We start from the raw sequence: 72,089 nt of genomic DNA, 5'->3' as shown, positions 1-72,089 counted from the left end.
TTCGGCAACATGTGGGTTAGATTCTTAAATGAAAACCACTCAATACCAATGTGAGTCTGAACATATGCGGAGAAATATTAAAACACAGAAATTAGTACTACATCTGCATTCAGTAGCTTTTTAAATGCCAATCGGTATGCTAAAAAAAGGTGGTTTTATTATTTTATTTGGTAGCCACAAAAGTAAATAGCACTAAAAACATAAAAGAACTATAGACTAGTTTCATCTTTATTGAGGGTTGTCGGTGCAGTGCATCCTTGTTTTTCCTGTGCATTTGTTGCTCTTTTGTCTTATTTCAGCTGCAGTTCAAGGCAACTCTTAGGACAAAGATACCTAAAAAAAAATATAACTGAATCAAAATATAAAGGAAGGGCTAAATCTTTGCAGTAGAACACTCACTTAAATAGCACTTAGTTGGGAGCTAAAAGTAGCCACACACAAACACATGCATAGTGTGTGTACTATACATAGACCTATCCTGGTGAGAACTGAACCAAACACAAAGCCTACAGTATGCCAGAAACATAGAGCACAAAGCAAACACTGAGAGAGGACAGCTGTTCTGGATGGGTTGCTAGTCCAGTGCTGGGCATTAGTGTATGGATAAATACTTTCCAGTGTGTTTTATTGGTATGGGAGGAAATCAAAGCATTTGGTGCATTTGGAGCATTGAATGGTACATCTGGAGCACTCGCACAATATTTGCAAGCAAACATGCAAACTCCACACACAAGGTGTCAAAGCTTGGAACATAATATACAGTATATGTCTTTAATCATGCATTAAAGTTGCTTATAAGTTCAAGACAACCTGCACATTAGCAGGCTAAATATGAATGTATGATTATGCTTAATGAAAGAGAAATAGTATATATTTGGGTTGACATAGACCTCTGCCAATTTTAAATCTGTATACATTTCAGAGGTGTCAGGTGGAAATATTTGCCAGCATAGATTTTATCTCCTTGTTTCTTTCCTTTGTGGACCATATGAAGTCAATGAAATAGAATCACCTACGGTGAAATATAAAAATCCTCTAGTGTTCTTGGCATGACCAGTATAAACTGTATATATATATATTCATTAATGTCAAGCATGAAATATAGTGCAAAAGGTTAATCTTTTTTTCCAAGATGTTAACCTTTTTTAGAAGTATATCTGTTTGTGTGTAAGGCCACTGGAATATGATTTTTGTTTTCTGCAGAGACATGACTATCAAATACAGATATAGTAAAAAGAAGTCCAGCTTTTCTGAATAAGTCCAATGCAAAGTCAGCCTGAAACTGCTTGACTGTCCTCAGTCTGTGTTTAATTATGGAAGCTTTGAAAAATGTCCTAGACCTTGATGTCTGATTAGGAAAATTATAGGCAGCCCACTATTGGGAAGCATATCTTGCATTAGAAGTAGAGAATAGCTGCAATAAGTTTGATATGCCAATGAGCTAGTAATTAAAACATTGAATTCAATTGCCATACAAGGTCAATTTTCTTCTTTTTATTTTAATAGATTTTGTGTGCCAAATGTGCTATAGCAAACCATTCTTCAAATCTCTCTGTAGGTAGAATGTTAACCTTTTCTATGATCATTCTGAAATACTGTACATTTGTGTTCTTGTGCTATGTATCAGCATAAGTGAGTGTAGAGTGACGCAGAATGTTTTGCATAATTCCTAGTATTACGTAAACACAGTGAAGGAAAATGGGGTAACACAATTTAGGCTGAGAATCAAAGAGCAAATGAATTATTGTTATATCTGTTTGTCTTCAAAGAACATTGATTCACAGATACTTACCAGTTCCTGAAAGCAAATTGCATTTCCCGGTATCATTTCCTTTGATGCAATCTTTTTGAAAGGATAAGCTAAGTCTGTCAATCCACTTTAGATTGCTGCTGCCAAGACTGAAGCAGAAACCTTCACGCTTGACTCTGCTCTGCAAAATGGAGCCCAAAGTGAGTTCCAAACTGCTACATTGTGGTGTCATCAATGTGCAGGCTCTGATGCCGATCAGGTGCAACAGCCGTGCTTAAAGATGTTTACATTTATCCTTTAATAATATCTCTTGTGGGCTGTGAAATGCAAACCAAGTGGAAATTCTGTAGTCAACAGATACTGTATATTAGCACTAGATTATGTGCTTTCCCTTCAGTCTACTCTCTCTCATTAGAAAGTAACATATGGTGCAGTCCCTATGGTGTTCCTCTCATAGTTACAAAAGGAATGCAGCTAAGAGGCTATGTGACACATAGAAAATGTAGTCAATATTTATTTTAAGTTATTTTTTTCTCTAGCATCTCTTAGGTGTGAGATGTGCATTTAACCTTTGAATTTTTCATTCCAAATTTGCATTTAGTGTTCCTTTAGTGCTTCTATCTCCCAGTCTGTTCAAAATGATTTAACTCTTTCGCCAGCTCCTTATGTTTGACAATCTCTCGTTCTTAATTTACAAATGGTTTTGTTTTCATATATTGCACAATATTATGATTTAATGGATAGCATTTCTCTAACAGTAGAACAATGGTTAGAGTAATCCTTCTTTCCTACTAGCTCTAAGACGTTTTGTGTTTTACATGCATCATCTCATCCTCTCTCTTTAATATAATTATTTTTGTTTTGAAATAGTATTGTGTATTGCTACATATTTGCCTGTAGAATTAGACAAAATAATTACTTTGTAACTGAGGTTTTGATTAAGAAAGTGACCCATGTCAATTAGTTTGTAGCTTTTCCATTAATTTTATTTCATTTGCATTGTATCTCTGATCTGTGGCATCTCTAGTTATAGCACTTTTTATTTTCTTTCCAAGAATGGGCCCTACATGAATTATGGCCATACGGTCTCTCACACAGTATAACCCATAAACCTACTCACATACTCTTGCACATGAGGCCATGCTCTGGTCTCTTGAACAAAATTAAAAGATCTTTAAAGCTATATGTTTTATTAAAATGAAATAATTAAAAGTAAATCTACATAGAAAACTTTGTATTAAGACTTTGGTTGGAATAAATGAGTTCAAATCTTTATTTGGTTTGAAGAAATTGGCCCATCAGGGTTGTACCCTAGAGTGGAATAAAAACAAAATAAGGCAATTGCAGACAAAAGAACTTTCAACCCTGTTTCAGCACTGTAAGATTTGATAAATAAATATGATTATAAATAAAATGTCATGAATAATGAAACAAAAACATTTTTGAGGACACTGTTGCCCATTTTTGTCTGCTTACAAACACAACTGATGTTTTTGTGCCCTACTGATATTGAAGCTGCTCAGTTTGTACATACTGTATGAAAACCAACAATCAGGCATATGATGTCTTATATATCCTTAATGTTTGAAATTTAAAATGCATCACAATGTAGTGTAATGCACTAAACATTTTTGGTACTAATAGTACTAACAGAATTTTGGGGATGAATCAACAATGCCAGGATGAGCCCTTTCATCATAACTTGAATATTTTCAAAGCTTAGTCAGAGCAAAGGGGTACCACCTGCTATACATATGTTAATTCATTGTTATAAGAAATTATCTAGGCTGAAGGTATTATTAACAGGATGTTCCATGTGATTGCATTATATATCCATGGAGAGACATGGGTGAAATGCTTTAAGAGCTCCCAAGATTTGAAAATACATAACATGTCTGGTTTATTTGAGGACCATTTTAAATTTGGGAAGTTACTTTGCTTTGAGTTATTTTTTCAGAATGTTTTAAGTCTTGCAAACAAAGGATTTTCTTTATTTTTTTTATTTCCTTCTGTGCAATCACAGCTGGGGAGAAACACCATAATTATATATTCTGAATATATTACTGAAATGCTCAAAAACCTAATAGGAAATGCTTTAGCTTTAGGAACACATACAGTACTGTATTAGCATGCTATAAAAAGCAATAATTGGAATTCTTTTCTTTCATTTTATTAATACGTGGTGGTGTTTCATTAAAAAAACAAAAAAATTAGCAACTTCAAGCTTTTTCAAAAATGCTGAAAACATTAATTTTGTAATTGCTGTTTTTTTAAACACCCCACCGGATATGGAAGAGTTAGATAGGATTAAATAGTGTGTAGGTGTAAGTGCTCTGATGTACAGTATCTGTGAGTGTGGGTGGTAAGAGCAAAACATCGCAGATGTTTTTTTTTAAATGGCCAACTTTCTGCAAAAGATTAGATGTTATATACTGTGTTGTCTTCAAGCTCAAAGGAAACACAAATCCTTGAACCTAAGGTATTTTAAGTGCTTACAGTACATTAAAGCCAGCAGATGTGTCACTACAGGTCAGGTTTACTCTTAAGTTCTATGGTTTCGTATTTTTTCACTGTCCCATTAGGATGATCTTTTGGTCACCCTCCAAAAAAGGATGTACTGTATCTAGGTCTTGAAATGCTGATTAGAGAGAGATAGCTAGTTTCCAAATGAGTATGCTTTCTGGTAACCATTGTAGCGGCAATGCTTGTTAATAAGACAGAATTAAGTGTTGCTGTGCTTTCCCAAATGAGGCCTCTCTCTTCTCTCTTCATCTCTGTGGTGCAGCCACAGAGAAGCTGTTCGTGCAGGCTGATTTAAAGATGTTTACTTTTGATAAGGGACAGCTCCCAAATGCGGATCCACTTAGCTAAGCCTGGCTATCATGATCAATGGTCATCCATTGGTACCTATCTGTCTAGGGAGTGCCAGATGGACATCTGGACTGCATTCCTAAGTGTCAGTAGTAAGTGACTCATATCTCACCTTGATCAACAAATCAGGGACTGGTAGGGCCTAGTAACCCACATGGGTCTCTGATTCCCATGAAACTTTCAGCCAATGAACGAGCTGAAGTTCCTCCAGGTAAAAACAGGCAACACAGAGAGCCTGTAGGACTAGACAAAGGAGACTCTCTAAGGAGAATTCCAGGAAAATTCCAGGAGAATTCCAGGGCAGGACGGCCCAGGAGCAGAAAGGCTCCCAAGGGCAGGACATTCTCGCAGCGTGCCTCCTGAGCATCCTGAGACTCAGCCCGGACAACCACAGAACGGCCAGTGTGTCCGAGTGCCAGAACTTTCCTTTGTTCTAAGAGTCTAGAGCGGAGGTTGGCAGAGAGTAACCAGAGGATCCACCCAAGGTTAGCATTAGCAGCAAGCCTCGTGAACAGGTCGGAACTGTGGACAGCTGAATCAGTATTCAGAACTAGCGCTTCATCAGGAACTAACCGGTCCTCTTCCTGACCTGCTGGGACCCACAGTCATCTTTTCTCCTGTGCACAAACTCTTGCTAGTTTCAGCCAAAACTAAATAGCTGGTCTTCAGAGAGCATCAGTAGCGCACAGTCGCAAGCCGCACAGCACAGCCTGGTACCAAGCCAGAGAGCGTGAATTGGACAGCAACAAGCCTGCAACTGCTTCTTTGTGCCCACAGGAGATATGAATCCCCAGAGATTGGATGAGTATTCTACTTCATTGCATTACTGCTCGAGTATTCAATTGTTATCCCAACCAGTTGATATCAATTTAATTCCTAAGAGTTATGTACTTGTTTTGAGTATCAAATGTAGACGTTATAACCAAGTTCATTTATGAAACGGTCTAAATGAATGATATACTGAACGTATGTCCTCTTGATATATGTAACTCTTCGTGACTGATTGAATATATACCTTTTGTATTCTGATAACCCTCTCGATAAGATCTGTTAGGTTTATATGCATATTTTATGTATTAATAAATGTATTCTTGTGTATTAGTACCTGTGTGTGTGCGTTGTTTGAGTTATACCGCAAAGTTGGATTCTAAAGCCATTAAAAGAATCATTTTGTGATTTACGGCTACAATTAATAATTGTTCCCGTAAATGCCCAAACCCTACAGAACTGGTGCCTCGTGAGTACACACTACACCATATAGACATTTGTATTAATTAAAATACACTATTTAAGCTTCTTTTCAATTTCCTTAAGTCTCTATGTAATGTTGTAATAGGGACTTCCTTGGAAAGCTATGATCTTGGCTCAAAGTCCAGCTCTGGATGTGGTTGCTGGATAATTGGAGGCAGGTAGAACTAGACGTACTGCACCTGGGCTGAATGAGTGTGGAATACTTGGAGTAAGTAGCACAGAGAGTAACCTGAGAAGAGAGATGCAGTCTGTGCCTAGACTTGAGCAAAGAAGGAACCGTTTATTTAATGGTTGCATGTCAGGGGCATCAATATTTGGTATTGAGAGGTGTCCCCGGCCAAACAAGATTAGTTTAGAGAATAAGAGCTCCATTGACAGGAATTGGACAGCTCCAGTCCAGAAAAGTATTGGGCTGGTTTATTAGGAGTGCAACTGAGACTGAATCAGCTACATTGTAGCTTGAGAAGTTATAAAGAATCATGTTATATGAAAGGGAGTCCCAGATACTGAACAGATAGGTTGCATGGTAGCTCATTTGCCTGGCCAAATGGTGAAATTATACATTGCTAAGAAACAATTGGGGCTTGCTGAACCAGGGTTGATAGGAGGTGATAGCATTTAAGATGGGAGGAGCTACCAACCAAAGTAGCAGAATATACTCTCACTGTGGACGAGAGGTAGAACAAGGATTTGGGCATCAGAGAGGAAGTTCTGAATAATTATCAATAGAGTAACAACTACAAAAAGAGAGGTGACCTAATGTGCATGCGAGAGATGGTGGATATTTTGAGTATGAAAGAACACTCCTATGTCTAGTGTTGTAAACATTATTCCATAGGAATCGTAGAAGATCGAGCATTTGATGTGATGATAAGGAAGAGAGTTCTTTGTGTTGGTGAGAGAATACCTTGAGAGAAAGATAAGGTTTGTGAAAGCAACAACAAAAGATAACTAGGTGAAAGAAAGAATCTACTCTTCCCAGGAAATCGGCCAGTGTAATAGCTACAATCCCAGAGGGGATAGTGAGAAAGCTAGTGAAAAACTTCACATGGAAGCATGAAGTACTGTAGTTTCAATCTTATATCAGGCCAGAAAAAACACCCTAGAACTTAGTCACGTGAAATCAGATTAAATCAGTTACAAATTTGAATTTTTCAAGGAAATGCTTGCATGCAATGGATAAACTGGGTAAAGCTAATGGGTTGAATGATTTTTATCTGAGGTTTGAGACACTGGACTTCTCTGGCGCATGCAGCAGCTTATTGGATAATATTATAGTTGACAGCACTGTTCGGAATTAGACCACATATGATCACAAGATGTTTTAAGCGCAGTGTAAGTTAGCATATAAATACAGAGGGGGCACCGATGATACAATTAACAGCATTATGCATCTTGTTGTTAACCGTCTAGAGGACCTCAATGTATTTGTGTGACACGTAGTTTTTTACTTCTGCTCTACATTTAATACATTGCAGCCTCATCTTTAGATTAGCAAGCTAAAGCAGATGTCTTTTAATCCTATTATTATCTGATGGTATTTTAAAAAAAAATAACTGCACACAGTGTCAGAGCCAATAAGACTCACTCCAAGTTCGAGTTTACTAGCACAGTTGCCCTTCAGGGCTGTGTGAGATCACCAGTTCACATTATACACAAATTAATGTATAAGCAGTAGACAAGGCAAATATATTGTTACATTTTGTTAAATTGTTAAATGATACAGCTGTGCTTGACCTAATGTATAGAGAAAGCAGATTTTGTGCATATACCTGTATATAATTTAATAGAACTGTTTTATGCTAATTATATTTTGTTACAGAGTGTGTCAATCAAGCCCTTCATTTACTCTTAGTTAGGGTTAGTTCTTAGTTACTTTTCACAAAGTATATCAATGTACAGTAATATGGTCAGAAGAAGCACGTAAAAACGTTTCCGAAATAACCACATGTAAGACTTTGATGCTTAAAATCTTTAGGGAGAAATGAAATACTGGTGTGTATTGTTTTCTTTAAACTACCAATACCGCAATATATACAGTAGTTACATAATATGTTTATGTTACTAAATTAATATCGTTTATGACCTACAGATGCGTTATGCTCCTATTCTTTTTATGCTCGGCTACTAAAATTTCCTTTTAGTTGTAAAATTCCATATAAATATTCAATACTAAGCGGATTAAAATGTGCACAGTAAAGAGCTCAAATGATAAAATCTTTTCACTACCGACCAATGCACCACGAGTGCCCCTGTCGGTCATTTTGGCCAACCAATCACGTACCACGGTATGGGTTACGTGCGGTACGGGTTTGTACCGTGCATTTTGAATGGCTGCATCTGTACGTTCTGTTTAGTTTGGTGGGCTTGCTTAACCATTTCTGACAAATATTTTGTTTCATTGAAGAATATTTGACACTCAATTGAGTGGAAGGTTGCATTCATTCCTTGAGGAAATTCTGAGCACTAACCCTAGCCTTGCAAACCCATAGCTAGGGTTAAGGTTCGGATTCCTGCAAAACATAGATAGTTTTGATGGCATGGTTGTGTTGTAGGGCAGAAATGATATTTAGAAAAAGTGTTGTTTCATTGATATCTGCTGAATTTTTTTTCTTCCATTTTTAGCTGCACTGCATTGCTTAAAAAGGGAATTTTGCCATAAGTACACTAAGGCAAAGGTTTGAAAAAAACTTAAAATACCTCTCAAAATCTTACCTCTGGCATTGAGTTCACATGTATATTATCAAATAAATCCCAGATTCTTGGGGTTTTGCTGACTCTTACACTAGTTAAGCCTGAAACAACGCTGATTGAGATCACCTTCCAAAACAACATTTCTAATAGTAGAATACTTGTCCAAATACAGAATTCTACTCTTGTTTGTACAGTATGTTCTCTTTAGTTTGGTGTGCTTGCTTAACCATTTCTAGCAAATATTTTGTTTCATTGGAGAATATTTGACACTCAATTGAGTGGAAGCTTGCATTCATTCCTTGAGGAAATTCTGAGCCCTAACCCTAACCTTGCAAACCCCTAGCTAGGGTTAAGGTTCGGATTCCTGCAAAACATCGATAGTTTTGATGGTATGGTTGTGTTGTAGGCCAGAAATGATATTTAGGAAAAGTGTTGTTTCAATGATATCTGCTGTGTTTGTTTCTTCCATTTTTAGCTGCACTGCATTGCTTAAAAAGGGAACTTTGCCTTAAGTGCACTAAGGCAACGGTTTGAAAAAAACTTAAAATAACTTTCAAAATCTTACCTCTGGCATTGAGTGGACATGCATATTACCAAATAAAGCCCAGATTCTTGGGGTTTTGCTGACTCTTACACTAGTTTAGCCTGAAACAATGCTGATTGAGATCACCTTCCAAAACAACATTTCTAATAGTAGAATACTTGTCCAAATAAACACATTTTACTCTTATTGGTACTTACTCATTAGTTTGGTGGGCTTGCTTAACCACTTCTGCCAAATATTTTGTTTCATTGAAGAATATTTGACACTCAATTGAGTGGAAGGTTGCATTCATTCTTTGAGGAAATTCTGAGCACTAACCCTAACCCTGCAAACCCATAGCTAGGGTTAGGGTTAGGATTCCTGCAAAACATAGATACTTTTTGATGGCATGGTTGTGTTGTAGGGCAGAAATGATATTTAGGAAAAGTGTTGTTTCAATGATATCTGCAGAATTCTTTTCTTCCATTTTTAGCTGCACTGCATTGCTTAAAAAGGGAATTTTGCCTTAAGTACACCAAGGCAAAGGTTTGAAAAAAACTTAAAAGAACTTTCAAAATCTTACTTCTGTCATTGAATGCTCATGCATATTATCAAATAAAGCCCAGATTCTTGGGGTTTTGCTGACTCGTACACTAGTTAAGCCTTAAACCACGCCTATTGAGATCACCTTCCAAAATGACATTTCCAATAGTAGAATATTTGTCGAAATTCAGAATTTTTCTCTTGTTGGTACAGTATGTTATAAATTCATCTTTGTGCAATGATTTGAGAAACATAACCTGACCATTGAATGTGAAAAAAAAAACAACTAAAAAAGTGGTGTTTGATCCCAAAGCTGTTAGTGACCACTGTAGCGGCGAGGCTTAATAATAAGGCAGAATTAAGTGTTTCTGAGCTTCCCAAATGAGGCCTCATTTCTCTGTTCATCTCTGTGGTGCAGCCACAGAGAAACCATTCATGCAAGGTGATTTAAGGTCCAAGGACAGCTCCCAAAGGGGGATGCACTTAGCTAAGCCTGGCTATCATGATCAATGGTCATCCATTGGTGCCTATCTGTCTAGGGAGTGCGAGTTGGACATCTGGATTGCATTCCTAAGTGTCAGGACTAAGTGACTCATATCTCACCTTGATCAACCAATCAGGGACTGGTAGGGCCGAGTAACCCACGTGGGACTCTGATGCCCATGGAACTTTCAGCCAATCAATGAGCTGAAGTTCCTCCAGGTAAAAACAGGCAACACAGAGAGCCTGGGAGATTCAGACAAGATTCAGATTCAGATTCAGATTCAACAAGATTCTGTGAGAATTCCAGGGCAGGACGGCCCAGGAGCAGAAGGCTCCCAAGGGCAGGACATTCTCGCAGCGCGCCTCCTGACCATCCTGAGACTCAGCCCGGACAACCACGGAACGGCCAGTGTGTCCGAGTGCCAGAACTTTCCTTTGTTCTAAGAGTCTAGAGTGGAGGTTGCCAGAGAGTAACCAGCAGCAGGCCTCCTGAACAGGTCGGAACTGTGGAAAGCTGAATCACTATTCAGAACTAGCTCTTCATCAGGAACGAACCAGTCCTCTTCCTGACTTGCTGGGACCCACAGTCATCTTTTCTCCTGTGCACAAACTTTGCTAGTTAATGCCAACAGTGAGCATCAGCAGCGCACCGTCGCAAGCCGCACAGCACAGCCTGGCACGGAGCCAGAGAGCGCGGATTGGACAGCAACAGCCTGCAACTGTTTCTTTGTGCCCGCAGGAGATCTGAATCCCCAAAGATTGGATGAGTATTCAACTTCAATGCATTACAGCTCGAGAATTCAATTGTTATCCAAACCAGTTGATATCAATTTAATTCCTAAGAGTTATGTACTTGTTTGAGTATCTAATGTAGAAGTTGTAACCAAGTTCACTTTACGAAACGGTCTTAATGAATGATATACTGAACGTATGTCCTCTTGATATGTGTAACTCTTTGTAACTGACCGAATATATCTTTTGTATTCTGATAACCCTCTCGATAAGATCTGTTAGGTTTATATGCATATTCTATGTATTAATAAATGTATCCTCGTGTATTAGTACCTGTGTGTGTGCGTTGTTTGAATTATGTCGCATGGTTGGACTCTAAAGCCATCAAAAGAATCAACTTTGTGATTTACTGCTACAATTAATAATTGTCTCAGTAAATGCCCAAACCCTACAGAACTGGTGCCTTCAGAGAGCCACTAACATTACATATTTGGCGTCCCTGAAACGGCTATGAATCACTACACCACTCATATGTAGTGTTTCAAAAAGATCTTTTTCACCTAGGTTATTTCATTTGGTATTTACGAATATACATAAACAGCAACTGGAACTAGATTACTCAGCTTGAGGGTCTTTGTTCCAGAGTTTAGCCTCATTTGTACTTTTTACGAAGTTTAAGAGTGGTTGGAGTTGGGCAGAAAATAATGCTCCTTGTTTTCTGTGCTGTAATTGAGAATGTTATTTGTGGTTTGGTAATTTATCAGTTCAATTAAGATAAAAAATAACTCATTTTGTCCAAGCAGCCATGATGACTATGGTAGAGAAGTAGCACTATTCCTTGCATTTTTGGATTAGATGGGTGGAAAAATATATACTGTATCAAATCCTTTTCATGTTCTTAATTCTGAATATCAACTTCTTCCCTCTGGCAAACATTTTAGGGTTCCTAGTTGTAGATCAAATAGATACAAATATTCATTGCCTTATCTGTTAAAGGAGTTAATACAAGTAAATGACAATTGTGTCAATATAAACTGATAATGCTGTAATCAACTACATACTGTATGTGTACAGCATAGTCATGAACAACATGTTGTAACAAGTTATACACATGTAATAGATGTGATGTGTTATGCATTTGTGATGTATTTAGATTTACAGAAGCGTTGTGTGTCCATAAACCTTTTCCCCTAAGGGACAATAAAAGTTTATATTAGTTCAACTCCACATCATTTGAAGTATAAGAATAACAATTACCTTTAAATCTGTCTCAATAAAAACAACACAATGAGGACAACAAATCTAAAAAAATAATAAAAATATCAACATGCCAGAAAAGATTATAGTTGTCTTTTTTGCTAAGCCAAGAATGTGGAGTTTGTTTTTCGAGTAACTATTTAATTGAGATTGAGGAGTTGTGAAAATAAATATTCTCTTTGGGTTTTTTTTTCAGTAGTTTCCCTAAATAGGTCAGAAACAAAGCATCTGTACTCTGGGTATCTAGAATGTTTAAAAAGAATAAGATCAGAACTACTGTAGTGACTGAACTTTTAAGCTAATTTTAGCTGGAGAAGGTTATGAATGTTCTTTGCCTTCTTTTTGTTATTCATACTGATTCCAATAAATATTTACTCTAGCTGCAATTTGTTACTTGCTCATTTGGAATAATATAGAAATGAACAAGATACAAACACAAGCATAAGGTAATGCCCCTTATTTCAAAGAGAAATTAGCAAATATATATATATTATTGTGTATATAAACCATTATAATATATGTGTATTAGGACTTTTCATGAATTACGTGAAGACCTAATTTACAGTAGGTTCTAATAATGGAGTATGCATAGGGTGTGGAACTAACTAGTAGAGCCCCTGTACATGCGGTACATGTTAAGTGATACTTAAAATTAAAATTAGAATTTTATTATCTATACTTTCCATGATGATATTATTAAATGTGTTTTTACATTTTAGTTCACAGCAGTGACCCCTATACCCACGTGGGGTGAATGTAGATGTGGAGACAGACTCCTCTGACCTGCCTGCCCATTGAACCATTCATCTTTTGATACACCACAGTGATGACAGGAGGGTCATTGCTAATTGGGAGATGGTGTCACTGCAAGCCTGTCTGATCTGACATGTTCTGAAAGAAAAAAATATTTCCAAGCAAGCTATGAAGACAAATAAATAGTAACATTTTTTTTTAACCATCATGCCAGCAGTTGAAGTTTTTTTAGGAATGTTAATAGAATGTTAGCTTTGCATATTTTAATTGAAATAAAGTTTAAGAAAAGTATCTACACCAGTCATCTAAATGCAAATGGTACAGTGTTTTCTACCATCACTATGGTGATACAGCATGTGCCTTATAATGCACAGCAGCCTCACATCTAGATTTAAATACAAGCTTTCAAGGTTTGAAAAAGTTAAAATCATTTTCAGTCCATTAATACTCTCAGTAGTTACCTTCAGGTTATGTCACATTAACAGAGTGCAAATCAAATAAAAAAAAGTTTAATTGCAGTAATTAATTATTTTCAAGCTCATCGTTCAGCAGATCACTGACAATGTGCTGCTGAATTTCTGCTTGCAAAGCTAAGCAGGGTATTACACAAATGAATAAGGAAATAAGAAAAGTTGGTTCCTTTAACTAGGCAGTATTCAGAGCCATTTGTGTCCACTTCTGTGTTATTTATAGTTCAACATCCAAGAATTGAATGCTTTGTGGATGTTTGGAATATTTGGTTAGGTTTGGCTTCACCTACTTGTTAATGAGTAGCCTTCTGGCCATAAGGCGAGGAAGAGCAAACCCCTTTCTGAGAGGAGTGAATCGAGGGGAGCTTTATGGAGGAGGTGGAGTGGAGGACAGATGCTTGAGATGAATGCAAAGGGGGGTGTTCAATCTATATATATATATCTTATTTCCATAAAGATGGCGATTAGGAACAGCTGTGTGAGATTGACTTGTCACTTTAATCCGTCCTAAACTTCAGTTAATAACTTGCATATAAATTTTGGCTCAAAGCTGCATAGCCTTGACATTTTTATTTGCACAGCTTAGGGGTCTTAAGCAAGGTTGCTCATTTTCAATAGCAAACCTTGGAATGTCAGTAGAATTCACCTCAACTACCTAACAACTCTTGCAAAGACCTTCTCACATCACTTTGTTTTGTTTGTGCAAATAGTCCTGAAATACCTGAAAATGCTTAACTCTTATCACTTTTAGTGTTACCTGTGGAGATCCATGTCATTTCTCTACGTTTTGCATTTAGGGTGTGCAGTCAATTTTTACAGACATACAGTGAGTGATGACTTCTCTAAATAGTTGCAATAATTCCAGCCGTTCTGCCTCATCATTATTTACTTTATTATGCTTTAGACATCTAAAATACACTCTGAAGGTGAATCAGTTAAAAAGACTTAAGGCGCATGCTTCATTTCCATAGAGGTATTGTGAATTGTGGACATCTATTATCTTCTCATCAAGAAATAACTGTCCATCCATTTCTACTCAAAAGCCTTAAAGCTTTTAGTTTCACATTATTCCTTAATGTTCTTTTTCTTTTACATAGTATGTGTTCCTTTTTCAAAAGCAAAATTAAATTAATCTAGAATACAGTTGGGGTCATGAGAAAGGCAGGAAATAAAACACTTGGAGATTGCTATTGACAGGGAGATTTCTTTTTATTCCAGTCCACAGGCCTAAATGAAATTGTCAACAAGTTTAATGATCTGCTTTATTAGTACAAGGCCAAAGCTCTACTAATGAGATTTTTTTCCATTTAAAACCATTGAAATTGGATACAAAAGTGAGCTTTCCCTAATATTTTATCTTTTTTGTAATGCAGAGAACTGTTTATCATTAAGTGTAGTTGAAAACTCATGTTTGTGAGTAGTCTGTTAAGAAAAGGCACAAAAATATGTCAGTGAATATTTAATGTCAATATTGAGAGTTATATAAAAGTCCTTGTAATTGTGATATGATCAAACTTTTGCATTAGCAGTAATTTCAAATTCAGCTTTGGGATAATTCCACTCAAATCTGTAATTGTCAACTATTGATAGATGCCAAAAAATAAGTGGAGTACACAATTAACTTTGACTTTGATACTGTAAAATACAACACAGAAGAAGCTGTGTTTTGAAAATAGTTTTTCGTCCACTTTATTAGTCCAATATTAGCTTTGAGCATCAGACTTTGAAGGTTATGATAGATAGCACTTAAACAGTGTATACCGTACTGGAACTTAATTTTTTTTAGGGGGGAATCACATTTTCAAGTTCTATTTATCACCCTTTAATATTTTTAGTCGGCTATCCTCTGAGAGATGTGAAATGGTGTTACGTTACTTGTTACTACATACCCCACCTATGCAATAGATGTGGTTTGTATGTAGTGTCTCCATTTATTGTATCTGTACCCTATTTACAGTGCCAGTAGATGGTTAATATGATAGCTTCCACAGGAAGTCCTAAAACATTTTGAATTTTTTGTAGTAGTTTAAAGAAGGAGAAAATATATGGCCTTATTACAGTGCTGGTGTAATCATTTTAACAGTAATTCTATAGTAGTCTCATTATTCCTCTATATGATTCTGCTGTGATTTCATCAATTGTTCTAAGACTACATTGGAATATTCTCAGAAGGATTTTTGACTTTCCAATAAGTGACTAAAAGTGCAAGGGGAAATTCCCCAAACAGACCATACTGGGGCTAGGTTCCGAGCAGGTGAAGGAGCTGGGAGACTAGGGGTTGGGAATTCACTTTGTGATTTCTTTGAGGTTATCAGTATCTGCTGCTATGAGTGAAACTGTAAAAGAGAGAAATGGTAATATCATTGTTTACCTGCATTTTGCTTTGTTCAAGTTCTTTAATAAAATTTAGACATAATTTAATGTATCTTATGGATAATAAAACAATATTTTACCATACACCCACAATCACAACAAATAACTGTCCTACATATTGCTTTGCTGCAACTTGTGATCAGAGCTCTCAATAAAATATTTTAAGTTTTGCAAATATAATACAATGCAGATTGCATACATTTTAATATGATGGGATTTTAAAGTTATAAGTTTGTCCCTGATCTCTTACACTACAAGATGATTTGACCTAGCCAGAAAACAATGTATTGACTACTGACTTGTTAATAGTAAGGTTAGTTGTTTTTTGATCATAGTACATGTGTTAAGTGTTACAGTAAGTTAAAGATTAGTTTAACTTACTGCAACTTAATTAAGTTTAAAAGATTAATCAAATCTTCTTCTGCTGGGTATCGTGCGAAGAAGATTTAACCCCATTTCTGCACTTACTGTAGATATGCAAAGTTATCACCCGATACGTATCACTGTATTAGTAGCCTGCACTCCTTGTGGAAATGAGGGAATTGTTAAACACAAATGTGATGAAGTTCCTGCTAAAGCTGTGAGAGTCAGCAAATCCTATTATCCTACATGCCTTGAGGACAGCGAACAAACTTTTCTTTTTGGTTTGATAGGGAGAGCTGAGAGGTTGTGATGTAGCATAAATGGAGCCAAAGCTAGAACTGAAGTCTTAACATGTTTTGTCCTCATACTGAGTGTGACAATTTAAAGTCAAATAGTGGAAACTATAACCTTTATTTTGACAGAAAATGGAGGCGAAATATAGTAGCTCATTTTCATGTATGATGCAATGATGACAATTTTCATAGTGTTTCATAATAAAAAATGAAAAAAACACTATAATTCTGTAGGTATAGTATAATTCAGCAGGTATAGTTTAAAATTCTCAGACCAATCTAAAACATCAAGTATAATGATTTGCTCAGTATTTTTTAAGTTGGAAAACAATTACTGTGCAGCAATATATGAATTAATGAATGATGGAATGGACAATTTGTTTCCTTCAGAAGATAAATATGCACAAATTTGAAAAATATGGATTCCCTGGGAATATCCGGTTTATAACCAGAAGTATTTTACCTCTGGCCTCTGAAAGAAATTGTACTCCAGGTGAGGTCTTGCACATTGAGACTGACTTGACTGTATTGAAGGCTATTGCCTGAAGGTGATTCAAGCCCTTCATGGTAACATACTGTACAGTAGGAAGTAGGACCCAACTGTGGACAGTGGTGAGGGAAGCTGTCCTCGAACTACATGGAAACATATGTTCCTCCATCCTTGGCCTGCCGCTGCTATGACCATCCACTGGACAAGCCTATTTAAACTGACTAGATGGAGGGCTATGTGGGCTATTTTACTTTTGGTTTCAAAAGGAGATGAAATGAATAAAAAGCCCATTAAGAATGTTGTTGCCCTGAGCACTCTGTGAATTAAAGTTTAAGCTTTTAAAATTAAAAATTCTGTATTAATAACTGGAATTAGAGACAAATAGATTGTAATTGTCTCAATGCAGTTAAAACTTGAGCTTGGATTCAATAAGTTTTTTCTTTCCTTAATCATTGCCTAAGCAAATTTTAATCTGTCTTTTTAAACACAGCGAATATACCATTGTAGAGCTTTTGTGTCTATCATGGGGATTTAGATCTTCTGAAGAGAACTGGCAGGTGTTGACCCTGATAAAATCATAGATAAGGTGGTGGGAGTAATTACTGAAAGTTACTGATATAAAATCTTGTCTATGACTAACATATAAAAAATGATTTTATTTATTAGCATTTTTTAAAAATACTAGTATTACACATATCTACATGTTCTTGGTAATATTCTTGAGGGCAGCCATTATTTATTCATCTATTATTGAGTGAGTGTTTGATTTTATTAATTTTAATTTGGTGTAAGTGCTAAAGAGCATTACAAGCTGTGTTTCCATGAATGCTGCGTTTCATAGCTAAAAGGTATTTAGCAGAGCCAAATGTTGTTGTCAGGTTTCAAACTGGATGATTTACATTTAATTTGGTATTCTTGGAACGTCATTAAATGTATTCATGATAGTAAAAAAATACAATCCTCTAATTTTGGGCATTTTATCATAAAAAAATCACACTGCCCTAATGAACAAGCCAGATGCATCTCATTAAGTACTTATTAACATTATTATCTAGCTACTCTCATCAATCTGATGTGATAATTTGAGTGAAAAAAGTTAAATAACACTGGCAAAAAGCAGTTTTAATTAACTGCCTACATATTAGCAATTAGTTTGGCATCGCGCCTTGACAATTTTGCAGAACTTACCTTCTTAGACCTGCATGCTATTAGGCCTTTAGCCATCACTTCATTCTTATAGTTTATCTGAGGTTTGTTTAAAATATTTTACTCCATTAAGGAGTTGTTTATCTCCCAAAAAACACAAGAGTAAAAGTACATAACAATTAGCAACTTACAAAATACAAATGTATGGTTTCTACAGGAGTAATATTACTTGAGCACACAGTAACCGTGGACATTTCAGCAGACCTCCCCTGATGTACTGAATTACATCTTAAACAAAAATATTTCAAACATGTTTTGAGTTTCTTGAAAACAACTTTAATCGCGTTTGTGTTCCAAGAAGCTCAGGTGATAAATGGTCCTATTCACAGCAGACATTGGACCCTAAAGACAAAAGATGGCTGATTTCAGAACTGGGGTAAGCCTTTTGGTGCAGGGATTCCCCATGTGGTGACCCACAATTGGCAAAGAGCTACCAATGTTGGCTGGGTTAGTACCAAGGCAGATGGTATCCCTCTGAATTCCATACAGCACTGACATTCCCTTTATCATGCCATGCTTCCCCTTTGGTTTGATAAGCAATAGGATCTGTCAATTTACAAGCTATAGGCTTGTATGAATGTGTGAAAAAAATACCTATCTTTAGGCACCTTTACATTTATTTTCAATCTTCTTTATTTACAGGAGGGACTTTGTTTTATACAATATATGCTGAATCGTAAATTCTAGCTGAAATTTGTACTCACCGTCTCAATCAAATTCTAAAGCAGACAACAGTTGTTCTCAGTCTGATTGGTGATAGAAACCTTATACTGCTGATCATGGAAGGTGATATAATTCAGTAATAAAAGATATAAAAGAAGCTTGATTTTAAAATAATGAGAAATACAAATAAGGATTTTAATTACTTGATTTTTTAAATTGATTTTTCTGTCAAGATGCTTTGTCCTGACAAAATCAGTTTAGCAGAGGTTCACTGGTTTTTGTTTGCAGTCGTGGAGAAACTACGTCACAATACTGTTTTGTCTTATTTGTAAGCCTTTATAGTCTTCTAAGAAAGTGCATATAATATCAGCATCGTGGTTCATTATATTGATAGGACTGCCTTGAAAGAAGATTACTTCTTAGACAGGTAAATTCCTGAACTACAAAATGAACATATTATATATTCTGAAAGGAATTAAAAATGCAACAAACGCACATTTGTGTATTAGAACCAATTGCAAATGCTGTATTTTTAATGCTTCTAAAGATATATACCTTTAAACATACAGTATACACACTATGCAATTTCACATGTTTGATAATTTGAATCTAATCTGTGTTATGGTGGTAAATTAAAGAGGCTTCAGGAGTTATATACAGTATGTAAAGCTTTAGTTACAAACTACAGGTATCACATTTAGGAACCATCACTGCTAAATGTAGGAAGTGAATCATCACTAAATCTTCATTATTTCTTGTGGATAGATAGGTAACATGTCACCTTTCATGTGAAGTTTGTCACAAATCATTAAAAGTTTCTGTACATGTGTTATTGCTTAACTGATGGCATTTACCTTCAATATTTCTAGATAAGAATTAATTAACTGTTGTGCGTGAATTATTATACACAATGAAGGAAACTTGGTTAGCTTTCCAAAGACAATGCACTCAGGTATATATTGACTGATTTAATCTTTAAAGCAAATAACATATTAGCAGACTTATATGATGGCAGTTGTTGCTGATATATCTATTCAATATGTCCCACTGTTCCGTAGTTGGGATAACATACTAGTGCATGGAATCGATTCCATATTGACATAGAAAGTAGCAAGGTGTGATGTGGAACATGAGTTTTGTCATGTTCAAAGAATCAGGGATTACACTGACAATGATGTTACTGTAACAATGCAAGCGGAACACCAATCTCAAAATGTTATCTTAATGTTGTACACTACAGAAGAAATAGTTTTGACAATGTGTGGACTCCTAAAGTTAGTATCTAGGGCTACCCTCACACTGGTATACTGTTGGTGCAAACATTTTACACCCTTAAGTAGAATTCACCAACTTCACCATTGTTAAAAGAGAGCTGAAGGCTGATTCATAACAACCACCCCTTTACTGCTGCATGAGTGTTTCAAGGCTATAATAAAGATGACACGTATTTCATGATGCACTGTTGTGTTAGCAGATGCAAATGTTGCTGTACTGAAATAATCCTTCATTTGCCACCCCTGAGAATCAGAGAGTCATGTCCTTGGGGTCATTACATTACATTAACATTTAATTGATGAGATTTGGATTGATATTGATCACATGTGCTTTCTGTTTTGGGTAGCAGAACTGGAGTGTAAGTGACTGTGGATGGATGCTAAATCCCTTAGCTACATCATGTTATGCAAGCTCTCACATTTTCTATAGGGAAGTCACAACTTCTCATAATATCAGACTCAAAATAATCAGATGGCGGGGCATAATTGCTAATCAGGAGTGAAAAAGTGTTGTATTTTTGCAGTGTTTCAGTGTTGGCAGATCGATAGAGTTATGGATTGGCTGGTTCTGCTGGCTGGGAGATATGAGCAATGCAAAAAAAGCTTATAGAAATTAGAAAATGTAATACTAATGTCTTCAGTAGGATGACATGTTTTTTATCACTGAATCCTTAAAAGTATTAGACAACATAATACTATTCATCATGCTGTGCTTATACTGATCCACAGATGGTGCTATGAGTTAAACATTTTCACAGAAACATGTATTTTGTAATATTTCAGTATGATGTTTTTATTAGTGAAAAGTATGCAGGAATAAGCATTTCTTCCATTTTATAATTTATACATTTGTGAATGAAAGAGAATAAAGACTGACCTGTATACTCCAGAAATTATCAGATTTTTTAAAATTGTTTTTACTTATTTACTTGTTTCAAATTACTGGCATTTATTTATGGGATGGTAATTGGTAAATGGTAAACTTGTTTTCAATTAAAATAGTAATTTGTCCAAAATAACTTAATAATCAATTTCCATGAAAATCAATCAAAACGACTTAATCGGTCTTGTTTAGCTCATTCTTAACTAAATGCAACATGATGACTTCATGAAGCTATGCTACTTTATTAAGCTTCGGAAGATATGCTCATTAACTGCTGTCTTTGCTATAGCTACCATTCATTGGCAAGCTCACTTAGAAGACGATATATATATATAGTGGTCATTTTTTGTGCAGGGACAAACAATATATAAATATAACAAAGATCATATCCTTTATCTCTCAAGGGCCCCTCCCTGCAACCAATCATCCCTGCCCTGGTATCAACCCTTTTAAATCCTAGTGACAGTCTAAAAGAAAACATTTTTTCACAGTAATACTTTCAGAGACAGTAGAAAGTAATAGAACCCTAATAATGTATTGCCCATACATTTATTCTGTCTTCACTATTAAGTTGTGTGATCAATTGTTATTAGAACACAGCATGAACTTATTCACCATATCAGTATGATTCATAAAAATACTTTGATTTTCCTTATGCCCAAAAGTAAGGTTTTCTGTGATCTTGGCAGACATTGCCTCAGTTTTATTTTTCCTGCAGGTTTCCACTCTGACATAACATCCTGGAATTCTGAAATGCATTGTTCTGCTATGTGATTTTCAGTTACATCTTTCACTTGTAGAGGTGCTCTACACAAATTCCACAACTTAATAATGCAGTGCCTGATTACGTTAAAATAGCCAACATTAGTAAGGGACCTAAACTTGCAATATAATGCTGTCCCTGTATTAATATTTTCTCCTCATCAAACAGTTGTTTAACGGTTTTTTGTTATCATGGATCATGGATCATGTGGAGTAGTTTGTAAAAATTTTATCCTAGAAAGACTTGAAGGCTTTTTTGATGCCTTCATCTTCAACCTTATTGACAGGTTGTCTGCTAGATGGAATCACTTTTGCAAGAGAGTGTGTTAAGGAGCTCAGTTTTGAAGCACTCACTGCTTTCTCAGTGAAGCTCTCAGTTGTTGTTTGTTTCTGAGCTGTAACATGGTTAGATTCTCCTAGTGATTTTCCAAGACTTTTGCTGCTCACTGTTGCTCATGCCTTGGCAAAGACATACTTAGATCTTAAATGGTACTGCAAACTGCTCACACTAGCTTTCAATGAAAAGCTTTGCTTCAAATGAAGCAGAAAACCTTTCTTTTATCTTCAACCTTTTCTTCAGTGTTTAAATTAAACCCAAAGGATTTGTCTTTGTGTGCATTTGTAAAGTTACCGCACGTCTCTGTAGTTTCCGCTTTTGTCCTCTGGTTGAGTTGACTTTGTCAGTGCCTTTGAGGGCTTTGAATACTTGAATGAGGTCTCCCCATAGTCTTCTCTGTTCATTGAAAAGATTGAAAAAAAATTGCCTGTCAGTGTAGTCGATGTTTTGCTCCTCAATGTTCATTGATCTAAAATGTGTCTGGATACTGGATCCAGAACAGCAGTATCTTGTTTTATGTAATCCAGTATATCACACAGTATTCTAAATGAGGTCTTACTAGTTCATTGTACAATTTTAACACAGCATTCTTGCATTAAAATTCTATACTTCTCTTTGCTTATTTTATTGCTTCCACAGTGTGTGGAGGACAAAAATGTCAACATTGCTTTCACGTGCATGCAATGCTCTGCAATTGTCTTCATTAATTGATAAGCAACACATTTTCTCAAACAGCAGAGAAAACTGCAATGATTCAAAATAACAAAATGGTTAGCGATGAAGGGTGCTTTTGCAATAGGACAATAGGCAATAGGATGAAAAAAAAACTGTCCACATCTCATACTATAATATAGGATGAAGGTAATATGAATAATCAGGTTTGTAAGGGTTAATGATTTTTTCCAAAAACCTTTGCCTGATTGCTTCTTATAAAGTAGAATGAAATCAAGTAGAATTAAAGTAGGATTAGTTTTAAATTAAAGATATGACATGGTAGACATGGCATGGGTAAACTTTCATGGAAGTTAAACTTTTTGTTATGCATTGATAACAATACAATAAACCTCATTATATAAAAGTGCTACATTTTAAAAAGTTGATGTGGGATATTTCTGGAGGCCATTGGGCTACAGATCACTTTCTCCTGTAGCATGTTCCAAACCCAATAGAGGAAGAGTGTCAGAAAAAAGTTAGTCGTGTTAGAAAGATATACAATTGCATTGTTGAAGAAAAATTGTGATTGCTTAATTACCATCTGCATTTGGCATTTACAGAAGATGAATGTGGTGGTGTAGAGAAGGCACAGAAGAGCAGAGACTGAAGTGATGAGGAATTATGCACATACTGTAACATAAATGAGGAAATTGAAATGGGACAAAAATTCAAGTTTTATACAATAATGAAATTATTGGTAGGTAGGGGTGCACACAATCATTTTGTCAAGCTTGTTCCTGCAGTAGAGAAAGACATCAAAAACAATACATTCACAATGGAGAGAATAATTAGAACTAGGAATAAATGCCATTGATGCTAGGTTTTTGAAACTTTTGTCATGTCCTAAGAGAATTGTGGATTCAACTTCTAGTGGACCAACATAGTAGAGAGAAAAATTATGGAAAGGGGCTGATCGTGAACCTTTCACAAAATTCTTTGTTAGAAAAATTGGGTTTGAAAGGAATGATTGAAGATTTTCACAGATTGCGATGGAAGGAAGAGTAAAACCACAAACGTAGAAGCGTGTTTCTATGTGAGCCATAAGCCAGGGGACAAGTAGGCTGCTTGAACGTGTAGAGAGACAAGTGTTATTGTGAGTTGAGAGATCCTTAGACAGAGAAGTGATCCTCCTAGTTATGAAATCTATGGGCATTGCTTGTACTTGAAGACCAAACAGCAGAGCTGAGTTCCTGAAATGATCATATTCTGAGTCATTGGTTCAGAGAACATGTTAGGGCTGTGAAGATTAAAAACCTCTCCAAGCCCATTGTTTCTCATTTCACCTCTGACGGCCATGACCACTCTAATCTCTCCATCTGTGTTCTCAAAGACGGTTTTCCTAACTCATACTGTACATCAGAAAGACTACAGAAACCAAAATTATCCTGCTGCTAGGATCACAACTTCCCCCTTCTCTTAACGACACTACTTTTCTTCTAAATTTTCTCCATTCATTGGAAGTTTCATTTCACACCTCTCTACACCTATTCTGACTTCACACCTCTTAATTGGCCTCTCTTTCTGTCCCTTGCTCCCACCTCAAGCTCCTCCTCTCTCCCAGCTTTTGTTCTCCCGCTACATTACCTTTGCTTACTGCCTTGTCTTTCTCACACCTGAAGAAGGCTCCACGGCTGAAACGTTACATTTTCTTTCTTCTTTTTTCAGCATGGAATAACCTATTACATATTCTGAGTCAGGCAGGAATGGGGTACACTGGGGAGTTTATCTTTAAAATTCTCATGTGCACTGATTTCCACCTGCAATTTTGAAACAAACATTTATGAAGTAAATACCATCAAATTTTCTATATTTTATTTAACAAATATTCTGTAACTCATATCTGTAATGTGCATTTGAATTGTAACTGTTTTTTCGCCTTGAAACACAGGAAAATATTTTAATATTTAAAATAGTATCCTTTGCTAAATTGGGAGTTTTTTTATATTGTTTTCTGTGCAATTCACACTTTCTCTGACAAAAAATTGCAAAAAGAAGTTTAGTTTTCCCAACATACTTGCTTTGATAAATGAGAGTCTCTTTGGGAAATCTTACCTAATCCATCATGGGTCTTACTATTAATGAGTGCTGTAGGAGGTAAGCAAACCAGACCTGTTCCACATCAACAATGAAAGCTGACTTAAAAGCTTTACACACTTGGTGGAATTACTTCACGGTGGATTAAATTCAGTTTTAAGCACCTGAAACATCTATACATTCAGATACTTATAGCCCCAGCGGGAGATTTCTTTTGGAGTGATCTTTGCTGGATGCCATTATGATGACCATTGTGGCACCCCCCACCTTCTGAGATTTATCAACTGACTTTGCATTGTACTAGAAATATCTATTTTTAATGACTTTTTGTGATGATTGATAAGGTTTGAGTTTTTTTAATCTCTGGCACAATATATCATGTAAACTGAATATGGAAAATAAATTAGTATTGTACTACCGAAACACACTTGTGATTTTCATCTATTTCTCTTGCTAAAGGGGAAGATGTCATTTGAAGAAAGGTTGGAAGAATGCCACCTCATTGAAATGACTCATTTTTCATGTCCTGTAATAGTGAGTTAGTGATTTTGAGCTGGTTAAAATATTGCCAAAGTTCAAGGACTTTATTTGTCTTCAGGTTAGATCATGATTTCTAATGTACTTGCTGCTGCCATGATTAATTTTATGTTCTTTCTTGTGGTATCCAGGTTTCTTTTCTGTCAGTTTGAATGTTATCTGCAAATTTTCCATCAGAAGAGCATGAGCAATTATGCTGAAACAGCACTGAAGTTCGTACAAGTGGGAATGGTGTGTTGGGACTTTTTTTCTGTCTCTCTCCAGATTCATAATAGGCATGCATAATTCAAACCATTGGACGCTTTGGCCTTGGATGTAAAAGCCCGTAGATCAAATTGCAGGATAGGTACTGATGAGGGTATTTCAGAACTGCCTGCTGAGGCATAGGATGCCTCCTGAATAAAAATGGCTATTCTCTATTAGCTTTTGCCAAGTTCTTATTTATATTTGAAAGAACATAGTTCTTTTTTTAATTAAGGAAAGTCACACTATTTAATACTGCTCTTGAGGATGAATAGGTTCGTTTTCAAAAGGGTAGCAACCTTCCTTCAAGAAGTAATTATGATGGCAGAAGTGGAGGATGGCATTTGTGCTCTTAACTTTAGACATAATGCAAATAGTTGAAAGCTATGACAAGAGAGAAAAGCATACATATATAACTGACTGCTATGTATTTTTCACTTCCATGTTTTTAAGTTTCTCTGAAGTAGTGGGGTCTGAATAAAACAAATATAGTGCTTAGTTATGTTACAGTGTTCATTCAGATATTTATTCAAATGTTCATTTTATCATAGACAAGTCTATATACTATTGTTTTGGCACTAGATATGATTGAATTTAAACCAAAACAGTGTGGATGTGAAAAAATAAAATTGTATGACAAATTTAGCTGCAGTTGCTACGACTTTATGGACCTCAGTATTTAGTACTGTAAGTGTTAAAGAAACATAGTTGGCTATGAACAGTTGGAAAAGACTACTGTAATTTCAGTTTAAAATTTCTGTTTGAGGCTACAGCATATACTGTAGGCCTTAAAATAATTCTTCAGGGCAAAAAGTCAAGAGTAGTATTTGCCTCAATGTCAAATGTACTTTGTTGAGGAATTATTCATTGTGTAGTACAGTAGCTCATAGTGATTTTTTTTTTATTCAGTTGACCGCACATTTTTTTGATATTATAGTTTCAATTATGTTGAGTCAAACTATAAAGGAAATCACTCTTTAATGTTTCAAATTCCTAGTGTTTTTCAAAATAAGCTTGATAAGTCCTCCTCTATATTCAACTACATTCTGAAACGATACAGCATAATTCCATGAAGTTTCAAATGAAATTGAGCAAATATCTTGTTCATTAGAGGAATGAACAAATCCTCTTTTGCATGTTAGCCAGGGATGATTAACCCCCTAGGTAAAAATCACGTGACTTTGTCAGGTGACAGAACTCACCAGTGCCTTGGATCGTAAGATTGACAGATTGATTTTGTTGTTCTGTAGCTGAAGTGAATTGGCCATGGAAGATGGTTTAATCTCAGTCCCGGATTTACCAGGAATGTACTGTAGTTTTTCAGCAGTGATTTAGGAGGCAGTTGGGATTGCACTTTCCAGTAATTGAGAATGTGTTCATGTCTCTTCAACCTTATAAGCTAGATTCAAAAGAGTATATTTAATTTGATATATCACAAATGATAAATGCTCTACAAATGTTTTTTATTATATCAAAGTTCCCTGTCTGATCTTTTTCACAGAGCATACCCATTCATATGAATAACAGTCAATGACTAGGGTACAGGGTTGTGTCCTGTCTGTTTTTATGGTGAAAAAGCCTGTGTCCCTATATATGGTAGCACTGTTTAGAATGTTCAGAATGATCATGTGCATAACTACCCCTTCCCCTCCAGAATTAAAAAATAGGAAGGTAAGGGACTTCACCTTTAACATACTAGGGAATTAATATATAGACCATTATATCACCATTTTGTTGATTTTTTAAAGAATATTTTTAAAAGAATATTGTACTGTAGATTCCCTGTATATGAAGGCTGATTGTTTTTTCAGATAAAAACATTTTTTTTAATAAGTCACTTTTAACAAAGTTAAATTCATCAGTTGGGATTCATCAGGGATGTGTTTAAAAACAACTGTCCATGCTACTGCATTGTCAGGTACAGAATACCTTTGAGGTACTCACACTAAGACAAACAGCATACTAACAAGAGCACTGCATTAAATAACAGAATAATTCTCATTAACATGAAAAAAATGTTATAATTTGTCAATGTGCCACCAGTATTAAGGTTTTTTATTCTGCTGAGATTAGTAATTAATTAAAATGTTGATCTAATTTGTATGATGCCTTTCAATGTACATTGTTTGTACATTATCCTTTTTAATATAAAGTATATACAGTTTCATGAGAATTGTCCAGTTTTAAAACATTTGTTAACATACCCTGCAGCTGTAATTGTAAATAATTAAAATCTATTTTTATGAAGAAAAAGATTTGCAAATGATGTTTACTTCTTGTATTATGTAATGCTGAAACAAGAAAATAATACACATTTATTCACACCTGTAAGCATTCTATAAAAAATCCATCTATTCTGTTCTAACCAAGACATGCTATCCCATCTTTACTGTACTGTTATATGCTGATTTTTATTCAGTTTTATCAGGGATATGAATTAATATAGAGGGCACTGTATATAATTTTTATGCTAAATTGATCTACATTGTACGTTTAATGAAAATAATAATTAACTTATTTCATGACAAAGAAAGTTACTTACTAACTAGCATCAGAAGAAATTAATCACATAAATTAAATACTTGCATTTTGTTGTGAATATTGGCATAATCTGCATGAGGCTGCAAATTAAGAATAAACATTTTGCATTCTGTCAATAATCATTTTAAGGTATGGGGAAAAATGACTTGTTGAGATTTAATTAGAAAAACTTCGAAAATTGACTTGTATATTTTCAAGATTTAACTTTTTTGAGAAAATATCTTCTGTTACAATGTACACAGAGTTTTGTGATTGTATGTCTATCCATAAAAGCAAAATAAACAAATAAATACATAAATAAACTTATGCAGTGAGACTAGAGAAGCTGTCACAAAATGAAATAGGAATGAAAGATTTCCAATGATTAGGTTTGGGTGTTGTGCTATAGTTTATATTCCCACACCAATATACTTCAGACTTGTACAGTTTATGAAGTCATCCATCTTTTTCACCTTCTGCAGACTTTATATTTCAATATGAATGTTTTTTGATATTGAAAGGCAAATTCATCTGAAAGGCAAATTTGTTTTTTAAATGTTAAAGCCAGTTAAAATACTGCAATGTTTGCATTAAAATATGTCCTCGTGGTAAATGGGTCACTTTGCAGCACTATAAACTGTAGATAATTCAAGATTGTATGTCTTACTATCACATCAATTTACTCTAATGAGCTGGGTTAATGAGGGCCTTTATAGCATGCATTTAAAAAGTCAACTAATGGTCTTGTTTGTGTAAAATCTTATCTGAGATTAAAGCAAAGTGAATGTCGCTCAAAGTCTGAGCATTAAAATTAATTTCACATTGACTTGGTTCATTAGCAGTTTGATTAAAATTTCTTGATGTAGACACAATTGGTAGAAATACTGATAAAATAAAGGTTTCCATGATGTACTACTAATGTACAATGGAGTTGCAATCACAAAGGTTTATGTACAGGCTAACTCAACTTTTCTTCTGCTATGAAGGGTAAAATACAAATGGTAAGTAAAGTACAAATTAGACTCAGCAGTGTTTGTGATGCCGTATTACGTATGTAAACTATGAAGTGAACTGTGTTCTGAACTGAGGCTGCCTCTCTCTGAGCTGTTGAGGAAGGTTTGGCAATCTATTTTTTTTCTTCCTCATGTCATGTGTTGGCAGCATCCATAGTAGTCAAGTTAGCAAATCAATACCTTCCTCGTTTCCTGCCTAACAGCGAACCTGAACCTAGTGGAATGACATGTATGACAGGAAAGCCTTTGTCTTTTGGTTCATGGCAGACAGAACACTTTTCCATTGCAGTTTTTGCTTCTTAGTTTTTTTTTTATTCTGAAGATCTGTCAGTGTTGTACTAGGACACATAAAATCCATCTTTTTGTTATCCTGACTTGTGAAGAAAAATTTAATAACAGTTCTGAACTGAGGAAAACCAGCCAGGGAATTCTAATTAGGAGATTACGGTTTAAAAGAGCTATTCTTACCTTGAAGAAGAAGACAAAAATAGTTTTTACTAGTTATTTTAAATAGTAAAATATTAACCTAGTTCTTTTGCACTAGTGTTCTGAAACTAGAATATGACTTTGACAGGCCCAAATTACATCAAAAGATCCTCTTAATGCTGATATACTGACAGCATTCTTTTCTAAACAACTTTCTTACCAGCTCATGTCTTTTCCTTAGAAGCATGTTCTTTCCTCTTGGTTCTTCCTCTTTAGCTACTTCTTCTGGTATTTTAATGATCAACCACTTGGCATTTCTGACAAGATACAGCCATGGAACTTGAAGGACTAACCATACAGCATTGTCTCTTGTTCTACATCTTAAATTTTACAACCTTGATCTATTGTATGTTATCTTAATGTTTTTACAGCTCTGTTAACTCTGTTAATGTATCCAGGCATAAATGGTGTCTCTTTTAATGCTTAGAAGAAAAAAACTGCTGTGTGGTCATAATGTATACTGTATAGTAAGTGCAGTAATTAGGATACTGTGGCTAAGCTCCTGTCAATAAATGAAAGATATTTAGGGAACCCTTGAATTTGATAGAGCTAATTTAATAAGAGACTTATAATTATAAAATATTTCACTCTTGAAATTAGATAATGTTTTTAGAAAAATGTGTAAACCAAATTATTCAATTTGTTTCTTCTGCCCCTAGATTTTGTTTTTTATAACATGATCTTTACAGCTGTTTTTCAGTTACTAAAATATTTTAGAGCCTCTTATTTTTCTTAAAATTGAAATGTGGTGTTTTTAAATTTAAGCACTGTATATCCGTAGAATACAGTGATAGAAGTACTATTGGCTTTACTTTGATTTTGAAGTGTTGTTCTGTATAAATCCTCATTAGATTAAACTGAGGCCACTAACTTGTGCATCCAGGTTGTTATAAACCACATCTTGACATAAAGTCAATAAATAAGCAATATCCAAGTAAAAGGTATACATGATCAGAGGTTACATAACCACAATGTATCATTTTTGTATGGCTATACTATATGAAAATCTACTACCAAAACAAAAATGAGGATCATGAATGGGCCATCTTCGGCTACTGTTGGTAAAAATGTAAAGTTATTCAATAGGAACATAAACATTTTTCTTTTTATGCATTTTATTGCCACGTAATGTGCCAAGTCTTTTCTTTTCTCATAAATGTCACTATCGAGGTCATTTTCCTGTTCATTGCTTAACATAATACACAGGAAAGCCAAACTCTGTGATGTCTTAAAAATAGCCTAAGCAGCCAATATTCACCAGATGGTGAAATTGGAAATGTAGCTTGTATCATTGATTTCATTAGACATATTACCACTATGGGAAAACAAAGATTATTGTTTCCACAGGTTGAGGTAACATCATGACAAGTGAGGCAATATATCTGTATCTCTATCCAAAATGGGAAAATGGAAAAAAATGTATTCTAAGATCTTCAAGATCTTACTTACCTGCTCGTAATGTTGTATTCCACCAAGTTGGGCTAAAGAAAACCTTGACAACTCCTTTTTGTATTCTTTTTAAATTTGTGTTACAAGCTTTTTTTCTTGTCTACAGTAGATGTTTACTAACCTGGATAAATCCTACTGTAGTATCCTCTCACGAGGCACCAGTAATATAGGGGTTATGCATTTACTGGGACGATTCTTAATTGTAGCAGTAAGTCACAAAATGATTATTTTGATGATATTAGAATCCAACCTTGCGGGATAACTCAAACAACGCACACACACAGGTACTAATACACGAGAATACATTTATTAATACATAAAATGTGCATATAAACATAATGATCTTATCGAGAGGGTTAGCAGAATACAAGATGTATATATTCAATCACGAAGAGTTACAAATATCAAGAGGACATACATTCAGTATTTCATTCATTTAGACCATTTCGCAAATGAATTTGGTTACAACTTCTACACTAAATACTCAAAACAAGTACATCACTCATAGGAATTAAATTGATATCAACTGGTTGAGATAACAATTGAATTCTCGAGCTGTAATGCAGTGAAGTTGAATACTCATCCAATCTGTGTGGAGTCAGATCTCCTGCAGACACAAAGAAGCACTGGCAGGCTGGTTGCTGTGTCCAATCGGCGCTCTCTGGCTCTGTGCCAGTGCGGTTGCGGCCTGCAACGTGCTCACTGAAGACTCGCTAGTTAGTGCTGGCTGAAACTAGCAGAGTTTGTGCACAGGAGAAAAGTTACTGTGGGTCCCAGCAGGTCAGGAAGAAGACCGGTTCGTTCCTGATGAAGTGGTAGTTCTGAATACTGATTCAGCTGTCCACAGTTCCGACCTGTCCATGAGGCTTGCTGCTGGTGCTAACCTCAGGTGGATCCTTTGGTTACGTGTGGCAACCTCCGCTCTCGACTCTTAGAACAAAGGAAAGTTCTGGCACTTGGACACACTGGCCGTTACATGGTAGTCCGGACTGAGTCTGAGGATGCTCAGGTGGAGCCCTAAGGCTGAATGTCCAGCAGGCGCGCTGCGAGAAGGTCCTGCGCTTGGGAACTGTTCCACAGGCGCTCTGTGTTGCCTGTTTTTACCTAGAAGAACTGCAGGTTGTTCATTGGTTGAAAGTTTCATGGGCATCAGAGACCCACGTGAGGTTAACCTGCCCTACCAGTTCCTGATTGGCTGATGATGAGTAACCATGCACTCTGACCTTAGGGTTGTAAACCAACTTTGAATAACATTTTCCCTTGGAATCTCAGACTTTTAGGCGCCAGAGATTAACATTTATTAAGGTTGCTGGAGAATATCAGGAATTGGGAGTTGCTCCTTATCAGGACACTCTATCAGCTAGGAAAACCTTAATTGTAAGCCAAATGGAATGGCCTCTCTCGGTATCAAGCACCACTGAGATTAAGGAAAGAGGGACTGGCAAGGGAACAGAAAGCTTAATTCCTGTATTTTAATAAGCCTTGCCGCTACACTACTCATATTGACATACAGTACCTGTACTACAGACTCAGATTGGTGGTATCTGGATTATTGGATTCAGATTGCTTATTTTTTTCTTTTTCTGTAAAAACAAACAAACTCTTTCATAGTTTCCCCATTTTAGTTTACCTATCCGCTGTCAAAAATACCTGATAAGCAACTGTCCAACTCTTTCATGATTTCTTCATTCCAGTCTATCTCTGAGTCACAGCATGGACTCTAGAACTGTAACTGAGGTCCCCTAAGATGTGTTTAATTGTCATGTTCAGGGGTATACATTTTTGCTACTATGATCAAAATCTCATCTGTGATTAGTTAATGAGACAGACGTTTTTGAAAGGCATTAACATGTCAGTAGAAGTCATATTTTTCACATTTGCCCCCTTTTTAGAAGATGCCAGTCAGAGCTGTCATTTCAGCCAATCTAAAAATCTAAAAATATTTTACTCTATAACCTCTCCTTCTTCCATTTTGTTTTTATGGGTTAAATCTAATTCTTTTTACAATCATTAATCAACGTTCATGTTGTTGACAGATAAGTAGGATGAGATATTTATCATCCTCATACAGCTTTGTTTGACAGGGAAATGAGCTTGTTAGCATATGTGTGGTGATTTGAAAGTAAGATAAGCCTTTGGACATGTTAATTCCTTTTGTCCTGAAATGCCATTTCTTTCATGCCAGCATGCAGGCAGCAAATTACGATTATGGAATTCAGATCATTAAACTTTTCTTGAATATCCTGATGGTCATTTACAATTTGTCCCTACAAAATTCTAATGTTAAATAAAATGATATATTTATATTTATATCTATATTTCTATTCATATGTGTGATACGATTTTTCTGTGTACTGTTCTGTTCTAGTTTGTTCTTTGTGTGTCCGGAGTGTGAGTAACTCTTGTATTGTATTGTATGTATTGTACTTTTATTATATAATTCGTTACACTGTGGCTGTGTTGTCTGTGTTAAGCTGCTGTTGCACTGCAATTTCCCTCACGGGAAAAAGTATCTATCTATTAATAGTATTAATATTTATCACAATATTACTCAGGACACTAGAATAAAGTGATTCAAAGAACATTTAAGCAACCACCTATTGATTATACCATAATAATCAATAAATAACGACCGGTTATGACTATTCTACCATGAGTTTAAATATAAAGCAGATCTGTGTATATATATAATCAGAAAAATACAAAGACTTTCTCTGTGAAAATATAAAATAAGATATTAGGTTCTGTCAAAGTTTGCCGTTGTTTGAAGAACTGTACAGTTTGAAACTGTACAAGTAAAATAAAAAACTCTGACAAAAGAGACAAAGCTTAAAAGATAAAAAAGAGCGGGATAAAAATAAGATTCCAGAAGAAAATGGATGTACTGTAAACAGTTGAAAATATATCCTGCTTGAAGCACCGAACAGATTCATCCCAAGAGTAAGTAAATCAAAGGCTAGAACACACGTGCCCAAGTGGTTAAATAAAAAAAATAAGGAGAAAGTACTTTAGAAAATAATTATAAAAGACAAAAAAATGAAATGCAGTGTAATGAACTACAAGCAAAGTTACAATATTAGAAATGTCAAAAGAGTGATGGAAAAGAATATTGCAATGGAAGCTTAAATAATACAGGCTTTTTAGCAACATTAAAATAGTAAAAACAATTTAGGGTGATGTAAGGAGTCTCAGAGATAAAAGCATGTAGAGAATGAAAGAGAAATTGATAATACCTTAAATTAATATTTCTGTCAGGTATTTTTTTTCTGGAAAAACAGCCCTTTCTTTTTACCTGAACTCTGTACTTTTATCTTTTTTATACAGTTTCAGCAAAATACATTTGATATCGCCAAAGAGGTACTTTTGACAGTCTGCATATATCGCGTTTTCTAAGGTTCCATTATTGCATTCTTATGCATATATTTATATTTTAGTTTTAATGTTAATTCACATCCATATTATTCAGGTGGGTAGCGGTGTCAGCATGTGTAGGCTGCAAAGGAACAAGTAATAGGTTTATTCCATGCTGAAAAGAGAAGAAAGAAAACGCAACGTTAGGGCCGTGGAGCCTTCTTCAGGTGTGAGAAAGACAGGGCAGGAGGCAAAGGTAATGGAGCATAGGAGAACTAAAGCCGGGAGAGAGGAGGAGAGAAAGGTGGGAGCAGGGGACAGACAGAGTGGCCAATGAGGGAGTTTGAAGTCAGGATAGGTGAAGAGAGGTGTGAAATGAAACCTACAATGAATAGAGAGAATTTAGAAGAAAAGTAGTCTGTCATTGAGAGAAGGGGAAAGGTGTGATCTTAGCTGCAGGATAATTTTAGTTTCTGTAGCCTTTCTGATGTATGAGTTAAGAAAACCATCTTTGAGAACACAGACAGAGAGATGAGTGTGATCATGGCCGTCAGAGGTGAAATGAGAAACAGTAGGTTTGAAGAAATCTTTCATCTTCACAGCCCTATCATGTTTGCTGAACTGCCCTGTCTTTCTCACACCTGAAGAAGGCTCCACTGCCAAACGTTGTGTTTTCATTCTTCTCTTTTCAGCATGGAATAATCCTATAACTTGTTCATCTAAATTATTGATTTTGAAAATTGAAAAAAATAACATACTGTGTATGGCAAAATTGTTTAGCAGAGAATAAATAAACAACATGACTTTGAGCAAAGCATGCATGTTCTATGCTAAATAATATTAACACATAATAGACAGAAGTGTCGCAGGTGTTAGAAACACTTAACTTAAACAAATTTCAAGGGCTAGATGATAGTTTGCCATGGCTGCTCCTTAAGGAAACAAGAGACATTATTAATAGACTTAAAATAAACCTTTCCCAACATGCTGGAGATAATTAGCAATTTTGTAGTCAGAAACTACATAATGAAGTGCCTATTCAAACATGGATATTAAAATCAAGTACTTGCGGACTTAAGTCTTACTTTTATTACAGGTTAGGTTATGGAACTGATGATAAAAAATCAACATCTTTATGGTATAGGATTCTAGAGGATGGTCAATATGGATTTACTGGCGATAGGTCAGGCTTGAACAGTTTATTAGAATACTTTCAACAAGCAGCAGAAGAAATGGATCAAATTAGAGAATACAGATGCAGCCATTCAAAACGAGCGGGGTATGCTGTGGTGGGCGTTTAAACACATCATAACATATCGCATTTAAACACATCATAACGCGTTATTTCATGTCTACTGCACCCTACCGGATGCAAATTAGATTGTTAATGGTATCCGGAATCACCTTGTAAAACTGCCAGGTGGAGCTAATAAAGCTTACCCTCTCATGTACAGCATTTGAGCTGTCACCAGAAAACACCCAGTTTGAATCCCGATCACTGCTGAGGGACAATCTTTATTCAATTAAGAATTTGAGTTGTATACTGTAACGCAACGGGGGCTCAGGCGGGCGCCCTTTGCCGCATCTGGTCGGCCCCATCCCGACTGGAGGCTCGAACCCGGGACTTCCGCGTCTCTCTGCAGCGACCTAGCCCCGTGAGCCAAAGAGAGATCTCTCACCAGCCCAGTAGCTGTGGTCCTGCTATCACAGGGAAGGGCGGTGACGTCACCCGCTCTGGTACGCCGGCTCTTACACACACTGCTTGTCGGCCGTAAGCGTTACACTCTCCCCCGCTTAAATCGCCGTCCCCGGCGAAGGGCTATCCCACCCCGCTTCTGACACCAATGTAACGCAACGGGGGCTCAGGCGGGCGCCCTTGCCGCATCTGGTCGGCCCCATCCCGACTGGAGGCTCGAACCCGGGACTTCCGCGTCTCTCTGCAGCGACCCAGCCCCGTGAGCCAAAGAGAGATCTCTCCACAGCCCAGTAGCTGTGGTCCTGCTATCACAGGGAAGGGCGGTGACGTCACCCGCTCTGGTACGCCGGCTCTTACACAGTGCCTGTCGGCTGTAAGCGTTACAATACTTTTTAGACTTTTAAATTTAAACTGTGTATTACAGCATGTTAATCATTATACATTAAAAAGTTTAAATATTTTATGAAAGCAAGATTGCACAGTTGGACAAAAGTATACAACCTACCACCTTTATCATAAATATTTTAATTATGCAGAAATATTTTATGCATCAAAGTCTCTACCGAAGATATTATTAATAGTATTAATAATGAAGGACCTTGGACAAGTTGTAAACTTGTATTACTTGTAAGTATTACCCTGGGCCACATACTTTGTAATCGTCTTTGTAAACAAAAATACTTTATTTTTTCATTGACAAAAAGAAACACCACAGCATTTCGTTGATCCAATCACGTATTCGTTTCCAATCATACAAAGAAAGTCTTGAGAATCTCTGATTCACCATGCCTTTCACATGCTCATAAACAATATTAATTTAGGAACGTAAACATATTATTTAAACTGTACCGTATATGGCTGGTCTTGGGAGTTTAAAGAATAAATACACACCAGTATTCCATTTCTCCCAAAACATTTTAAGCATCAAAGTCTTACATGTGGTTATTTCAGAAACGTTTTTACATGCTCCTTCTGACCATATTACTGTACGTTTATATACTTGATAAGTATTATATACTTGTGAAAATTGATTGTTTTAACCTTTTCTGCGAATATGCTTGTTATCGGAGTAAACAAAAGCATACTTTTAGAGTTTGATTAATAGGGAATATAATATGGAATCGCGTATCTAAAGAAATTAATAACGATATAATTATATTCAGGTACTGTAGCACAAAAAGTATATAAGACTTTCTATTGATATGTGTACAGCTGTTCCACCACTATGCTATGTCACTGCGTCTGTTGCGTGACAGCTTAAGTGACTAACTTACAGTATAAGCATGAGGTTGGGTGTTCAAATCCAGCAATTGCCATGAGTTTTCTTTTAACAAATAAACATTTCTTTGAAAAACTAAAATAGCAAATATTATTGGCATTATATTGACATTTTTATATTTCTAAATATCACAACATGTTTGTACTGTATGTACACAGCGGTACTGCAGGGTGTAGGGCGCAAACCCGCAAGCCCTATATTAATGTTGCGTATTTGGCTGGCGCTGCGGCCGAAGAGCGCCCGGCTTGAGTACGCGGTGAGGGTAAGACAGGAGTGGTAGTGATCAGGGCGAAGATTAGGAAAGCCGCTGACCAATGCAGCTGACCCACTTTGAAACGGGCAGACAGTCTGGGGAGATCGCCCAGTTTTTGCACCCCTGTGTCTGCTCTCTCTCTCTCTCTCTCTCTCTCTCTCTCTCTCTCTCTCTCTCTCTCTCTCTCTCTCTCTCTCTCTCTCTCTCTCTCTCTCGGGAGTGCTGGCTGTGCCAAATATCACTCCACAAAGTCTGAGTCTCTGTGTCTACATTGTTTGTAAACAAACTGGTTTCACAAGTGTTTCCTCAGCTTCTTCATTTTCAAAGTAGAATAGGACAAGTCTTCCAATGAAAGACAGTCCACCTTCCCCCCACGGACAGACTGACACATGTTTTCTTAGAAAAACAGATTCACAATACGATCCTATGTCAGTCTTCTGTGTAAAAAAAATTGGCTTGAACACTGTGGGTGCTGTTTTTAATACGCTGATGAGTAAAGAATAGGAATTTTCCTGATGTGGGCAGTATTGTGTATATAGTTTTATGTACAGGCTGTGAAAAGTTTCACAAGTAGAGGTCTTTAATATTAGGCTGGTGAAACGATTTTTTTAATTCTTAAAAAATAAATAAAAAATGAGATATAATGATAGAGAATAATTTCAAACTGCTACTGATATTATTACTGACAATAAATATTATCAACACTATATTGAATTTGTTGGTCTTTCTAAATATCACAAAACATTCAAAGTTAAGTGATTACCATTTTCCATGAATACTTGCGCTCATTATCACAGTAAAAGTAACTCATACTTTTCAGAATTTAATTATTATTTTGGAAACGTTTTTATGTGCTCCTTCTGACCATATTGTTTATATACTTTGTGAGCTTATATCTACTAATATAACTATCGAGTGGTATTAAATGCAACTTTTTTGTATAGATGACACTTTTCTAAAAGTTATTTAAAAAATAAAAACGATTACAATCTAATTTTTCCACGTTTGATCCCATGAGGAAGTACTATATGCTCTTGCTTTGTTTAACGATGGTATAAATGTAAATAAATGGTGTAAATGGTGAGAAATGGTAAATGGTGAGAAAGCTATGCTTAAAGTTAATTAAGAGACTTAGAAGGCAAAGATAATGATTTACATTGCATTGTCAGATTGTGAATCAATAAAGGCATTTAATTAAACATGCGTTTGCGATTTTAATCAAAATGGGGTTAGACCATTAGACATGCAATACACTTCCTCGTGATCATCTTAGAATCTTTGAGTAAACTGCAAGTTTTTTTCTACTTTTTAAACACTTTAATTTTGAAAACGCAACACACATTCCATACAGATACAGTACAATCACATTCTCCTGTCTTCCGTGGTGTAAAACGAATTAGCAGGTGATTGCCCACACCGGGGTAAAGTTAGCTTGAAGTTCAAAAATGATTTTGGCACGCCTGTAGCTTTTTCACAAAACCTCCTAGAGTTACGAAAACACTTACTGTGTGTACAAAGTACATTATGACTGTTTTCGCAGCCTTCTCTATGTCGTTTTTAAGCCATTTTTTTTTACCATGCTCAAATATTCTTTTGTTCATATCTTTGCAAGGGAAACACAGAAAGCCTTCAAACCAAATGCATTTTAAAGACCACGACTTGTGAAAATGGTCACAGCCTCCACATAAAACTTTCAGTGAGCTAATTCTCTTTTTTTAAACTAAAAAATTTTTAAATTCTCCAGTTTTTCATCGATGAATAATTACACACTAACTGGAACCCAGGAGGACTGCTGCGTACACATGTTCACAATGCGAGAAATACTTCTCAATACGGCTTCATGTGAAAAACCCACATTTACCATAAGAAGCATAACAGCACAGCCTCCAGTTACCCAGACTGTAAGCACAGGAATAAAGCTTTTCTGAAAGCCTTTCTTTATGTCCTGTTTTCATTCAGGTAAGGTTCAACTATATACACAATACTGTTGACAGCAGGAAAATTCAAATATTCTTTACTCAGTAGCTTATTAAAAACAGCTCCCATGATGTTCAAACCAATTGTTTTACACAGAAGACCACGCTCTTAATGTCTTTTTGTTGTGCTTTTATTTAATGTGGCACTATGCACCCCTATAAATAGGGGAATGCTGTTCACAAGCCAATAGCATTTAAACCACAGCACCCACAGTGCTGCAAGTAAGTGTTTTACACACTAAGCAGGTCCTCTGACCTTTCCAAGTCTTGCTTTGGGTTGTGAAACTTCTTTTATTTTTTTAATGACTTTTCAATATGACACCATTAGACATGCAATACACTAGGATAGGGGGGTCTTCTTCATTACTCAATGGCTTTTTAAGCACAACATTCACAATGCTGCAACAAAGTGTCTTACAGACCAGACAGCCGCCTCACCTCATACAACCTTGCTTTGGGTGAAACTCTTATTTTTGTATTTTTTGAAGATAGCAATACAGGTAATACACTGGAATAGGTGGGTCTTCTTCATGACTCAATAGTATTTCAAGCACAACATTCAAAATGCTGCAACCAAGTGTTTTATACACTAAGCAGGCCCTCTTATCTTTCACAGTCATGATTTCTAATATGAATCCCTTCCATAATGTTTTATTATTTCTGGTAGATAGCTCCATTGGACAGGCAATACACTGGGGTGGGGGTGCTTCCAGTAATTTCTGGGTTTTCTGTGTTTTATTTCAGTTTCACATTGGTTCTGAAAGTTAACACTTATGCAAGACATACTGTTTTTTGGGCATATTGAAACTGTTACTTTGCTTTCTTTGTGAGGGGAGTTATCCTGAAAAAAGATGTACTTTTCTTTACTGTTTTCTTGATTTTCAAACATAGCTGTTATGCTATGCTGTGCAGTATGGGGTGGCTGTTTACTTATCAATAGTGCCTGGAATCTAAAACCATTAGAAGGGTTACAAACAACAGGAGGCCATTCACTCAATCTACCTAATGTAATAATATATTAATCTGAGGACCTTATCCTGCTTTTTTTTAAAGACGCCCAAGTAAAATGATCAAAAACACAGTTGGACAGATGTTGAAGTTGACCCACAACTGGCTAAAGAACTGACCCTTGCTATCTGTATTAAACCTTGTTCACTCAGTAGTTTGAACTAAGTGTAAAGTGCTATGAAGAAGAATGCATGAAGATACTCTCACATTTTTATGAAAGCTATAGTTTTTTAAAGTCTTTTAAATGATGGGTGCTCCTATAGTTAAAGGACCCAAAGAATCTAAAAGCTCCACTGCTCAAGGGCAAAGTATCCATAGATTTTGCCAAAGCTATTTAAATCAAATGCCTTTTTTATTCCTTTTTAGGAACATATTTATAGCAAACAAATTATGCCTAGAGACATTTTTTTATAGCAAGAAATTATGTTCTGTCTGTACAACTGAAACACATTTTGGAGTACAGTCATAATGCTTTTCTGTTTTAATTATTCCAAACATTTCTGGCTCCAGCATGCCAAACAACATGGTCTTTAACATTATCCCTGAAGACATGGTCTTCCCCCCTTTGTTTTAATATTACTGGATAGAACACTGAATTGCATACATATTTTATCATTAAAATTGTTGCATCTGATTTCTATTGTTGCGATGGTTGTGCATGCATGTAGTGAGGAATAAGACGATTAAAAAAAGATTTGCTTTATCAATAAACACTTCTGTGTTTCCTTTTTGTACTGCTGTTGGATTCATTTTCCCTAGTATACAGAACCAATACTCCTGCAGATAAACCTATAGTCCTTCCACTGAACTATGCTTTGTTTCTTTCAAATCTATCACTACATATCCTGCCTGCAAAACCTACCACTGTGACATTGTGCATACCATACCCTCATCAGACCAGGGTTTGCAAAATGTACATATCCAGGTATCTGAAAAAATAGCCAGGTATCTGAAAGAAAGGCTTCACATATCAAAGCAAGGTTGTGATGGGTCAGTGGGCGTGCCTAGTATGTACAGATGCAGCCATTCAAAATGCGCGGTAAAAACCCGCGGTACGGTAACCTACCCACAAGCCACCGCGGGGCACCGGAGGGTACCGCAGGGCAAGTGATTAGCTGGCCAAAATGACCGACAGGGGCACTCGTGGTGCATTGGTTGGTAGTGCAAAGATTTAATCATTTAATGTCTTTACTGTGCACATTTTAATCCGCTAAGTTTTGAATATTTATATGGATTTTACCACTAAAGGGAAATTTTAGTAGCTGAGCATAAAAAGAAGAGGAGCATAACGCATCTAAAGGTCATTAACGATATTAATTTAAAACATTACTGTATGTATGTAAACTGTACTGTGTATGGCTAGTCTTGGTAGTTTAAAGAAAAAATACACACCAGTCTTCCATTTCTCCCTAAACATTTTAAGCATGAAAGTTTTATGAAACGGTACCCAAATATGCGATTGCTGTATAGAATGAATTTTAATTTAAAAAAATATTTAACACGAACATTAAGCTGTTTACATCTTCCGCCTGAGAACAGTCACCCGTTGCTACCCAACGCAGAATGGTGATTGGCTGACACCATCTGACACCCCTCTGATTGGAGAAAAAAGACGTGCTTGTTTGCTATACCAGGAAGAGGATTTCTTTCTATTCAAAACGTGTATTTTAAAAGTTTAAGAAGTAAAAACCTTACAGCGTACACAGATTTCTAAACTGATCAGGATCGTTATCTTTGTCTTATGCATAATAATGTTCACCGCTCTGTCCAGCAAATTAATAATAAACTTTATTTTATATAGCTTTTTAAACGAATAAGTAATAAGATTGCTCATAAACCTAATCACTTGCTTTTTCTTTTTATTTAGGCTCAGATTTCAACTATAGATCGTATTATTAATAACCATAATAACAACCAACCAACAAAAACAACCATATAAACATAATACCAACCAAAAACATAGATAACAACCACAATACAAAATCAAATAATCAAACCATTTTACACTCGCAAAGTCCTCCAATTATCATAATCCCGCCCCTTATGCAAAACCAAACCTTCCTCCCATCCCAGTTTATCCTGTTTATCATAAACAAAATCCACCTCAATTTTCAACATAAAGCATTACGCAAAATCAATACCTCAACACTCCATACTCAACAACGATAATTCACAAACAGCCAGAACATGTAACTACACATTCCCAAACATACCTACTTTCCATAGCCCCGCCCCTTATGCAAAACCAACATCCCTCCCCTGTTCTCTCTCTCCCCTGGCGGTTGTAATTGTTTTTATTTTCAAATAAATTTTAGCAAAGTCATGTATTTTAAAAATCTTAAGATTTCTCTATATATGTCTTTATTTAGTGGTTTCATTAGTGACAAAGGCTAAACTTTCTTGGAAAAATGTCTTTTATGTAAACCATGTTTGCTATTAATTCATTCAGGGCTAAAATATGTTCATTGTCTTTTAATGAAAGAAGGGTTCCTTTCGCCGTAGTCGGGAGCCTAGCCTTTAACTAGTAAGTACTGTATTTACTGGGTTTTTGAGGGGGGGGGGGGGGGTGTCTTTCGCTGGAAATCTCGCCTCCTACTTTGAAAATACCCGTGAAACCGGTTCAATTCGTCACAGCCAGCACTCCTGCAGAGAGTTGGGTTGTACTTGCAGTGTAGACAGTACACGCGTTATGCTCTTCGTTAATGTCTGTGAAGTTTTATTTAATCTCTGAGCCATACTGATTCTTCTGGAAGCCAGTTTCCGCCAGGGAGTAAAAAAAAAAACACACTATGGTATTCTCTCCAATGCAGTGCAGTTAAAAACATACCTCTGATGCTGCTCCTAAATGAATATCGTTTATGACCATCAGAAGCTTTATGCTCCTTTTCTTTTTTCCAGTGGATTGAACAGGGAGAGGCATTTCATGATGTACTTTTCACTGATGAAACAACAGTGGCACTGGAACAGTTTTCAACCAAGTCGTTTTATAAAAAGGGGAGATATGTACACGTTACTGAAGCTAAAAGTTTAGCCTTTGTCACTAATGTAAACACTAAATAAAGACATATAGAAATCCCTACGTTACAGACTGTATATGGCTGGTATTGGTAGTTTAAAGAAAAAATACACACCAGTATTCCACTTTCTCCCTAAACATTTTTAGGATCAGAGTCTTACATGTGGTTATTTCGAAAACGTTTGTACGTGCTCCTTCTTACCATGTTACTGTTTACCGTTACTGACCATATTAAGTTTAAGTGCCTGTGGGCACTTTTCCTGTCCGTGGGGGGTGGACCGTCTTTCATTAGAGGGTTAGTCTGTTCTACTCTGAGAATGTAGAGGGGGTGGGAAGTGCCCGCGGTCATTTAATTAGTATTAAAATCTTAGTTATCTTTCTAGTTCACAGGTTTGCATGCATAATTTAATTTTGAAAGCCACTGAGACATCAGGTACTACTGCTGTATTTATGAAAAAGAAACAAAACAAAAAACATACTAACAACTGTGCCATCCTACTCCTTAGTTAATACATTTTATTATTCATAAACAGTTAACATTGTTAGCAAAATATTTTGAATTATATTTAACCCTATTTTTTCTTTAGTTTTGTATTTAACTTATTATATGATAGTCAGACTTAATGTATATTAATGTATATTTGAACAATGAAAATATATTTTTACAAGATTTTACATTAAGCACTTAAAATTAATATGGTTAATAATAGTAAACTGTAACATGCTGTAACAAGATTGGTTAAACTTCGAAGAAAATCCTTTCAGAGAAAATGTTTCAGGTGTGAAGAACAAACCTGTTCCCACACACCCTGCCCCCACTACCATTAGAATATACACAAACATTTTAGCGTTTCATTCTGAGCAGAAGACCCTCACACCTGAAGAGTGCTGGCTGTGACGAATTAAACCGGTTTTACAGGTTTCAATCACAGATTGGGACTCAGTAAAGTAACACACAGCGCCACTGGATTTGATAATACTGTACCTAACCAAAATCCGCAATATGGAAACAGAACCTGTGTAATTGTTGATAGATGATGTACTCGTAACATTTTTTCAAGACGAACTACAACATTTAAAAAATGACTTGTATGTACTTGATATCTCTAATCAATCCACGGGTTCCAGCACAAAACGAAACTAAAACGCATACCGTTTAGCGCTTCTTATTAGTTGCTCAAAAGTAATTTGACCGTATGAAATGCATAATATAAACCTAGAAACATATACGTGAGCAGTACTTAAGCACTGTAGTATCGGTGTTAAGACATACCTCTCAAATACTGTAAATCAAGTTAAAAATATCTCAAGACCGATTCTGGTCGTAATGAAACCATGTTTCGTGTATGTTTTCTTTTTCATCTTGAAATAACTCATTTCTAAATACCTTTTTCACTGTTAACATGTTTTAGCAACTTTGCGACAAAATATACACTCTGACAGTTCATCCTGCTACCAACATTAAATAAAACAAATCTTAAGATTTCTATATTTATGTCTTTATTTAGTGGTTTCATTCGAAGCTTACAATGTTTAGGGAGAAATGGAATACTGGTGTGTATTTTTTTCTTTAAAGTACCGAGACCAGCCATATACTGTATGTTTATATTAAGATTTCCCTTCAGTGGTAAAATTAGATATGAATATTCAATACTTAAACGGGCACAGTTAAGACATTAAATATACATATACATATTGTATACAGTACAGTTTGCATACTGTAATATGTTTATGTTACGCGATTAAAAAATAAATAAATAAAACTGAAAGGTCCAGCACCAGCTGGATTCGAACACACAACCTGCCAGTTGGTAGTCACGCACCTAGACCAGTAGACTACAAGACAGCTCGCATAAGCAGGCAGGCGAAACAGCCCTCCAGCAGTACACGGATATAATCATACCGTTATTAAATTCTTGAGATACGCGATTCCATATTATATTCCCTTTAAATCAAATTCTAAAAGTATGCTTGTTGACTCCGGTATCACGTTAGTTAAAGACTTCGAAGCTTACAATGTTTAGGGAGAAATGGAATACTGGTGTGTATTTTTTTCTTTTCATGATAGGTGTCGCATTTTAAATCATTTTCGTAGTTAGAAATTATGAAACGCCCTGTTAAAAGCAAGGAAGTTTTTATGCCTGTTGAAGTAAAACAAAATGCCTGACAAAGTATGGCTTGGACAGATTCCAAGTGCTTGTACAAATGTGCTAAAGAAATTATACTTTGAGTATACAGCTTGTCCAAAGTCATCCATTATTAATACTATTAGTAATATCTTCAGTAAAGGCTTTGATGCATAAATATTTCTGATAGGTAGGTTGTGTACTTTTGTCCAACTGAGCAATCTTGCTTTCATAAAATATACCAACATTTGAATGACTGATGATTAACATGCTGTAATACACAGTTCAAAATTAAAGGCTCGAATGCTGTACATGAGAGGTTAAGCTCCCCCTGGCGGTTTTACAAGGCGACGCCGGATAGCTAGTCACGTGACACACGTGATACCGCGTGATACCCCGGTGGGCGTGTCGCGGTATGCCGTGAAATACCTCACCCATTTTGAATGGCTGCATCTGTAAAACCCTTGATGTAATGTCATTAGAAAATACAATAAGTTCCTGCTTTGTCTAACGATGGTATCAAAAAGTAGTCTAAGTGGTGAGAAACCTGTGCTTAATGATAATTAAGGGACTTAGAAGTCAAAGAAAATGATTTACATTGTTTAATTTTAAACACTAAGTTATGAATGCAGACACAGACGCAACCTCCCTCTCTCGGTGCCTCCTCCCCCACTGACACAACGCAGTGTGTGGCATGCTGTTTTCAGAGCCTCTGATTGGGGAAAAAAGACCTGCTGATCTGTTCTACATACCAGGAAGACAACGAAATATTATTTTTTCTATTCGAAACGTGTGTTGTTTTTTGTTTTTAGGAAATTTGTGTATTTTAAACGTTTAATTAAGAAGTAAAAACCTTACAGCGTACACAGAGATTGTAAGCTGATCACGAGGAATAAGCTTCACACGTTTTTTGCACATAAAAAGTGATTATTAACTATCGAAGCCTGTTTTTATAACTTTTAAAGTCATGCAATGTCTAAGCAGGAACACATCATTATATCTCATTTTTTATTTATTTTTTAAGAATTAAAAAAATCGTTTGCCAAGCCTGATTTTAAAGACCTATACTTGTGAAACTTTTCACAGCATGTTCATAAAACTATATACACAATACTGCTGACAGTAGGAACATTCCTATTCTTTACTCAGCAGCTTATTTAAAACAGCACCCACGGTGTTCAAGCCGATTTTTTTTACACAGAAGACTGACACAGGTTCGCATTGTGAATCAGTTTTTCTAAGAAAACGTGTCAGTCTGTCCGTGAGGGGAAGGTGGACTGTCTTTCATTGGAAGACTTGCCCTGTTCTACTTTGAAAACGAAGAAGCTGAGGAAACACTCGTGTAACCGGTTACACAAGAGACTCAGACTTTGTGGAGTGAAATTCGGCACAGCTAGCACTCCCAAGAGAGAGAGAGCAGAGCAGAGCAGAACAGAGCAGAGCAGACCAGACCAGACCAGACCAGACACAGCGGTGCAAAAACTGGGTGTTCCCCCCAGACTGTCCGCCCGTTTCAAAGTGGGTCAGCTGTACTGGTCAGCGGCCTTCATAATCCTCGCCCTGATCACTACCACTCCTGTCCTGCCCCTCGCCACGCTGGATTTGAACACCCAACCTCACACTTATAAGTTAGTCACTTAAGCTACAGATGCAGCCATTCAAAGTGCGCGGTACAGACACGTACCGGAGGTAATTGGCTACGGCGTCGTGCATCGTGACGCGCGATGACGCAAAATACCGCGGTGCGTGATTGGTTGACCGACAGGGGCACTCATGGTCCGTTGGTCTGTCGTAGAAAGACTTACTGTAAACGTCTTTACTGTGCCCGTTGTAGATATTGAATTTTACCACTGAAGGGAAATCTTAGTAGCTGAGCATAAAAAGAATAGGAGCATACTGTAACGCGTGTGAAGGCCATAAACGATATTAATTTTGGAACATAAACATACAGTATATAGCTGGTCTTGGTACGTTAAAGAAAAAAATACACACCGGTATTCCATTTCTCCCTAAACATTGTAAGCTTCGAAGTCTTTAACTAACGTGATACCGGAGTCAACAAGCATACTTTTAGAATTTGATTAAAAGGGAATATAATATGGAATCGCGTATCTAAAGAATTTAATAACGGTATGATTATATCCGTGTACTGCGACAGGGCTGTGTAGGGCTGTTTCGCCTGCCTGTTCATGCGAGCTGTCTTGTAGCCTACTGGTCTAGGTGCGTGACTACCAACTGGCAGGTTGTGTGTTCGAATCCAGCTGGTGCTGGACTTTTCTTTTAACAAACATTTCTTCGAAAAAATAGGTAAGCGATATTATGGACAATCAATTGACTTTTATATTTCAAAATATCGCAACATGATCGATATTTGCGATATTTTGAACATATCTTCCCTTCTGACAGCGGTTCCTGCTTCTATTGTGTGTGTGTGTGCAACAGAGTAAATTTTTATAGAGAAATGGAGGCTGGACAGTATGCGTTACAATATAAACATTAATATTGATTTAAATCGTGTTCTGATTTAAATCGCAAACGCGTGTTTAATTATGTGTTTTTTAATCATAATCAGGCTAATGCATTTCTACATTTTCTGTATGAACCAGCTTAGAGGTTCATACAGAAAGACAGCTTGTGTTTAAATTGAGTGTAAGGTAATTTATGCTTCTAAAGTCATGGTCAGCATTTATTATTGTACTGTGCTGTAAACTTTTTCTGTGCCTAGTCACATTATTTTATAGCGTTTTTATTGCGTTATTAAATCCGGTGGCGCTGTGTGTTAGTTTCCTGACTCCCATTATTTAAACTGCGACACTGATCATTCATCTCTAAATAAACTTTATTTTATATAGCGTTTTAAGCGAATAGGTAATTAGATTGCTCATAAACCTAATCGCTTTTTCTCCTTTAACTTTTAAGTCTCTTACTGTATTTTTGTATTATATTCCCTATTAATCAAACTCTAAGAGTATGTATCGGCTTGTCAGTCAGGTCTTTTTTCTCTATTTCAATTGTCGTTTACACATGCACGACTTTAAAAGCTAGCAAGACAGGTTTCGATTCACATTAGCTGGCGAGCCTTGTTAAAAAAACCAATGATAATGTAACATGCCACTGTTTGTTCATGAACAAAGTTATACTGAGATTTCCTTAGATACGCGATTAAAAAATAAATAAAAATTTGAATCTCCTGCGGAACACATTCTATAAGAATCAGCGGTTCTACAATATATATCGCCTTTAAAGGTGGCTTCTCAAAACGCTTTACGGGATAAAAACAACCAGAACAGCAGCAACAACAATATTGTATTTCATTGCACTTTGAAAACCAAGTAATAACTTAACTCAGTACATGCAAACGTTTTGTATGTTGCTGTCGTGAATGCCTGCGTACCCATAAGTATCTTATTTGCCTTGAGTCCTGTCTACAGTATATTTGTCCCCCTACCCCCTCTCTCCCTCAATTCAATTCAATTCAATTCAAGGTGTTTTATTTGCATGACAGATGGGTACAATTCTTGTTGGGAATGTATACTTTGATATTTACACCCGGCGCGGCACCGAGGGAGCGTCTGCATTTATAACTTAGTTTTTAAAATTAGTCAAGCAATATGAAGCATCTCCTTTAACTTTTAAGTCCCTTACTGTATTTTTGTATTATATTCCCTATTAATCAAACTCTAAGAGTATGTATCGGCTTGTCAGTCAGGTCTTTTTTCTCTATTTCAGTTGTCGTTTACACATGCACGACTTTAAAAGCTAGCAAGACAGGTTTCGATTCACATTAGCTGGCGAGCCTTGTTAAAAAAACTAATGATAATGTAACATGCCACTGTTTGTTCATGAACAAAGTTATACTGAGATTTCCTTAGATATGCGATTAAAAAATAAATAAAAATTTGAATCTCCTGCGGAACACATTCCATAAGAATCAGCGGTTCTACAATATATATCGCCTTTAAAGGTGGCTTCTCAAAACGCTTTACGGGATAAAAACAACCAGAACAGCAGCAACAACAATATTGTATTTCATTGCACTTTGAAAATTGCATTTGAGCACGGTTTTTGACTTTTTTTAAATTGCATTTTGGGTGCAGACAGCACATACAAGGGTTAATGAACTGCGCCAAGAAATTTAAAATAGTTTTCTTTAGGAGTGTGAGGGTAGGAGTGGACCGCAGCAGGCATAATCAGCAAACCAGGAAAACAAAGAACAGGACAGGTGAGATGTGTATCCAGAAAGCGAGTGATCAGAAAAAGGAAATGGTGTTACGCCCAGGTTTTTGACCCAATTGTTTTAACTTGCTAATGCATCAGACACATTTCCTGGCGTATTGTGTTTTAAACATGGTTTACATAAAATACATTTTTCCAAGAAAGTTTATAATAATACGATCTATAGTTGAAATCTGAGCCTACTTTAAAAATAAAGGAAAAGCATTTTCAGAGAGCAATCACGCTGTGTTTATGTAGAAAAAGCGATTAGGTTTATGAGCAATCTAATTACCTATTCGCTTAAAACGCTATATAAAATATAGCTGGATTCGAACACACAACCTGCCAGTTGGTAGCACCTAGACCAGTAGGCTACAAGACAGCTCGCATGAACAGGCAGGTGAAACAGCCCTACACAGCCCTGTCGCAGTACACGGATATAATCATACCGTTATTAAATTCTTTAGATACGCGATTCCATATTATATTCCCTTTTAATCAAATTCTAAAAGTATGCTTGTTGACTCCGGTATCACGTTAGTTAAAGACTTCGAAGCTTACAATGTTTAGGGAGAAATGGAATACCGGTGTGTATTTTTCCTTTAAAGTGCCGATTCCTGGAATCTGACCGGCTGACACCCCTCTGAAGTGGTTCCATAAAATCTGGTATACGGAAAAGAAAGCGTTGATAAATACAAGTGTCTTTTAATACACTCTTTGCTGTGCTCTTGAGGATCCTTGTGATATTTTAAGCTCTAGTTGAATGATAGGTGTCGCATTTTAAATCATTTTCGTAGTTAGAAATTATGAAACGCCCTGTTAAAAGCAAGGAAGTTTTTATGCCGGTTGAAGTAAAACAAAATGCCTGACAAAGTATGGCTTGGACAGATTCCAAGTGCTTGTACAAATGTGCTAAAGAAATTATACTTTGAGTATACAGCTTGTCCAAAGTCATCCATTATTAATACTATTAGTAATATCTTCAGTAAAGGCTTTGATGCATAAATATTACTGATAAAGGTAGGCTGTGTACTTTTGTCCAACTGAGCAATCTTGCTTTCATAAAATATACCAACATTTTAATGACTGATGATTAACATGCTGTAATACACAGTTCAAAATTAAAGGCTCAAATGCTGTACATGAGAGGTTAAGCTCCCCCTGGCGGTTTTACAAGGCGACGCCGGATAGTTAGCCACGTGACACACGTGAACTGCGTGATACCGCGACACGCCCACAGGGTTATGCCGCGAAATACCTCACCCATTTTGAATGGCTGCATCTGTATCACGCCACAGACACAGTGACATAGCATAGTGTTGAAACAGCCGTACACATATCAATAGAAAGTCTTATACTACTGTTTGTGATACAGTACCTGAATATAATTATATCATTGTTAATTTATTTAGATATGTGATTCCATATTTTATTCCCTATTAATCAAATTATAAAAGTCTGCTTTTGTTTACTCCGATAACGAGCATATTCACAGAAAAGGTTAAAACAATCAATTTTCACAAAGTATATAAACATTAAACATATATAAACAGTAATATGGTCAGAAGGAGCACGTTAAAACGTTTCTGAAATAACCACATGTAAGACTTTGATGTTTAAAATGTTTAGGGAGAAATGGAATACTGGTGTGTATTTTTTCTTTAAAATACCAAGACCAGCTATATACAGTTTACATAATATGTTTATGTTCCTAAATTAATATCGTTTATGACCTTTAGATGCCTTATGCTCCTCTTCTTTTTATACTCAGCTATTAAAAAATCCCTTTAGTTGTAAAATTCCATATAAATATTCAGTACTAAGCAGATTAAAATATGTACAGTAAAGAGACAGTAATGATTAAATCTTTTCACTACTGACCAATGCACCACAAGTGCCCGTGTCCGTCATTTTGGCCAGCCAATCACGTACCACGGTATGGCGCGGTGGCTCGTGCATAGTTCGTACATGCACATTGCAGAAATCTAAACTCTAAAATTTACTACAGTAAAAATATATAAGTATTTATTGTGAAAATGTCACTTACATCTTCTAGACTTTCATCTCTTAAAGATTTATTTCAGAACTCCTCTTTTCAAACATAGCCTTAAATTTAACTACCTGGACCTCCACAGAAGGAAAAAGAAAACACTAATTGTGGGAATGTTTGTCATTCATTATAAATAGCTCTTCATTCTGAAATAATGTAGGTTAATCAATCAGTTGGGCATTCTTGAAACAAAATATTAAGTGCAGAAACAAGTAAACCAAAAGTTCTAATAAGCAAGCAGTTGACACTGGTGATTTATAGTTCACCTGGAATGAAACCTAGCAGACATAAGCAGACAGTAGTACCCTTGTACCAGGGGTGGGAACTATGGTTTAAGATAATATGGGAAAACTATAAAAAAGATTAGTGGAATGTTAGGATGTAGAGATGTGTAGAACTTAAATCATGGAATTGTTAACCTAAAAATTGTAATGTGTACTGTAGGGGTTTTGTGCATTTACTGGGACAATGATTTATTGTAGCAGTAAGTCACAAAATGATTCTTTGATGGCTATTGGAAAACCGACCTTGTGGAATAACTCAGCAACACATACACATGGATACTAATACATGGCAATAAATATATTAATACATAAAATGTGCATATAAACATAACAGATCTTATAGTGAGGATTAGCAGAATACAAAAGGTATATATTCAATCACGAAGATTTACAAACCAAGAGAGACATACATTCAGTATACCATTCATTTATACCGTTTCGTTAATGAGCTTTGATTACAAATCTACACTAGATACTCCAAAGCAAGTACGTCACTCATAGGAATTAAATTGATATCAACTGGGATTGAGGAAACAATTGAATTCTCAAGCTGTAATGCAGAATGTTGAATACTCATCCAATCTGTGTGGATTCAGATCTACCACGGACACAAGGGAACAGCGATAGGTTGTTGCTGTGTCCAATCGGCTTCTTCCGGCCGGGTGCCAGGCAGTCCTGGTTTGGTGTGAGGTGTGGGAGAAGGAGGGAGAGATTCCTGGCAGTGGGCTCTCTGAACACCGGCTAGTTAGTCCTGGCTGCACTAGCAGAGATTGTGCACATGAAAAGTGACTGCGGGTCCAGGCAAGTCACACTCTTTAGACGGGAAGAAAACCGGTTCGTTCCCGATGTAGCACTAGTCCTGAATACTGAGATTCAGCTGTCGACAGTTTCGACCATAGTTCCCTTGATGATCAGGTGAGCGTTCGCGGTGAGGTGCCTGTGGTTATCGAGGCTTGCTGCTGGGCTAACCTCGGGCGGATCCTTTGGTTACGCGCTGGTGACCTCCAGTCTCGACTCTTAGAACAAAATAAATTACTGAATTCGGACACACTAGCCGTTACGTGATTGTCCAAGATGAGTCTGTGTATGTCCTGGAGGGGCACATTCTGGGCCCTGTGCTGCCTCTTTTATCTGCAGGAACTATGATCGTTCATTGGTTGAAAGTTTTGCAGGCATCTGAGACCCGTGTGGGGTTACCCTGCCCTACTAGTTCCTGATTGGCTGATTGAGGTGGAGGATGAGTAACAATGCTCTCTGACATTACGGTTGTAAACAACCTGGGATGCGGCTCTCCCTTAAAAAATCTCCCAGACAGTAAGGCACCAGAGATGACCATTTATTAGGGTGGCTTGAGAATCTCAGCCTTGGGAGTTGTTCCTTATCAGCAGACTCTATCAGATAGAAAAACATCTTAAATCTGAACCAAATGGAATGGCCTCTCTGTGTCCAGCACCACTAAGATGAGGGAGAGAGAGACTGGCAAGGGAGCAGCAAACTTAATTCCTGTATTATTAATAAGCCTTGCCGCTACAGTACACTAGTAAGATCTCATTTAGAATATTATGTGATTTTTTGGTCACCAAATAGAAACAAAATATTGCTTCTCTGGAATCTGTTCACAGAAGAGAGACTAGGATAATTCCTAGGCTGAAAGCAATGTCTTAATCTCACTGGGTAAAATAACCAAATTAATTTATTTTTGAACAGAGAAGACACCAAGGGACCTGATTGATGTATTGACCCCTGAAATGAAGGCAGAACGCTGTAATAGAAGTACCTGCAATAAGAATCTGAGCATCTCCACTGCCTCTCTGTTACTCCAGCAGCATAAGTAGATCAAAGCAGTAGAGCTCCATATGAGTAAAGCTGGGATATGAATATAAATGTAGTATATAGATACCCAATGTAGTACCAATATCTTTGTAGAAGAAAAAACCTTTTTCCAAAATATAACGTAATTTGAGCACTCCTAAAACACGTGTAAGCATGTGTGTTCTCAATGATCCCTTCTGTGTCCTCAACCTTGCAATGTCATTATTTTTGTTTCTTTAATAATTCATAGAGAGCATTCATCACTTAAAACCAATTTGACTTAATTATTGAAAAGCCTACTTTAATCTCATGGCTGCCATTCCATGAAATCCTTGTCACTTTTTAATGAGAACATAAAGTTAAAACCAACGGGCTTTCTCTGTATGGACCCGATCTTCTCATTTCTTTCTATACTGTAGATTCATTTCAGTTTTACACAGTGAGTCTAACTCCAAATTTTTATTTTTTTATTTTCTAGTAAGTATCTAAAGCAAGAAAGACAACACTTATATATGCCATTTTATTGCTCAACGGTTGAATACATTTTTTTAATATTGATAATGGCAATACTTTTTCCTGTTATTACACTATTTTTGAGAAAAAAGTTAAACATTCAGATTTGGCAAACATGCACTTGAGATGTACAGTATAGAACACATGTAAAAAGTTGAAACAATTTTAAAACGCATTTTAAAACTTTTGAAAATTGTGGTGTCCATCTTGGTAGACCATATGTTCCTTTATTTCCTGCTGTGCAGCATATCCTTGAACTCTTGAAGCACATCTACAGGCTCTACAACCTGCTTGCCAGTTGCAGATTGGAAACCCTTCACTAAGCAGGGAGACAGCAGCCTCTGAGGGTGGTTTATAGTTCTTATTAGCACTGAAGGGCTGCCCCACATATTGCATGTCAAGATGCTGAGTATTCATTCTAAAGCTAATTGTATGGTTACTGACCTATCAGAGGTTTGTAAACCAATCAGCCGCAGCCTTTAGATTATTTAATTTTCTGTGAGGAGTGTTTGCCGATCTTAAACAGCTTGCCTCAGTGAAAAGTATTAGTTTAAGAATTTTAATGACAGTCATGATTTATTAGGGTCCTGTTCTACATCTGTTTGGAGGGAGCTTTCTTCCAGTCTCAGTGGGACTCTTCTTCACTCACTCTGAATGTCAGCCAAATAAGAGACAGTGGAGACCGAGAGAGAGAGAGGAAGAAAACAAGTGAGGGGAAGAGAGGGAGTCATAGAGAGACATGGAGAAAAATATTGCACAGCATTGAGAAGCTATTCCATTCCAAGTTTGGTGTTAGTGGTAGTTAGTTCCTGTATTGCCTATCAGCTTCCATCAAGTTCTTGGCATTTATAGATGTGTGGATATTAATACAGATTGATGTAGTTACTCAATTTGTACAATATTGTTCAAATATAGTCAAAAGTTCTAAAACAATGGATGACGTCACATTTATCGGCCATTTTCAGTACATTTAATTAAAGATTTTCTAGTTGTAAAATGGACTTGTGGACCTACAGTATAGCGTCTCCTGGAGTTTTTGAAAAATAAAATTACACTATAAATAAAAGACCTCCGAAGACCTCAAACACTGTCATTGGATTTGCCTTGCTCTAATACATGCAATTCTGAGTCTCCTGCTCTAGAAGGAACAAACAATCTGGACTGTAACATTGAATAGTGTAATATATGACTTAGTGATATACATTTACAATCTCATAGTTTAGTGACTGTTTTACATTATCCTTTAATGTGAAAGCAGATGAACTTATAAAAAGAGGCATCGCTCTATTTTTTGTGTTAATAATGAAGAATTTTCATTATTCATTAAGTTTTCTGAAACAAATACCTTTAATGAAATAATTTGTGTACAGTAAAGGAAGTATAGAGAAATGAATTAATTGTTTATTAATAAGGGATTGTTGAATGCACAACTATAAGTGACAAGTTCACAAATAAATGGAAGTTTCCACATTTTATTAGGACTTAGGAGAGGACTGGAATTAACTTCTAAAATGAATCAATGATTATGAGCTCAAAGCAGTTATCAAGAATCCTAATTACATTATTTTAAAGTAAACATTACATCGTACATGCTCACTTTTGCTCATTTATTTAATAGTTAGCATATCCCTGAAAGTGCCCATTGGTTGCTTAGGAACAGTACAGGCTTAGCTAAAACTCTTCTCTAAGCTGTGATTCTAGTTGAATGTTTCTGCTTGTGGGTAGTACTAAAACATTTAGTTTTTGCAATGTTTGGATCTTATGAGATCTTTCTGACAGTATGAGGATGACCACTGTTTAATATACACTCCAAACCCTTCCAGTCAATATGTAGGGCAGCATCCTATAAATGTATATACAGTACAGTATACTGTATTGTAAAATAGAACAAAACTTTTATTTAATTCATCCTTGTTTGTGAATGCCTGCAACAATAGTTTTCTATGCTTACACTTATATATTTAAAAATAAATTTGAAGTGGTGACTGTAGGTAGGAGTCTTCTCCTATACTGGAAATCACAATATTGGTTTGATTTCCAGTTCTTTTTCAAATGTTTTGAACAAGGTGTTAAATATGTGTAGTAGAAACACTATAAAACACATATAAGGAATTTTGTATTTTGTAATATAGGCAGTTTCAATGTGTTTTTGATAAATTTTGAAACGAAAAAGATTACTGTTTGTCCAACTGCTTAAACTACTGTACTGTATATTCTATACTTTTCATATTCTTGACTTTCCATCTGTAAGTCAATCAACTTCACTGCAGATGATAGACACTCATTGAAAACAGAGCCATGAGGAACTATTCTGCCTCCCCTTTATTACCAACCTTATCACTTCCATTTTCACAGTTAGCAGCATACCATCTGGGGTTGGATTACTTTAGCAGAATGCCAGTGTGTCTAATTAAATAAAGCAGAAAGAGCACAGGCACATTTAATAAAATTGTCCTATTTTAGTTTTGCAAATTAAAATGATATTAAGAGGTAAAAAATAACCATACTGTACTTTACATGACTTCAGTTCATGGAATTGTGAGACCTATTTTTATTTTTAAAACTGCAAGTACAGTAATTTGTCACTAAAAGCCTAAACTCCTTTGGTTCTGCTCTGAACCACAGCTGTAATTTCTGCATCTCTGGCATTAAACGTTTCCTGGGTAACAAACAAAAAAAAATGTCATTTAGTTTTTGCAGAGAATAAACAGGTCCACAGTTACATTACATTTTCATGCTTTAGAGAAACCGAACCCATAATTGGGCTCTTGTCTGAGATGGTAGCATGGTGTGAGACCATGCTACCATCAAATGCAGCCAAGAAATCTGCTTGTTAGAGCTCCGTGGTGCCTGTTAAATGCTGTTTATATTAAATGCAAACCTGACCATCATCTTATCCCCAGTATTAAATCTCTTTGAAAAAATCACCAAATTATAGGAATAGTTAAATATAATCTTGGCATCTAAGATATATCAAATAAATTAGAGAATGCTCTGCACAGTAGGAATGCGGCTTAGCTAAGCGTTCAACAAGATGTTATTCTCTCTCTGTTAAGTAGATGCAATGTTGTAATAACATATGTTCAAAGTGATTTGAACATATCATCATTCACAAATTCTGCTTTATTAAATGTATGCGAAGCTTCCTTTTTATGATATCTTAAAGCCAAAAGTGTATAATGGCAATAGCAAAGAAAGTATGTTGATGCCCGTTTTTTAATCAGACAGAAAAGTAACATGAATTACAATTTTGAAATTATTTCAGGTTATAAAACATATCACGTTGAACAATTTATAGATATTGTTAAAAGTAAGACATTTATATTTCTGAAGCATTTTAAAGATCATGCAAAGTAAATCAATAAGGTAAAAATGAAGCATTTTAAATTTCATGGCCAGTGTAATGTACAGTAAATAACACAGTATTGTCTTAGTTTAGATTAGTTGCAGGATGTAGATTGTTTTAGTATTTCATGTAACGGGATTTCAACCATTTATGAAATTTGTAAAAACAACATTACAGATGCAGCCATTCAAAGTGCGCGGTACAGACACGTACCGCAGGTAATTGGCTGCGGTGTCGCGTATCATGACGCAAGATGACGTTGGGTACCGCGGTTCGTGATTGGTTGACCGACAGGGGCACTCGTGGTCCGTTGGTCTGTCGTAGAAAGACTTACTGTAAATGTCTTTACTGTGCCCGTTGTATATATTGAATTTTACCACTGAAGGGAAATCTTAGTAGCTGAGCATAAAAAGAATAGGAGCATACTGTAACGCGTGTGAAGGCCATAAACGATATTAATTTTGGAACATAAACATACAGTATATAGCTGGTCTTGGTACTTTAAAGAAAAAAATACACACCAGTATTCCATTTCTCCCTAAACATTCTAAGCATCGAAGTCTTTAACTAACGTGATACCGGAGTCAACAAGCATACTTTTAGAATTTGATTAATAGGGAATATAATATGGAATCGCGTATCTAAAGAATTTAATAACGGTATGATTATATTCGTGTACTGCGACAGGGCTGTGTAAGGCTGTTTCGCCTCCCTGTTCATGCGAGTTCCCCTGTAGCCTACTGGTCTAGGTGCGTGACTAACAACGCACAGGTTGTGTGTTTGAATCCAGCTGGTGCTGGACTTTTCTTTTAACAAACATTTCTTCGAAAAAATAGAATAGCGATATTATGGACAATCAATTGACTTTTATATTTCAAAATATCGCAACATGATCGATTCTAAGTCATTTTTGATAACAATGAATAGTCACCTTCTTCCCTTTAAAAGCTAGCAAGACAGGTTTCGATTCACATTAGCTGGCGAGCCTTGTTAAAAAAACTAATGATAATGTAACATGCCACTGTTTGTTCATGAACAAAGTTATACTGAGATTTCCTTAGATACGCGATTAAAAAATAAATAAAAAAACTTTTGAATCTCCTGCGGAACACATTCCATAAGAATCAGCGGTTTTACAGAATATATCGCCTTTAAAGGTGGCTTCTCAAAACACATTACAGGATAAAAACAACCAGAACAGCAGCAACAACAATATTGTATTTCATTGCACTTTGAAAACCAAGTAATAACTTAACTATACAGTACGTGCAAACGTTTCGTATGTTGCTGTCGTGAATGCCTGTGTACCCATAAGTATCTTATTTGCCTTGAGTCCTGTCTAAAGTATCTCTGTCCCCCTCCCCCCCTCTCTCCCTCAATTCAATTCAAGGTGTTTTATTTGCATGACAGATGGGTACAATTCTTGTTGGGAATGTATACTTTGATATTTATACCCGGCGCAGCACCGAGGGAGCGTCTGCATTTATAACTTAGTTTTTAAAATTAGTCAAGCAATATGAAGCATCTCCTTTTACTTTTAAGTCCCTTAAATACATTGAGCACAGCTTTCTCACCATCCTTACACAAAGCAGAAACTTTCCGATGACTCAAAGTACAAGTGGAAAGATTACAGATTTTAATCGTCTATAATTTTGTCTTTAATTTTGCCTGTGGACTGTATCTTATTAAGCTCTAAATTGCATTTTGAGCGCGGTTTTTGACTTTTTTTAAATTGCATTTTGGGCGCGGACAGCACATACAAGGGTTAATGAACTGCGCCAAGAAATTTAAAATAGTATTCTTTAGGTGTGAGGGTAGGAGTGGACCGCAGCAGGCATAATCAGCAAACCAGGAAAACAAAGAACAGGACAGGTGAGATGTGTATCCAGAAAGCGAGTGATCAGAAAAAGGAAATGGTGTTACGCCCAGGTTTTCGACCCAATTCTTTTAACTTGCATCTCTGCTGGATGTCCCTCTCACAAACTGCTGAATGAATAAAATAATTTTATTGAAAACGCGTTTGCGATTGTCTGGTATTTACCTTGGTCCCTTTTAACTGTTTTTACGGTCTACAGTATTGCTTTGAGACACCACTTTTAAAGGTGATATGCAAAATAAAGTTTTTTATTATTGTTATAGAGAAACATGATCAGATTTTCCCTGGTTCAGAAAAAAGACGATTAAAATCTGTAATCTTTGCACTTGTATGTTATCGGAAAATACAATCAGTTTCTGCTTTGTGTAAGGATGGTGTGGTGCTCCTCAAAGCGCTTTACAGGATAAAAACAATAACAACAATAGTGGCTGGGCAAACGATTTTTTTTATCGAAATACAAAATGAGATACTGTATAATGATGTGCATGAACAAAGGTATACTGCAATTTTCCTTAGATACGCGATTAATGCTTTGTAGGAGGAGGCGCTCTTTTCCTCTAGTCTAACAGTCTGTCCACAAACAAAACATTCCTGTTAGACAAGAGGAATTGAAAAAAAACAATTTTGTCAATGAAAACCGGTGTGTGTGTCTCTCTCTGCTGGATGTCCCTCTCACAAACTGCTGAATGAATAAAATAATTTTATTGAAAATGCGTTTGCGATTGTCTGGTATTTAATTTGGTCCCTTTTAACTGTTTTTCGATCTACTGTATTGCTTTGAGATGCCACTTTTAAAGGCGATATGTAAAATAAAGTTTTTTAATTTTGTTATAGAGAAACATGATCAGATTTTCCCTGGTTCAGAAAAAAGATCTAAAGTGCTACACATAACTTTCTTAATTTGATGTATTTAAAGCAGTGAACTACTGTAGGTGTCACATAACATTCAGAAATACAATCACGTATTTGACAAATAAAAACGATTACAATCTAATCCTTCCACGTTTGATCCCAAAATCCCAAGAAATATAAATCTTGACGGGTAGAAAGCTATGCTGAAAGTTTATTAAGATACTTAGAAGACAAAGATACTGTATCAATTTATGTTGCATTAGCCTGATTATGATTAAAAAACACATATAATTAAACACGCGTTTGCGATTTAAATCAGAACACGATTTAAATCAATATAAATGCTTATATTGTAACGCATACTGTCCAGCCTCCATTTCTCTATAAAAATTTACTCTGTTGCACACACACACACAATAGAAGCAGGAAGCAGAAGCATATTATATATTATATTAGCAGAAAAGCTTAAAACTACCACTTTTTCACACGCTATTTCACATGCTAGTTAAATACTTCGATTCTTAAAATCGTTAGGGAGAAATGGAATACCGGTGTGTATTTTTCCTTTTTTCCTTTAAGCGACGGACACAAGGCAGAATACACCCTGGACATAGCGCCAGTCCATCACAGGACAGACAGACACAAACACACACACACCAGGGCCAGTTTAAATCTAACCTCAGAACCTTTCTTTTCAGAAGACTTAGTGTCTGTATCTGCTTCATTTTCTAATTTTGGTAGCACCTCTAACTGCTTGTCTTTCTTATATGCATTTACTTTGTAATCTGTGGTCCTTTTATCTGTTTTTACATCTACTGTATTGCTTTGAGATGCCACCTTTAATGGTGATATATCAAATATGTTTTTTTATTATTGTTATAGGGAAACATGATCAGATTTTCCCTGGTTCAGAAAAAAAGATCTAAAGTATACTAGTTTGTCACTCTTCTCATTCCCTTTGCTAAATGACTTTTCATACTAATCTGATCAATCTAACTGCCAGTTTTCTGTGCTTTCTCTATCCTGCTAGATTTGCAATTATTCTGAAAATTTTCATCTTGAAATAACTCATTTCTAAATACCTTTTTCACTGTTAACATCTTGCAGCAACTCTGCGACAAAATATACACTTAGCTCAACCTGACAGTTCATCCTGCTACCAACATTAAATAAAACAAATCTTAAGATTTCTATATTTATGTCTTTATTTAGTGGTTTCATTAGTGACAAAGGCTAAACTTTCTTGGAAAAATGTATTTTATGTGTTGCGGAAAAAACTGACTTGCTTTAACAAAATATGTTTACAAATCCTTTCACCTGGCAGTTTACCTGAATGCCCAACTATCTGAGAAGCCCTCCATGAAACCATAGTTGCTATTAATTCATTTAGGGCTCACTGACAGAATTGCTGTTTTGTATGTATGCTAATTTCTGATTCCTCACTCTGTTTCATGTTTATAGATAAGACTATTGATCGCGAAGGGAAATTGATGTACATGTTTGCATGTTCTTTTGTAACATACACCTTTTTGTGATTTTTTTGTATATCTAAGTAAGTGTTCCTGCATCCCTCTTCTGCACTATAGGCATGGCTTTTTTTCTGTTTGCTCAATTTCTAAAACTTTTTGCTCATGTGCATTTTTGTATTTTTTACACCTCTAGCACTTTAACGTCCTGAATTTTCATTTGCATTAATTTGTAGAATGAATTTGAGTTTTAGCCTTAAAAATCTTAAGTTTTCACTATCTTTTGTTTCTTGTCCTGCAACTGTTATTATTGATCACCGAATTATTGCACTTGACATGACTTCATTCAGCCTTTCCTGAACGTCTATGACAGGCAGAGAGAGTGCTGTTTCTGGTGCAATCTTTTGCAGCTGACATTTCACTGTTTTAAACGAACAAGAAATTAGATTGCTCATAAATCACTTATTCTATATAAATACAGCGTAATTGCCCTCCGAAAATCCTCTTTTTCTTGTTCGTTTTAGAGACCTTGATCGAAACTGATTATATAATTATACGAATTACACGAATATAATTATATCTTATTAATTTCTTGAGATACCCGATTCTTTTAATACAGTCTTTGCTGTGCTCTAGAGGATCCTTGTGATATTTCGAGCTCTGGTTGAATGATAAGTGTCGCAGTTTAAATAATTTTCGTAGTTAGAATTTATGGAACGCTCTGTTAAAAGCAAGGGAGTTTTTATGTCCGTTGCAGTTCTTTTGCAACATGAATATAATTATATCGTTATTAATTTCTTGAGATACGCGATTCCATATTATATTCCCTTTTAATCAAATTCTAAAAGTATGCTTGTTGACTCTGGTATCACGTTAGTTAAAGACTTCAATGCTTAAAATGTTTAGGGAGAAATGGAATACTGGTGTGTATGTTTTCTTTAAAGTACCGAGACCAGCCATATACTGTATGTTTAAGTTCCAAAATTAATATCGTTTATGCAGTATGCTCCTATTCTTTTTATGCTCAGGCACTAAGATTTCCCTTCTGCTTTGTGTAAGGATGGTATCAAAAGCAATCTTAAGTGGTGAGAAAGCTGTGCTCAATGTATTTAAGGGACTTAAAAGTAAAAGGAGATGCTTCATATTGCTTGACTAATTTTAAAAACTAAGTTATAAATGCAGACGCTCCCTCGGTGCGCTGCTCTGGTACGCCGGCTCTTACACAGTGCCTGTCTGCCGTAAGCGTTACAATATACATACCCAACACTGCTTGTACCCATCTGTCATGCAAATAAAACACCTTGAATTGAATTGAATTGAGGGGAGAGGGGGGGAATACTAAAGCCAATACTGGCTCAATACCCTCAATGGGCTTTGACGTGCTAATGCATTGGTTTAACAGTCCGGGTGTGGCAAGCTTCCAATGTCAACTCGACTCGATTGGAAGACAATGAACGTATTTTAGCCCTAAATGAATTAATAGCAAACATGGTTTACATAAAATACATTTTTCCAAGAAAGTTTATAATAATACGATCTATAGTTGAAATCTAAACCTACTGTAAATATAAAGGAAAAGCATTTTCAGAGAGCAATCACGCTGTGTTTATGTAGAAAAAGCGATTAGGTTTATGAGCAATCTAATTACCTATTCGCTTAAAACGCTATATAAAATAAAGTTTATTTAGAGATGACTGATCAGTGTCGCAGTTTAAATAATTTTTGTAGGAGGGCTTGGACAGATTCCAAGTGCATTTTTGCAATTTACGTTGCATTGTCCAATGTTCTGTTGTAATACAGGCTAGAATACAGTTACAGTAGTCTAAGCTTTATCAGCCTATTTAAAATATTTTTTTTGAATCCCCGGTGGAACACACTCCATAGAATCAGCGCTTTTATACAGTATATCGCCTTTAAACACATATATTTAAACACGCGTTTACGATTTAAATCAAAACACGATTCAAATCAATATAAATGTATATTTTGTAACGCATAGGTGACTATTCATTGTTATTAAAAAGACTTAAATTCGATTATGTCGTGATATTTAGAAATATAAATGTGTTTGGTGCGAGTGAGGTTTTATTTAATCTCTGACAAAGGGAAACGTTTCATTTTTTCAAAGAAATGTTTGTTAAAAAATAAAGTCATAGTTCCATGGGATTCAATCACAGACCATGTGACATGGGAGTCAGGAAACTAACAAATGCAGCACCACCGGATTTAATAACACAATAAAAACGCTATAAAATAATGTGACTAGGCACAGAAAAAGTTTACAGCACAGTACAATAATAAATGCTGACCATGACTTTAGAAGCATAAATTACCTTACACTCAATTTAAACACAAGCTGTCTTTCTGTATGAACCTCTAAGCTGGTTCATACAGAAAATGTAGAAATGCATTAGCCTGATTATGATTAAAAAACATATAATTAAACACGCGTTTGCGATTTAAATCAGAACACGATTTAAATCAATATAAATGTTTATATTGTAACGCATACTGTCCAGCCTCCATTTCTCTATAAAAATTTACTCTGTTGCACACACACACGCAATAGAAGCAGGAACCGCTGTCAGAAGGGAAGATATGTTCAAAATATCGCAAATATCGATCATGTTGTGATATTTTGAAATATAAAAGTCAATTGATTGTCCATAATATCGCTATTTTATTTTTTCGAAGAAATGTTTGTTAAAAGAAAAGTCCAGCACCAGCTGGATTCAAACACACAACCTGTGCGTTGTTAGTCACGCACCTAGACCAGTAGGCTACAAGACAACTCGCATGAACAGGGAGGCGAAACAGCCTTACACAGCCCTGTCGCAGTACACAAATATAATCATACCGTAATTAAATTCTTTAGATACGCGATTCCATATTATATTCCCTATTAATCAAATTCTAAAAGTATGCTTGTTGACTCCGGTATCACGTTAGTTAAAGACTTCGAAGCTTAAAATGTTTAGGGAGAAATGGAATACTGGTGTGTACCAAGACCAGCTATATACTGTATGTTTATGTTCCAAAATTAATATTGTTTATGGCCTTCACACGCGTTACAGTATGCTCCTATTCTTTTTATGCTCAGCTACTAAGATTTCCCTTCAGTGGTAAAATTAGATATGAATATTCAATACTTAAACGGGCACAGTTAAGACATTAAATATACATATACATACTGTATACAGTACAGTTTGCATACGGTAATATGTTTATGTTCCTAAATCAATCTCTTTTATGAGCATGTGAAAGGCATGGTGAATCACTGTACTTTGCATGATTGGAAACAAATGCGTGATTGCGAAATGCTGTGGTGTTACTTTTACAAAGACGGTCAATGAAAAAAAGAATGTTGACCAGGGCAATACTTTGAGTTTACACTTACAGCTTGTCCAAGGTCATTCATTATGAATACTATTAGTAATATCTTCGTTAAAGACTGATGGCCACAGCTCAAACATGAGAGGTTGAGCTTTATTAGCTCCACCTTGCGGAAATTCCGGATACTATTATTTTGCTTGTCGTATTATAGGAGAATTTACGGTAACTAGCGGTATTTACCGGTAACTCGCGGTATTTACCGGTAGCTTGCGGTAGACATTTTGAATGGCTGCATCTGTATATGCATATTGCTAGTCCAACTTCAACAATTCAAGTTAAAGTAGAAGGAACTCCACTGAAAGTAAAATATAAAAATTACAATGGTTTAATTGCATTTATGAACACATTGCGTGGTTATTATGGGTATTGTAATTATGCACCATATAACTATATTTCACCAAGGTGACATGGTGGCACAGTGGTTAAAATTGTTGTCTAGCAGTGCAGGGGCCCTGAGTTCAATTGTTGGAGTGCGAACTCCATGGAGTTTTTGAATCCACACAAACTTTAGATTGGACGTGCATTAAATAACATTAGCTGGTTAGTATAATCTGGATAGTGTCACATACAGTATCATATATTGACAGCTCTGTTCTTCCAGAATTCTGTAATGCTACAGAGCAAATACTCCAAGAACATTTTATGAACACCTGTCCAATGAATCTATTCATTGTTTTTTCTATAGTGATATCTATTACATGCTTATCTTGAATAAGCCAGTTTCTGACAATTGTAATGCTGTATTTATTATTGTAATGTGAAATCTTATTTTATTATATTATAATCAGGTGTGGAAATTATTTAATTGAACTGTAGCCATGTTTAACATAATGAACAGATAAAAATGATCCATGATTTACTCAATAATTTAATAACAAAGTCTGTTAAATGTAGACAGTAATAAAGATAGCTTCACAGTGTAAGAGTTAATAAAGATTTCTTGAATGCATGCCTGTCACTTCATAGATAAATATAACGTAAAAATGTTTTGGTGTTTAATGTTTTAGCTTTAGTGTTTAATGTTTCCAATAAACACCAATGCTACTGGTAAATATTGGCTCTTTTTCCAGTTTTTTCTTGTTTTCCAGTATATAAAATGAAGAAATAGTCGCATTTTGTTTGAAAACTACTTGTTCTATGGCTACCTTCAAGCAGATTTTGCAGTTCATGCTTGTTGCAATTGTTTTAAACAGATCTGTTCTTCAGCATGGCTCATTTTCCAAAGTATTGTATACGTTTATTCTTATTAACTCTTGTTCAGTGCATGAAGAACAGAAAATTCATGTATGGGATATATGATGGAATGAAATTTCAGGGTAAAATGGCTAATGAATACCTAATAACAAGCAATATTTTAATTAAATCGGTAGAATGGTTTGGTAGCAGTTGTTACATCCCAGTGTGTGGTCCATGTGTGTTTTTGTTGCTATGTTCCACACTTCCAGACTTTGACTGTTCTCCCTCCCCCATTGGTCCATCATTACACTATTGTTTCCGTATTACATCATCATCAATTAACTCTTGACCAATCAGAACTCAGCTTATTCACTATATAACTTGGAGGTCATCAGAATGAAGGGCCTTTTGCTTGACTTTGGTTTTGCTTGGCTCAGTTTAGTTTGGCTTTCATTGTGCTTTGGCTTCGCTTCTCCGTTTTCGTTCATTTTGCTTCGTGTGTGTGAGTTTTCGTATAGCTTCGGTTTTGTTGGTTTGTGTTCATCTCCTTGTACTTTCAGTTGTTTGTGTTATCCTGTATTTCACCATTACCTTGCCCTAATGTTATATCAACCTCTGTGTTCTTTTGAACCCTGTTCCTTGTGTCTACTCTCGTTTTCCCTTATTTGTATTTGTAATTTACTTGTGTATTTGTTTGAACTTTTGTGTTATGGGTTCATTAAGGTTGTTGGGTACATTGTACACACGTAGTTGATCTCTGTATTAGTAACGCTAGTTTAGGACAGGTGAGTGCCTTTTTGTCTTGTATAGTTTTTGGGTAGTTAGTGAAAGTAAGCTAGGGCGTTAGAAGACGCTGAAGACCGAGTGTTTCGGGTTTTGTTTTGGTAGATAGGTCAGCTTTCACTCACTTTATTAGCCAGCTCCATTTTGTTTGTTATTTTCTTTTCTTTGGCACCACTCTAGTTCCCTTTCCCTGTGTTATTGTATCCTGTATACGAACCGGTCACTTAGTCACTTTAAAATAAATCCCTTTTGCACCAAAACGTGTTGTCACACTTCCTCAACGAAACCCTCCTGCATCCAAAACCGTACTAAACGTTACACCCCTTTACCCCTCGACACTTGGAGTCATAACAGCAGTGTTTATGTAAAAATGTACCAAACCATTCCCCTGATGTACTGTAAACAGTTTGTAAATGGCTACAGATTATGTGGAATCTACGGAGTGAAATCAAGACCTCTGGTGCCAGAACTACTAGCAAATTTATTAAATCAACATTTACCTTGAGTGTGTATATCTATATATGTGTGTATACACTAATACAGTAGATAAAAATACAAATGAACAAGTAATAGTTTTATTCCATGCTGAAAAGAGAAGAAAAAAAACACAACGTTTCGGCTATGGAGCCTTCTTCGGGTATAATTACCTACAGTATTACTTATTTCTTTTCAGCCTTCGCATGCTGATGCAGCTACCCACCTGAACTAGATAAAGATAAACTCTCATACCTTAACACTTTTTTTAGTACTGTCCAATTCTGTTTTATGCAAAAGGATGACTATCCTGTTATATTAAAGTACTTAATATTTTAATATTTGGCAGTTAGCTCTACTGGCTGATGAAATGACAGTCAGGTCATAAGGTCAAGACAAAATGTCCCTCTCTTGCGAGGAATGAACGAGGGAGGCTGCAAGGCTGAAGATGGAGTGGAGGGGGGTGTTAGAAAAGTATGCAGAAAGGGTTGCTCAGCTGCTGAAATATTTATACTGTATGTAAGAAAGGGGAAGTGTGAGATTACATTGTGTTTCTGACCTCTTAATTTCCTGTTAAAAACACTCAATTTAGAGAATGCCATAAGAATATCTCAGGCTGTCCAATGTTTGTCAGAATAACCTGGCACATCCTTAGTGTCATAATTTCCAGGGACTGTGAATTAGTAGCAAGCAGGACCTTTTATCTGTGGGGGAAGGGGGGGGGGAGACTGATGTATGTGATCTCGCAAGAGGTCATGTGCTGTATATCGGCAACAAAAACAGATCTGGCTCATGTGACAACCCAAGTGGTTTGGTGGTGGGGGGATGAAAAAGCTAACATTAAGAAGTGCACTTCAGGCCATGAGAAGTGAGGAGACATGGTGGACTTCTTGCCTTGTGACCATTGAGTGTCCTGTATCTACTGTACTTGATCATCTGTAATTTGTGCCATTTTGAGTTAAAACTTTACTGGAAGTGAACTGACCCTTTCTTTCAGGTATTCTCAAATATTTTAATTGGGCAGTAAAGATGTAGGTGGATAAATGTATATTTATGCACAGTTCATTGTTTTATTATTAGATATTAAAATGGTTACTGATTGTAGATAAGAAATCTGAAAACAACATTGATTTTGCCATCATTAAAATGCTGTGAGCAATAACCTTAAACCTGCATTCAGGAGAAGATTAAGAGTTATTGATCCACAGTAGATTAAAAGGCAATAAAAAATGACAATGGTGGTTTCCATGGCAATTTCAGTAAACAATGGCATTACTGGTATTGATAAAGGATTTTTGTAACTATTTCTGTACCTATGGAGAAGTCTTTTATTGAATTTCAGTGGGCTCTGACGACAGGTTTCCATTTTGTAATGTATTGAAAGAAGGAGAAGAAAACGGTCAAATACATCATAAATGACTGAATACATTTACAAGTCTGTGTCACCACCATTCAATGAGTTATATCAAAATTCACATTGTTGAAAACAAAGCCCAGGCTTTTGAGAATTTAAAATTGCTCATTTAGTATGTAGCTTAATGTTAATGGAGCAATGCTTTAACTGTTCCTGTCATGAGGTGCTTACTCATGCAGCATACTCTGAAACAAACACATCATTTTATCATTTTAATAAGTCTGTTAAGAATCAAGTGTGATGCTGGAGATTTGTGATATAAAACTTATGTATTGTTCTACACTAAGCTTGAACCTTTGAAATTGCACACAAATATGTGTAAACAATGTGTACAGTGTATGTACAAAATATATACAAACACCCCTAGCATAAAGAATAAGGAACAAGGATCAGCTTTAATAAAGGTCATTATCATATTCTTCTGTGACTTTTAAGAAATTATTTATTTTTTAAAGTCTAGGTTAAATAGCAATACATTTCCCCAATCTCCATAATACTTCTATTTTAATATAGCCCAAAAGGCATTTACTGTATACAGTTCATGTACTGAAATCCTTCACACAAAATATAAACATTCATTTTTGAAAGTCATAAGCATTAAAGTGAAAGTAAACTTTAATAAATAGTACTTGTACTTACTTTAAATATTTTAGATCAAATCCATTAGGGCCTTCAAACAAGTTCCCCTTACCTTCCTTACTCCCAAAACATCAATTTACAATTATTTAAATACTGTAGTTATATAATTAGGCTAATAAAAGCAATAAAGTATGACTCCATGTCCTTGAGCTAATTTCCAAAATAAAGATTGGAAAAATAAACACAAAAGCAAAGCGTATTATCCAGAATCTACTCAAAATTAAGTTGTCTGTTATATTCTCTATTGAGGTTCTTATCAATGGTCATTAACCACATAGCTTTGTAGTGATGAACGTGCAATTTTATTAACACAGTCTCTTTAACTCTTACAACACCAACTCCTCTCAATCTACTACTCTATATACAGATGCAGCCATTCAAAATGCACGGTACAAACCCGGGGTACGGTAAACTACCCACAAGCCACGGCAGGGCACCGCGGTAAGTGATTAGCTGGCCAAAATGACCGACAGGGGCACTCGTGGTGCATTGGTTGGTAGTGAAAAGATTTAATCATTTAATCTCTTTACTGTGCACATTTTAATCCACTTAGTTTTGAATATTTATATGGAATTTTACCACTAAAGGGAAATTTTAGTAGCTGAGCATAAAAAGAAGAGGAGCATAACACATCTGAAGGTCATAAACGATATTAATTTAGGAACATAAACATTACTGTATGTACGTAAACTGTACTGTGTATGGCTGGTCTTGGTAGTTTAAAGAAAAAATACACACCAGTCTTCCATTTCTCCCTAAACATTTTAAGAATGAAAGTTTTATGAAACGGTACCCAAATATGCGATTGCTGTATAGAATGAATTTTAATTTAAAAAAATTATTTAACACGAAAATTAAGCTTTTTACATCTTCCGCCTGAGAACAGTCACCCGTTGCTACCCAACGCAGAAACACAGCCACTTACTAGCAAAGAGAGGACATTAGCTAGCCAATATGATAAAGAAATAAATGATTATTTTGTTTATTTTTTTTGCACATTTATTTGAACATTTCCATCGATTGTACAAGCACTTGGAAACTGTCCAATCCTTAGTTCATCAGGCATTTTCTTTTATACTGGGGGCATTCTCCCGGTCTGGCGCCGGTCTGTGTCTTCTAGGACATAATGCCAGCAAACTCTTGTTTATATGTCCACTATAATAGACAATCTCCTTTGCTTTTAACTGAGCGTTTAATAATTTCCTAAAATGAAAATGATTTACTTTATTTCCATCACAGCATCAATAAAAGTATCTATCATCTATCTACATAAACTATCGGACAGAATTCTGGGGTCTCCCCATATCAGAGATTATGGTAGGGCTTCAGAATGGTGATTGTCTGACACCATCTGACACCCCTCTGATTGGAGAAAAAAGACGTGCTGGTTTGCTATACATACTGTACCAGGAAGAGGATTTCTTTCTATTCGAAACGTGTCTTTTAAAAGTTTAATTAAGAAGTAAAAACTTTACAGCGTACACAGATTTCTAAACTGATCAGGATTGTTATCTTTGTCTTATGCATAATAATGTTCACCACTCTGTCCAGCAAATTAATAAAAACTTTATTTTATATAGCGTTTTAAACGAATAAGTAATTAGATTGCTCATAAACCTAATCACTTATTCTACATAAACACAGCGTAATTGCTCTCTGAAAATGCTTTTACTTTTTATTTAGGCTCAGATTTCAACTACAGATCGTATTATTAATAACCATAATAACGACCAACCAACAAAAACAACCATATAAACATAATACCAACCAAAAACATAGATAACAACCACAATACAAAATCAAATATATCAAACCATTAAACTCTCTCAAATCCCCCCCAATTATCATAATCCCGCCCCTTATGCAAAACCAAAGCCTCCTCCCATCCCAGTTTATCCTCTTTATTATAAACAAAATCCACCTCGATTTTCAACATAAAGCATTACACAAAATCAATACCACAACACTCCATACTCAACAACGATAATTCACAAACAGCCAGAACATGTAACTCCACATTTCCAAATAGACCTCATTTCCCTTATGCAAAACCAACATCCCTCCCCTGTTCTCTCTCTCTCCGCTGGCGTTTGTAATTGTTTTTATTTTTAAATAAATTTTAGC

Source organism: Lepisosteus platostomus, chromosome 6, assembly GCF_059453375.1.
Source record: "Lepisosteus platostomus isolate fLepPlt1 chromosome 6, fLepPlt1.hap1, whole genome shotgun sequence".
NCBI lineage: Eukaryota > Metazoa > Chordata > Actinopteri > Semionotiformes > Lepisosteidae > Lepisosteus > Lepisosteus platostomus.
The sequence above is the reverse complement of the archived record's forward strand: the minus strand, read 5'-3'. Positions refer to the sequence as shown.